This window comes from Vipera ursinii, assembly GCF_947247035.1.
Source record: "Vipera ursinii genome assembly, chromosome: 2".
Lineage (NCBI taxonomy): Eukaryota > Metazoa > Chordata > Lepidosauria > Squamata > Viperidae > Vipera > Vipera ursinii.
The window spans coordinates 148,102,972-148,168,248 of record NC_139513.1 but is presented as its reverse complement, the minus strand read 5'-3'; the positions used below and the strand labels follow the sequence as shown (position 1 = coordinate 148,168,248).

Sequence of the window (65,277 nt, the reverse complement as noted above, 5' to 3'; positions counted from 1 at the left end):
CTATTGTAACCTGGGCATCTTGTTGAATTCTTTTTTAATTTTTGTATTCTTGTACTTTTATATGTTTGCCCTGTTCACCGCCCTGAGTCCTTCGGGAGAAGGGCAGTATACAAATAAAATTATTATTATTATTATTATTATTATTATTATTATTATTATTATTATTATTATTATTATTATTATTATTATCTATGCGGAGTAGGAGGGGTCGTAATTGGAGCCGACGATGTAGCTGTCAGAAGCTTCTTCCCAGCTTTAGCTGAGGAGCTAGACATTTCTGTTATGCACAAGAGGAACTTCCTCCAAACTAGCATATAATTAACCCAGAAGTATCAACTAATCCCTGCAGCCCCCCAATAGTTAATTCAGTGGCGTAGCGTGGGTTGTCAGCACCCGGGGCAAGGCAAGTAATTTGCGCCCCCTAACCCATGGATTTTAGCACTCGAGTCTCTTCCACTAGATTAGTTAAAGAAACCCTTACCCCCTAAGCACATGTATTGTTTGTTATGAAAATACTGATGTAATTAAAGTAAAATGCATCTAATGCGCCCGCCCCAGATGTTGCGCCCGGTGCGGCCGGCCCCCCCCCGCACCCCCCACGCTACGCCACTGAGTTAATTAATATTCTAGTGGGCTAATGGATAAAGAACCAGTAGAAAGGAACAAAGATATATATAACAATGTTACAAGTCTCCCTTCTTGCAGACGTTCCTCACCACTCTCCTGCAGTTCCCCGTGGCTAATTTACAGCAGTAGCTTAATCACCATACAATCCACATCCAAGCCAGAAGAGGGACAATAAAAAGGTAGCTTCCTGCCACTTGCCAGCTGATGGTAAAACAAATTTATAAAAAACCACAGCGGCAAAAGTAGATCATAAAAAGTCCAAGGAGGTTCCCAAATACACTGGAAATGGGAAAAAAGCTGCGCCCAATCAGTTTTACTTAATTCAGCAAACAGTCCAGAACCCGATCTCCCCAGTCTTCACACCACCTCTGAGCTGCTCACAAGAAAAACTATTCTGCCACTTCCAGCTGCAATCAAGTCTTACACCTCCCGAATCCCTTCGAACTCAATTTTAAGGGGGCGATCCGTTCCTCTCTCACAGTTCAATTAATACTGTACCAACGCCGCTTCCACTCCATTCCCCCAAAAGTGCTCTGTCATAGCGTTGGGCCCGATATCCTCTCAGCAGGGCCCTCTTCTCTTACCGGAGATCAGGACTGTCCTTCACTTCGCCGGAGGTTCGCACTACCCCAGCAAGCCCGGACCCCTATCCTTCTTTGCCGATCGCTCCACGATCAGCAACGGCTCATTTAGCCACTCGGTAGAGAGAAAACAAAGCTCGGCAGTTCAGGAAAATTTTCCCTACCGCTCTGCTTGCCTCTGGTGTCGTGCCGGAAGTGTTTCTGTTACTTCTCTCTTTACCTCAGGTCTATCCAATTTTAGTCCTACTATTTCTGACCTGCTATATTGTTCTTCCTTCATTGGGCTTTGTGTAGTCTCTCCTTCCTGACAACTAGCACTACGTGTTGGCAAGAACCTCAGTGTTAGCATGCACCCTGTCTAAATTGTTTTGTTCTGTAAAGCTAGCAGAACTTGAAATCACAATCTTCTTTGTTCCATCTCTGAACCTATATTCCTTGGAACCTAATTGAAAAACTGTTTGTTTGCCTTGAACTTTTCTTACTTACAGGTTACACTCTGGACTGAGTCCTTACAAATAGCACAATCTAAATATGTGTTGCATTGCTTAATATGTATCCTTCAGCTAGGTCTGGCATCCTTTGTAGCTGTCAACGCTGCTAACATCAGATGTTTTTGCATTGACAATAGATAGAAATGTAGCCATCTTTCTTCCTTTCGCTTTTAGAGTTAGATGATGCTGGGAGGGGGGATGTGAATGAGAGTCCAACTAGACATAACAACAGTAAACCTAGCATGAAAATCAAGTTTATTGAGCCCAGAGCTGATAAAGTATTGGCAGGCTGGAGAGTTGGAGAGGAAACCCGCGCTTCAAGCTAATTGGGGAATGTGATTTATGACTGTTACCTTCCCCTTTAACAGCAGACTGTTTTCCATTAGCCAAGCTAACAAATGTTTGTTTAGCTGGTCTTAGGTTTGAAAACATTTGTGGGTTATTTGCAATATGCTGACTCACCCCATTGTCCAAAAGCAAGGTTTTTTTTCCAGTTAATGTTGCTGCCAGGGAAAATGTCAGTTGTGTAACTTTACGGCCTTGTTTCGCTGCTCCTCTATTTCTCTTCTCAGGGCAGTGTCTCTAGAGATGCTCTGTAGAACCACATGTGAAACAGCGTTTCACCATGCAAACGTTCTCGGCTGCTCTACTGTCATCTTTGGATGTTGCAGTTTTAGGCGTCCTCTGTGCATTGTCGTCCCCTCTCTGCTGTCTTTATAGCCATTTCTGTTCCTCCTCCAGCAACCAGCCAGTCAAATAACTCATGGTTAAGTCCCTGTCCTGCGTGGACTCTAAACTGGTCACCAGGACATCCCGTGAAGTGTTCAAGGAACTGAGCACCTCATATTCCTTGTGTGCCTCAGTAAAAATCATTCCTCTGTCTTCGATCTCTAGGAATGTCTTTCTCATGGACTGCAAATGAGTAGACATGCTCTCTCCCGGTTTCAGTTGGGCCTTATATAGCTTTCTTGTCAGCATTACTTTGCTGCTCAGTGTCTCTCATGTACACACTGCGCAAAGCTTCCCAGCACTCTTTAGCAGACTGGAGACATTCACGTGTATCAGCTGCCTATTGTCCAAACTCAGGATTATGCTGGCCAATGCTTTTTCATTTTTTCTCCGGTCTCCATTATCCAGGACTGCAGGTGGATTAGCAACTATCATCCACAACTCCTCCCTTTGGAGGTACATCTCCATTTTCAGACTACAGGAGAGGTAGTTTGTCTCATTCAGATGAGATACTACGAAACCTCCTCCCATTGGAGTCCCTATTGCCTTCTACCACCACAAACCACCACAAACCACAAGCCGTAACTCCTCTGGCTCTGGGTCAAGCTCTCACTGGGTTTCTCCTCACTCTGGGCCCATAACCTATCAGAACATGCAGTTTTATTGTGTGAGATAACTCAGGAGTAAATAGAGTAAACAGTGGTCTATATTAAATGGTGATTTATCTTACACTACCTACAATATCATACACCAGGAACAATATACATACACATGCTAATACAGCAGGATCCAACAAAACACAGTTACAGCAAGAAATGGAAGTGAGAGCACACATCTGCGAAGCCTTCCTTTATACAAAACTCTTAAAGGGACACAGACCCTGCTGAGCTGTTCCCATCATTTCATCATACATCTTGCATTATATCAGCTGGTTAGCTTTCAAATCATAACCTTGACATTACTGGATATAGCCTATTAGCACAGTTAAGCAAAGAACAGGAATAAGCATGCATAGAATGGAGAATCCCATTATTTACGAGCCTTCTCACTAATGACTGCTGTTACTATTAAAGTAAAGGAAGTTGCTCCCATAGACACATCAAAAAAGATAAGAAGGCCCATCTGTCTGATTGGTTAAATTAAAAAACCTGTAACAAACTATTAATTTTAGAAATTATTACTTCAGAGAAATAGTGGAAGCTTGAAACCAACTTCCAGTGTTGGTTGGAAGTTACTGATGGGTCATTCAATAACTGACTGAGTTTAAATATGCTTGAGATAAACCCATGTCCAACTTTTGATTTTAAAAAAAACTCTCAAAGGGCAGATTTGATGAACTACTGGGTCTTCTGCCATCAATTTACTGTTTCTATGTTAAAGAATGGTTGAGTTCTGAAGCGTTATTACCCTCAAGACATCAGCTGGTCAGATTTGCACCCTTTGTTCAAGCCTAAATTTGCCTGTCATCTGTTTCGCACCCTCTTTTGCAAACTGGTCCGAGGTGGTCAAACAGTCCAGGGCCTCCCTGAAAATTCCCTTCATTTTCCAGAGCAGGTTATTAATCTTCTTGAGACAGCACTCTGATGGAACAAATCCATTTAGGGATCATTATGTCCTGCTCGCTGTGGCATGAAGAAGCCGTAGTAACCATTTATGGAGAACATAGCCTTATCTTCAACTCACCCCCTGCTTACCTGTATAGCAGCTTAAATTTGCATTTTGCTGTTCCATTTTCAATATAGCGTTTTCATTTTCATTGCTTCTCCTATCACACTTTCTTGCTGTACATGTGATCTGCAGGGCTTTGCTGATAACCTTGGAGATGTACAGCCAGGTGCTGAGATGTGCCCAACTCCTATTGACTCCTTTAGACTGCCATAGACTTGCCCTATCCTATGTGGCAGCCAGGCACTGTCTTCCAGGGCACTTTGATTTGGTTGCCTAAAAAACCTAGATCCCTGGCTTCTGCAGATGAATTTGCTTTCATAATGTTTGACCAGTCCTCTTTGATACAGGGATTTAGTACACATATGTACTAAGCAAGAAACCCTGCAGAAATAGTGCCATTAAATGGCAAATGCCATTTTGCCCACTTTTTAATTTGAAAAGACAGAGGTGTTTATTGTATGGCGAGCTGATCTCCCTTTTATACAATGGGCTGCCTGGAATAAGAAGGGAAAATCCCAGCATAGTACCGTAGAGAATTTACATGGGTTTGCAAATACGTCGTTTATATCATATCTCTCAAAGTGACTGTTTGGAAAGGCCAGGCATCTTACCAGACTTTTGTAATATGGCTATTTCAACTCCTACAATCCTATTCTCAAGGAGAAGAATTATAACTTTCCTCAGATCAAGATAGTGTCTTGGCTCAGGATTCTGAATCTGAATCTGAAGAAGTTGCTCCATCTGCACCAGGAGGAACCAAGAATCGTGAGACTCAAACACAGGCAGTTATCACATCCTCCAAGTCATTGGCTTTGGCACAGAACAAAGACATTCAATAAGGCTTCTTAACAAATAAGGGTGTGCTTGTCTTAACAAACTTGGTTGCAAGCTTACTTAAGACGTCGCTTTGACCCGGGTTTCTTTGTTTCAAACACCCATCTGATTTCTTGTGTCTGGTATGTCATTGCCTTTGATCCACGTAAGAAACCTAAAACTCTGATTCCCTGGGCAGGCTAGTAAATCTTGCTTGGCTCTCTGAAGTTTGGATTGAATCTTGGCTACTCTTCTACAGGTTCCTGTGAGAAGAAAACTACTCAGGGAAGCTTCAGAAACTCTGACTGATGTACCTTTGGTTTTCTGCTGTTGATCTGCTTAGCCTTGAGTAAATTTGTTACCATGAATAGGAAGGGTGTGCAAGTGCTACAAAACCACTTAAAACAACATGTCGATGTGATGAAATAGTTAAAATATCCCTACTTGACCATTGAACTCACTGAATGACTTTGAATCAATCCCTTTCTTTCAACTCAATTGATTTCACAGGATTATTTTAAGAACAAATCAGGGATGACTCCAAGCATTTCCTAGAACTTCTTGCTGTAGTGGAAAGGCAGGCTATACATGAAAAAGCCAGGCACCCATCAATGCTTTTTGACTAATGCCACATGTGAAATTCGGAGAACATGTCATGGGAATAGCTGATCAGAAAAGAGAAGCAAAGTGTTGCCCCAGCTACTGCTAACCTAGCAGTTTGAAAGCTGGCACATGCACTTAGATAAATAGGTACCAATTTGGTGGGAAGGTAATAGTGTTCTGTGTGTCTTGGCGAATACTGACCACATTGCCACGTAAGTCTCTTTGGACAATGCTGGCTCCCTTAGCTAAGAAACGGAAATAAGCACACAGACCTCTAGAGTTGGACTTGACCAGGCAGGGGAAACCTTTACCTTTACTTATGCACCATTTCACTTTCTAAAACTGTTTATGGTCTATGTAGCCCAGGGCACTGTTGGAAACAATTTATGTTTGCAATTAGGAGCCTTGGTGGAGCAGTGGGTTAATGCCTCCTTAAGTAACACCAACTGCCTGCAATTAGTGCAGGTTCGCATCCCACCAGGCTCAAGGTTGACTCAGCCTTCCATCCTTCCGAGGTAGGTAAAATGAGGACCCAGATTGTTGGGGGCAATAAGCTGACTTTGTAATAATGCCGCTTGGGGGTGTGTGTGAAAGCCCTAATAAGCAGGCATATACATAGAATGAAGGCTACTGCTAAGCTTGTAAGCCGCCCTGAGTCTTCGGAGAAGGGCGGGATATAAATGGAATTAAAATAAAAAAAAGTGATTTGATTTGCAGTATGCTAGTTTCCAATTCATTTCAAAATTAAAATTAGGGCAGAGACCCAGTGTGACCAAAGAATACATTAATACAGTGGTGGGATTCAGCCAGTTCACACCAGTTTGGCAGAACCGGTAGCTAATTTTTTGTTGCCCAGGCCCAGAATGGACTTCTGGAAGCGGCATCCAGACAGACAACCAGCTGTTCACATATTTGAATCCCACCAGTGCATTAATGAGACTTTGCCACTGCCCTGTTGGAGATCACTGGAGAAAAGCAAAAATAAAAAATAAAAAATTCAAAACGGGGTAGAGATTATTCTGATAGCTTAAAATAAAGTTGTACTCTGTAACCAAATTTAGGCTTTGGATTCTTTGGTGTCTCCAAAGATAGTATATCCCTATTAAGTGGCTTAAATCAAGGCAGAGTTGACATTTCATTTGATTTGTTTGTTTTTAATTGACATTCTCCCCAAATTTTCCACTAAAAGCATCTATAGAAAGAAGCCATTTCTGAAGATATTGACAAGGCAGTGGAAGCTGCCAGTTACACCTTCTGCAAATGCGCTGATTGGCCTTGGAATGTATGCAATTCATGTTGCCCCATGCTGTAAACATTCTGATGAGAAACCTAGAAGGCACCAGTGCCTATAGTGGGTCAAGTCTAAATCATATTCTCAACTCCAGAGTCCCTAAAAGTCCAATGTAGCTGCCTTTGAATCAGCAATAACTTCACTTTAATGGACCAGCACCTCCATCCTATTGCTGCCTTTCTTTCTGCAAACGAGAGCGGTGCCTTGTGTCTCCTCTGTCTTCACAAGTTTGACAGTGATGTTGCTTTGCTTAAACTTTACCAGAAATCTGTAAAAGATCAAATCAAAGGTCAGCTGAACAAAACAATACCATCCTTGTTTGAGCTTTGTTTCACAATTTGTCTGTTGTGCGGAGGCTTCCGTGCCATGTTTAATTAAAAGTTTATATATAAATGTATGAATTACTGCTACAGTATAAGGCAGGCTTAATTTTAGGACTAGAGCTAGTTTGGTTTAATGCTTAAGGCACCAGGCTAGAAACTGGAAAATTGTGAGTTTCTGCCTTGGGCACAAAGCCAGCTGGATGGCCTTGAGCCAGTCACATTCTCTCAGCCCTAAGAGGCAGACAAAGGTAAACTACTTCTGAAATCTTATCATGTAAACTATGGGTTTCAAAGAAGAGGTGGGGGGGATTAACTCTGCAAATTTATTTAACTCCAATGTAGGTCACTGCTGGACAGTTTGGGAACTGTCCTATCCTTAATAAAGAAGTACCGTATAGTAGTAGGTTTGGAGTGTCAAATGAGATACAATATTCAATAGTCCGTGGGTATGATCAGATTTAGAGTTAATTTTGCAAGCTGTAGAAGCTAAGCATTTCATCATTTAATTATTAGTTACTTTACTATAATTGGAAAAGAGATGGGAAATGTATAAATTGCTACAGCTAAACGGCCTGAATACAATGCAACAAACCACCCAAACTGTAATTAGGGATGTGCAGGCTCCAGATTTACAGGCCATAATATGTAATTTACATACACTTGACATCAACAAATTAGAGTTTGGTGGGAAATTTTATTTGCACCTTCAGATAGCTTCCAACATCAAGGCCTGCTTCCTTAAACCCAGTAGGGCTAAAGGCAGTCCCTTCTTCATTTTCTGACACACCAGAGCAGAAATAGTCTTTTGAATTGTGGGAGGAGGGGGGAGGAGGAAAGATTTGGCAAAATTGGATCCAAAGTCTCCTTTATCCCATTTGAAGTCAGAGGTCTCAAATGGAGTGACACACTCTTGGAGGTTTTCCAATACAAGTAAAAAAGAACAAACATCTAAATAAAAGCTCTCATCCAAACCCTTCCCCTTCCCCACCATGGCCAACTCTGTCCTTACTCATCAGCCACTTGGAGTTTCAGTCTTTGCTTTGTAGCCTCCAGCATGGTTTGGTGAAGCCGGGTAACCAGTTCAATCACGTGGTCACTAATAAGGAGGAAGTCCCCTTTCGTGTCAGCTGTGGAAGACTGTAAGAGAAGAGTAGTCACACGCACTGGAAATACTTGTTATCTTTCCCCTGACTTGCAAGCTTTAGAACTTAATTTCTTGGTCAGTTCAGCTCACTTTGTTGTAGTGGTTTGTTCGTGAATAATCTGAAAACTCTCCTCTGGCTTACTTCACTTCCTTTGTTCATTTAGGACAGGGGTGTCAAACTCAATTTCATTGAGGGCCGCATCAGCATTACGGTTGCCCTCAAGGGGCTGGGTGGGTGTGGCCTACTGGGTGGGTGTGGCCTACTGGGTGGGCGTGGCTAAAGTGCATATGGCCTACTGGGTGGGCGTGGCCAGCTCTACATCGTTGGCATCAAGGGTGCCTATGGGGGCCTGGGCAGGAGTGGGACAGATCTCAGGGTCTCTGGCAGAAGGAGGGTCTCTGGGCCAGGGCCAAGGCAGTGGGGGCCGTTCCCTCACTGTTTCCAGGATGGCTTCGTGGGCCACATGAAACCACTTGGTAGGCCAGGTCCGCCCCCCGGGCCTTGTGTTTGACATGTCTGATTTAGGAGGTTGGCATTTTTTAGAACTACAGCTCATTCGAAAACCACAAGGCCACAAAGGAACTACACAGGTAGTTCTCAACGTATAGCCACAATTGAGCTCAAAATTTCTGTTACTAAGCAAGACAGTTGTTAAGTGAGTTTTGCCCCATTTTACAACCTTTCTTGCCACAGCTGTTAAGTCAGGGGTGTCAAAGTGACAGCCTGCAGTCTAGATGCGTTGTGCGCAGGCCACACCCACCCCAGCTCTGCAAGGGCAAAAAAAGTCACGATATGTCACGTGACACGATCGAGTTTGACACCCATGTGTTAAGTGAAACACTGCTGTTGCTAAGTTAATAACATGGTTGTGAAGCGAATCTGGCTTCCCCACTGACTTTGCTTGGCAGAGAGTCTCAAAGGGTGATCACATGACACCAGGCCACTGCAACAATCATAAATATGAACCAGTTGATCATGTGACCGTGGGGATACTGCAATGGTTGTAAGTGTGAAAAGCAGTCATAAGACACTCTTTTCAGTGCCATTGTAACTTCGAATAGTCACTAAATGACTGGTTGTAAATCAAGGACTATCTGTAGTCTAGACAAAGTTGGTAAAAAGGGGCAAGGGGCATATGGATAAAGACTCCGAGAATGATACAGACCGTAAGGCTCACAAATGAGATGAGACCAGCATAAAACAAGCAATAGTTAGAGGGAGGAGATCCACAATTTTTAATGTCAAATAGTTCCAAAGCCAGGTGAGGCAAAGCCAATTTTTTTCAAGAAGGAAAATGATGATTGAGGTAAAATGCCAAATATTTACAACCTTGATTATTTCCCTTCCTCTCTTTTGTACTAAAACACAACTCAGCTTTGGAAATAAATCCTGTTTATGGAGGAGACAGTGAGATACTAGGCAATTTGGCGATAAATTTCCTAGAAAAAAATTGTGATTTAGTTAATTAAAAGCATGCCCCCAATATAGATTCCCCACTCTTTAAAAGCATACCTTAACTACATACTTCCTTGACATGACTATAATTGAGCCTGCAATTTCAGTTGTAAATCATGACAGCTGTAAAGCAGGTCAGCACATGACACCACCAATTTTACCTTTTTTGTGGAGGCCATTAGCCACAGAGCCATGGTGGTGCTGTGGTTAGAATGCAATATTGAGATATTGAAGGCTAATTCTGCCAACAGCCAGCAGTTTGATCTTGACTGGTTCAAGTTTGATTGCATCCCCTTCCCTTCCGGAGAACAGGGCCATGTGCATGGCTGCCAAGCCCATCTCCTTCTCTTCCATCCCCTTGCATGGCCAGCCCCATTCACTGTCCTGGTGGAGTCACACCAGTCGTATCCCTGGTCCTCTCATTGGCCTTGTTTCTTTCAGTCATCTCAGATCATCTCTTCATCTTTGCCCCAATGCTCACTACGATTTTTCATCCCCGCCAAAATCTCCCTGACTCCCCCATTCCCTTGGGCTCCTTTTTGTTTCTTCTGGGAAACATTTTATCTCACAGGTTGATAAAATGAGGACTCAGATTGTTGGGGGGGGCAATATGCTGATTCTGTAAACCGCTTAGAGAGGGCTGTAAAGCAATGTGAAGCGATATATAAGTCTAAGTGCTATTGCTATCAAGTGAAAGCGACTGTCATAAAATGAACACCACAATCGTTAGGTGAACCCCTTATCTGCTACATGGTGTTTTGTTTTTTTTTTTGCTTGAAACTGGATGTAAACATCAGCTTCTGCTAAAAGTATCACAAATTGCAGGCATAGACCCGCCTAGGATGCTGCAAACAGCCAAAAATGCAAGTCGGTTGTTGAATGAGCAAAATGCAGTCATGGTGTTGGGGGCAAGCACTGGAACTTTGAATCTGGATCATAAGTCCCTTTTTTGGGGTGTGTATTAATTTTGAATGCTCACTAAGTGAGCGACTAGTCATGAGTTGAGGACTATCTGTATATAGTAGGACTACTGCTTAACTACCCTTCAGTCAGTTGATAGCTTTGTTGATTTACTCCCTTTGCTTTCAAAAAAGGTATGTTCCTCCAAGCCATTTTTTAAGAAACTAAGCTGAACATCACATTTAGCTTTTTAAACTCAGGTGGGCTTTTATTTCAACTCTGGCACTGTAAAATATGCTCTTCCCCAAACCCTAAACTTGATGCAACTTCACATCTTGAATGGGGACAGTTCTGCTATTCCAAAGCAAAATGAAATTGCCAATAGGGAGCTTTCTACGGTATAGGTAATCCTCAAGATACAATCGCGATTGAGCCCCAAAATTGTGTGGCTAAGTGAGACAGTTGTTAAGTGAGTTTTGCCTCATTTTGCAACCTTTCTTCCCACAGCTGTTAAATGAATCACTGCAGTTGATAAGTTGGTAACACGATTGTTAAGTGACTCTGGCCTCCCCACTGAGTTTGATTGTCCGAAGTTTGAAAAAGGTGGTCACATAGCTACAGGACACTGCAACCATCTTAAATAGGAGTCAGTTGCCAAGCATCTGAATTTTGATCACATGACCATAGAGATGCTGCAATGGTCGTTAAGTGTGAAAATAGCAATAGCACTTAAACTTATATACATTTCATAGAGCTTTGCAGCCCTCTCTGAGCAGTTTAGAGAGTCAGCCTATTGCCCCCAACAATCTGGGTCCTCATTTTACCAACCTGAGAAGGGTGGAAGGCTGAGTCAACTTTGAGCCGGTGAGACTCGAACTGCTAAACTGCGGTCAGCCGGCAGTCAGCAGAAGTAGCCTGCAGTACCCCATTCTAACCACTGCGCCACCAGGGCTCAGTGAGTCCTGACAGAGGCCAAGAGATATATATGTGGACAAACTACTGGTAATACCAAATATTATCTTGTTGTCTATCCATAATTTATCATCTTTCATGCCATATACCTAGAACTCGAACTGCCAAACAGCGGTCAGGATCAAACTGCTGACAGTTGGCAGAGTTAGCCTGCAATACTGCATTCTAACTACTGTGCCACCATGGCTCTTGGTGAGTGTCACAGTCATTAGTCACTTTTTTAATGCTGTCTGAACAGCCCAAAATGACTATCTGTCATCTCTTATACCTCCTCTCCCCGCCAAACCCCAATCCCTCCTTACCTCTCTAACGTGTAGAACAAGAAGCCCATCTGAATAGCAACTGACAGAAACACTCTCAACGTCATTCAAGGTGATCACTGTTTTGGGCTGAGCAGCCTTGAGATCAGCCAGGATGATGTGACTCTTTGTGAGAAGGAGTATCCGAGAAGAAGTCTGAAAGGAAGAGAGGAAAAGCTCTTATTTCGTGTACTATATCTGCTTGTCTGAGCTGCAAGTTTAGTTACTCTGTATTTGTAAGGATCTTGGGTTATTTCCCAGCAAGAAAGGAACAATTCTGTGCCATGATTTCCGACATGATTGTTAAACATCTGGCTGATAAAATAGCGGCTCAGACTTTGAAGGGAGCTATTACTGTGTGTTTTAAGATAAGATAAGATAATCTTTATTGTCATTTTACTGTGGGCACAACGGCACACATCAAAAATGAAATTTAGTTGCCCACTCTCAAAAGTGAAACACATACACGACATGCACCTAAAACATACTACATACAACATATGTATAGACCCACACCCCTACATATAGATAACAATAAAATATTAAATACTGTCCATCTTGAATATATAATGGAAGGAGGAAGCCTGAGAGTTCACAAGGTTAATGCTGTATGGAATGAAACTATGGCTGAATCTGGATGTTCTGCTGCGGATACCATGGAGCCTCCTCCCAGAAGGTAACAAGGAAAACAGGTCGTGAAGAGGGTGTGTCGTGTCCCAGATAATCTTATGGACCCTGCTCAAGCAATGCTTCTGTGCTATGTCCTGGATGGAGGGGAGGGAACTGCCAATGATCTTTTTGGCCATCCTCACCACTCTCTGCACCGCCTTCCTGTCTGAAGCAGTGATACTTCCAAACCAGACTCATGCAATGGGATGAACCAAATTCTTAAATTAACCATTATTTCCACATGCATTATATATTGTCCCATAAACCTTGCGTGACATGCTATGCAACTCAAAAACATCCCCTCCTCTTCTCCAAAGGCTTCTGCTAGATACACATGACCTACGGTAGATAAATATAGAATCTTCCCAAAGCACCTAACAGAGTGCCAAAATAATGTTTGCAAATGTCCTGAAAGGACTCCCTGATAAGAACTTTCTCATAGATGGGACTCTAGCGGCTGTATTTTATTTTAGCCCCCAGTGATAGCAGCCATAAGTTAAGAAAAAGAGGAGGTGGAGGAAAAATAGTTTTAGCCACAAGGAAGTCCATTCTGAGAATTATTATTTTGATCATTGAGTGTGAAATCTCCAAAATGTTATTGCATACGTGCTTCAAAATATTTGCTCGTTCCAGGATCACAATAAGCAGAACTCTTCCCTTTACAGGAGCAATGTGTGAGAAACTGGGCATGTTCTTGCTGCAGTTCCTTACAAGCCAAAGCAGGTTAATTAGAGGTCCCACCTTTCCATCACCTCGGTTGACTTTCTTCACATAGTCGGCCATCACTAGCTTGTCATTGGCCGTGGTTTGGAGCTTACGATATTTGGGGTTCTCCTTCAACCCAAGGTATTCCCCCCGGAAAGGCTGGGGGAGGCTGAAAAACATAAAATCTGGATTGTAATTTGCGCTATTTTGGGGGGGAGGTCAAGGCCTCTTGACCTGGGGTGGTGTAGTTTCACACTTTGAACTCACCTCTTAGGATACAAACTTTTCTTCCCCTTAAAAAGCTCACTGGCACACAGCTTGTCCTGCAAGGCTTCTTTATCCTTTGGGGGCAGCTGATCTCGATACTTCTTACACTGTACCAGAAAGGCATGGAGCAACAAGGGTGAGGGACAAAATGCAACATTCCTTCTTATAAAATACAGAGACACCCCCCGCCCCCAAAAGAAAACCCCTTAAAGTGGTTTGGGAACAAAGATATATACTCAGCTCAGTTACCTTTACACATGCGTGTGCACAGTCAGACACAAGGTTTCAAAATTTTGGCACCTGACAACTACAGCAGTATTCAGGGTCTTGAGGAAATGGGAGGGGGAGAGTTTTCAACATCTGCCTCCACAATGGGAGCAGTAAGGAAAGGAATGCAGCTGACCAGAATAGACTGCTCCAGTCCAGTAATAAAGAGAACTCTGCTTCATTGTAATATTAAAAAAAACCCCACCCCTCAATGTATTACAATGCAGGAAACACATTACACGCCAATAATATTACAGATGAGACAAAGCTTGTACGCAAGTGCTAGATTTAGGAGTTTGTGTTAAACCAATGAATGATTTTTCTGGTACAATTTTCCTTGTTTTGAGAAGGCATAAAAGTTAGGTGGAAACAATACTCAATACGCCTCTTGAAACTATGAGGTACCCTCTTGGCTCCTGTGCAGAAATAAAGAGCATTTAAATTGACTTTCTTGACTCAATGTGTCTTTTGGCTGTCGCAGGCTGAGATGAACAAATCAGCCAGGCATTCTGGCTAACAGTTTTTCTGGTGGAGCCAGCCACCAGGCCATCTGATTGCCCTTCACAACAGTGCCAGCACGTGAGTAGTAAGACCCAGTTGAGGTGTGGCCTGAACTTTCTGTGTTCAGTGTGCCTTGATGCTGTGGGGCATGGAAGGGAATGAATGGTGCCATTTGCTTTGCCTCAAAGAAGGGAACAGGAAGGGGAAAATCAATTCCACTTATGCCCCGCATCGCAGGACATTGGTGAGTAAGAAATCCTTCTTTTTTTTACTACAATAGTAGAAATTGCTCCTTGCACAATTGAATCTTCAGTAATGTGGATGAAATAAATCTGTGCAGAAATAGAAGACTTTTTAAACATCTTCCCAGACAATTGCACACTGGATTGAACAAATCAGCCAGGCATTCTGGCTAACGACACAGAATTCTGTTTGACAGCTGACATGAGAAGATCCTTGATCAAGGTATTAATTAGATAAACACAGCTTAAGCTCATTCCAAGCAATGTGAGAAAATGCCTCTGTGTGGCTATTCTTTATCTTCACAGAAAGATAAAGTGAGGGAGAAGCACTTTCAGATTTGCAAAAGGCTCTTACTAGTGTTCTGATAAAAGTAGATTTAAACACCTAAACGATATACATGGTCTACTCTACCAGGATGATACATGCCAACAAGGCATTTAGATTGAAAGAGCAATGAATAGAAAGAGTCAAAATTGGTGCCTAACCCTCCAGTGGTGGAATATTTTCTTCAGTTCTTGGTTGGTATTTGTGAGAAATTTGTATGGTGATGGGGGCCAAGTGTGGTTGGTCACCGACATGGAAGGGAGATTGTCCTTCAGGCCCAAGAAGAATTTTTGTACCTATAAGCAGAACAGAAGCAGAAACTGTAAGACCTGTGTTAGAAGGTTACAGGTAGTCCTTGACTTACAGCAGTTCATTTAGGGACCATTCAAAGTTACAACCGGCACTGAAAAAAATGTGACTTATGACCATTTTTCACAGTTACAAGAACCCTTGCAGCAACCCCACAATCGTGTGGTTAAAACTGCAATGCTTGGTTCACATTTATGACCGTTGCTTTGTCCCAAGGTGATATGATCACCTTTTGCAACCTTCCAACAAGCAAAGTCAATGGGGAGGCCATGTTCACTTAACAACTGAGTCACTAACTTATTAACTGCAGTGATTCGCTTAACAACTGCGGCAAGATAGGTCGTAACATGGGGTAAAAACAGTGGTGGGGATTCAGTCGGTTCGCACCACTTCAGCAGAACTGGTAGCTAATTTTTTGTTGCCCAGGCCCAGAACGGACTTCCAGAAGCGGCGTTCACACAGAAAACTGGTTTGTTCACAGATTTGAATCCCACCACTGGGCAAACCTCAGTGAACAAATGTCTCGCTTAACAACAGAAATGTTGGGCTCAATTGTGGTCGCACATCAAGGACTATCTGTACATGTATATTCTGATGACATAAAGTTTATAAACAATTCAACCCTGCTATTGAACCTGAACTGAAAGAAGCTGCCTACATAGCTTCCTTCTAGCATCTTGCATTACAGCATGCAATGTATCTCCAGCCCTTAGCCAAGAAGCAGCTACTGCTTGTTTATGCTGCTTTGTTCCCGAACTTGACTGTTCTGGGGCTGTGAGGATACAGTTCTGGGGCTGTGTGCAAACCATGACAAGATCTGCTTCTTAGGTTTAAGCATATATGCCAAAATTGCTCCTTCCCTTTAAACTAGGCAACCTGCAATCAGCCATCTGTGTCTTGTTGGGAGCTTTCCAAGTTGCAGTACATTAAGTACTACTAGTAAAAGTGAATGAGTCTTCATGGGTTCTTTTAGGTACCTGGACCTGCTTTCAGCAAACAATCCCTGAGTTTGCAAAACAAGATAAATGTAACTAAGATGGCTTGTGAGAAAGAATAACTGTGCACATGCAGGTACTTTCAATGATATTATTTAACCATTTGAATTTGGTAACTCAAAACGGTAGCAGTTCATAAGGGTTAGGTTAGTGCCTTTTTTATTTATTTAAAAAGTTTTACAGTACATTTTAACTTTATCAATCCCCCCCTCCCCCACCCCTATCTAACCCTCCCTATCCCTCTCCCCCATTCCCCCCTCCCCCCCCCCCCGACTTCCCAGAGCTAAATATAGGGTATAAAAAACGGAAAAAAAAACATAAGCATCCATATGCTATCTACAATAAACTATTAATTCTATCACCCTCTAGCTCATGTAAAATGATTACAAACAGTATTAATATTACAGATAAAAAAAAGAAGAAAACAGAAAAGGAGCTTTACTCAAATGCTAAATGAAATTTCTTAGTCCCAATCCTGATCCATATTAATTTAAAAAAAAAAACAACTTTCATCTACTATTTACCTCTAATTTCTAAACAAATTTTCAATTACGCGCCAAGAGCGCCTATCTCTATTAACCTTATTTAATCTCCAACCAAACTGAACTATGATCAAAAATAGTTCTTGCATGTATCACGCCAAATGTCTCACAATTCCAGATCATCCTTAAGTTCAAATAAAAAAGAAATTTAGGCAATCTAGCATGACTCATGACACGCTTAAAAAAAAACAAAAAAAAAACCCGCTTTATCCATCTATACGTCCAGTGCCTTTTTACCATGCCTGTACATTCCAAAGACCGAATCTCCTAAGTTTTTATCCTGAGTTGTATAGACTGTTCCCTGACTAAGTGCTGGAGTTACAACTTGTTCATATATGGGAAACTATATACATGCAGCTATGTCAAGACCTACATCCTCTTATAAAGGCAAAAGTTACTATTCTAGATCAATGATGGCGAACCTATGAATATTAAGGTTGCCACACCATTCTCTGGTGTCATGCCAGCATACATCAACAACTAACATAAATCATTACCAGAAGCACACCCTATTCTTACTCAATTTTTGGAAGCCCTGGAGGTTGCATGGGGATGGGATAAATTCTTGTACAGCCGCAAAACCCTCTGGAAGCCAGTTGAGAATGGGGTATGGTTTCCTGGGGTTTTGTTTTTTTTTAAACACTGCGGAGGCTACTTAAGAGCATTCTGCAAAGCTGCTTTGTGCGATCCAGAGCAGCCTTGAATAGGACCTGTCACCCAAAAGCGAAACACGGGTTGAAGGTAAGAAACATGCGGTACATCCCAGAGGGTGCTGGGCCATAGAGACAATCATGCTGTTCCCCAAGACCCAAACACCTTGGGGAATGGTGTGAGATGTTCTTTTTGAGTGGCAGCAGTGGTGTTAGGACTGATGTTGTGGACCGAGTTTCGACCGGCCTCAATGCTGCTGCCAAGGACCGCTGTTCAGACTGGCCTAGATCTTTTGTTTGGGAGTGGGGGTGACAACAGGAGAGTCAAAGTAGGCATTTTCCTAATTTTTGATACACTGAACCCAAAAGGTTCTAGGTATTCAATTCCTTAGTTAAAGTTCGATAGACTTTTTTGCTAGTTATTTTCCACTTTGAAGTCATTCCACTTACCAGTCTTCGGTAAACAAAATTGGCAATGCGTTCAGAAGCCCCAGTACGGAAATATTTCTTATACTCCTTCCTTATCTGTGAGGAGGAAAAAATACATTTTGGCAACATGTTATAGGAATACTATGGACAAACTTTTTATTCATGATGTTATCTGCTCTCAGATTTTTATCTGCTAAGATTTATTTTTGGGTAATGCACGAGATAGTAAATCTGTGACTTGGTACACAAAGCATAAAAGTTCAGGACTGAACAATTGGTTCTTCCTTATGGCTCTTGTTATAATATTTACAAGTGTTGTTCTCATTTTTATTTTTACAGTAAAGCTACGTTCCTGCACAACTGCAAAGTTGTGAAAGTCGTTACCTAATTGCCTTGTTTCCATGCTCTGGGTCATTGTGGGATTTCTACTATATAGGTAGTCCTCAATTTACAACCACAATTGGGACCAGAATGTCTGTTGCTAAGTGATGCAGTCATGTGAGTTGTCCCTGACAATTACACAACTATAGAATGCTGCAAACTTTTTAAGTACATGCCTGTCACCAAGTGTCCAAATTTTGATCACATGACTGAAAGGATGTTGTAACGGTCATAAGTACAAAGACTGGTTGTCAGTCACTTTTTTCAGCACCATTGTAATGAATGGTTGTTAAACGAATGGTTATAACTTGAGGACTACATGAATATGTGAGGTGATGGGAAAAAAGATAGGATCTCTAAAGAAAAGAGTACACTCCACAAGAAGAAAACAGGGATGACTATTAATCTGCACCGAACCAATATAAATATATGTGGATGTCACTTTTGCCTCTGGGAAAAAGGTTTTGTGAATGTGGAAGCAACTTTTCTTGCAAAGTGGTATCTTTTAATGCACCACATAGATTCCCATAAGGCAGGGGTGTCAAGCTCAGTTTCATTAAGGGCCACATCAGCATTGTGGTTGCCCTCAGGGGGCCGGGTGGGTATGGCCAGGGTGGGCGTGGCCTACTGGGTGGGCATGGCTAGAGTGCGTATGGCCTACTGGGTGGGCGTGGCCAGCTCTACCTTGTTCGCATCAAAGGTGCCTATGGGGGCCTGGGCAGGAGTGGGACAGATCTGAGGGTCTCTGGCAGAAGGAGGGTCTCTGGGCCAGGGCCAAGGCAGAGGGGGCCGTTCCCTCACTGTTTCCAGGATGGCTTCGCGGGCCACATGAAACCACTTCGCGGGCCGGATCCGGCCCCCGGGCCTTGTGTTTGACATGTCTGCCATAAGGTTAGAAATTTTGGGGAAAGTCAATTGGTACTCATTTTACACGAAAGGTGATGTTCAGGATAGAGGTATTACAAAGGCAGGAGTTAACTCTAACTCATTCAGATTCTTCTGTATTCAGTAAAGAAGAGTAGCTTCGGTTTTACGCTGAACATCCTGGGAACAGAGCATTAAAGAAGTGGTATTATTATGGGAAGGCTCATCATGGCCACTGCGCTTAGATCTAGGCATGTTCTCCAAACATACCTGATAACCTTTCCAGTAAGCAGAAATGGTGGTGGCAGCCTGAACACGGCACTTCTTTTCCCTTAACTCTCGCAGGAGTTTACGAGACTGTAGAGGGAAAGGATAGATAAGAAACCCAGAGGAGCCCATAGAAAAAGGGAGAGAGTGAGCAGACTCCATTTTCATAATTTGCCTTGAGGCTGTTGTTATAGTAATCAGTCTCTAAGGTGCCACCGGACTCCTTGTTGTGTAAAGGGTGGCACAGTAGAACTGTCAACCAGAGATTTAAGTTAAAATTAACTTTAAAAGCCAGAGCTCTACTTTTATTCCAAAGGCCCCGGAAAGAAAAAGAAAGGGGGTTGCAAACAGCTTTTCTTCCTAACCTAACTGATAGATCTTGTTCATTAACAATGTCAACTTGCACATCCTTCAGTATTTCAGAAGGAGACTTTTCATAATGCACAGCCTTCAATCGGAAGGGAGCTGGAAGGGATCTTAGAGGTCTACTAGTCTGACCTCCTGCTCAAGCAGGAGACCCTATACTATTTCAGACAGGTGGCTGTCTCTTCTTAAGAACCTCCAGTGATGGATCACCCACAACTTTTGAAGGCAAAGCTGTTTCACTGGTTAATTGTTCTCACTGTTGGGAAGTTTCTCCTTAATTACAGATTGTTTTTCTCCTTGATTAGTTTCCATCTGTCGTTTTTTGTCTTGCCTTCAGGTCCTTTGGAGAATAGGTTGACCCCCTCTTCTTTGTGGCAGCCCCTCAAATACTGGAATTATCACTGCTATCATGTCACCCCTAGTCCTTCTTTCCTCTAGACAAGCCATACCCAATTCCTGTAACCATTCTTCACATTAATTAAATTAACATAATGAAACCTAATATGTTTAATTAAGTTAATTTAATCTGTAAAAATTAAATAATTTTTAATATTAAATAATAAGAGCCTTGGTGGAGCAGTGGGCTAATGCCTCCTTAAGTAACACCAGCTGCCTGCAATTAGTGCAGGTTTGCATCCCACCAGGCTCAAGGTTGACTCAGCCTTCCATCCTTCCGAGGTAGGTAAAATGAGGACCCAGATTGTTGGGGGCAATAGGCTGACTCTGTAATAATGCCGCTTGGGTGTGTGTGTGAAAGCCCTAATAAGCAGGCATATACATAGAATGAAGGCTACTGCTAAGCTTGTAAGCCGCCCTGAGTCTTCGGAGAAGGGCGGGATATAAATGGAATTAAAATAAAAAAAAAATAGTGATTTGATTTGCAGTATGCTAGTTTCCCATTCATTTCAAAATTAGCGTGAAAACCCTAATAAGCAGGCATATACATGGAATGAAGGCTATTGCTAAGCACATTGATTTGTGCTTTAAGTTGTAAGCTGCCCTGAGTCTTCGGAGAAGGACGGGATATAAATGGGATTATATATATATATATATATATATATATATATATATATATATATATATATATATATATATATATATATATATATATATATATATATATATATATTTCAAATGTTAACTCTTTAGATTACCTTGCTAGGCCCCAAACATGGGGCAAATCTTTATTTCCTGTTTTCAGCCTATCTTGAAGGCTATCGAACAGGCAGTAGTCACACCGGACAATTCCTATATTTGTGTAAATTACTAACAAAGAATTAAAGGGAAACTGAGATGCATTTCTGACTTATTAGTCGTCATCAGTCAGCCATACCCTTCTGAGATTCGAACCATGGGCTGATTGCATAACACTGCCTCATATGCAATCAGCCCATGGTTCGAATCTCAGAAGGGTATGGCTGACTGATGACGACTAATAAGTCAGAAATGCATCTCAGTTTCCCTTTAATTCTTTGTTAGTAATTTACACACACACACACACACATACATATATATATATATATATATATATATATATATATATATATAGTATATTATTAAAACATGTCTAATAAAACATTATATATATATATATATATATATATATATATATATATATATATATATATATATATATTAAAACATGTCTAATAAAACATATATATAGTATATTATTAAAACTTGTCTAATAAAACATTATATATATATATATATATATATATATATATATATATATATATATATATATATATATATAATAGATTTATTATATATAATATATATAATAGAGTGCATATATAATAGATATTTATTGATTGAAAATAAATAGTGAATTAGCTGGCACACAGGGTAACATATGATAAGAGCCTTCTCCATTATGGAGCAAACTACATCCTTGAGATGGGACATTTGCAAGTATAGCATTATGTGATATAAACTGTATTGCCACTTCATCTGAATTCACCTAAAGATGTATACAGGAGCAACTAAGCATTATAGACAGGGATTTTTTCCCCACAAAAAAGCAGTGGGATATCGGAAGACTGTTGTATATTGACTATGCTGAAAAGAACAGAATACTATGAATGCACATCTTCAAAGATTTTGTTCTGTAATGGTTGAACATGAAAGAAGATGAATAAAGGTAAATTTAGGAACACACCTCCGATTTCTTAATTACAAGAAATTACAAGGGTTAACTTTGCACTGAATCCAGAATCTTTAAATGCCTGGCTAGATATCCATTGCACACAATTCCTCACCTTCCAACTTCGGACGCAGGCCTGGAGAAGAATAGCTGATGTTTTCATTTTTAAATATTTCTTCCTTTCCTGCAAAATAAAATGTCTACTTTACTAGAGAGATACAGTAACAGATAGTAGGCAAACCACTTTTTGTTTGATCTGCACGCATAGCAGCCACAGCTATTGTGTACATCAAGGTTTACTGAGTTTTATTCTGCCAGAAGTTCTATCCCACATCGGTGTGATTGTCAGTCTATGAATATTATGTGGCTACTGAATTCTTTTCCCCCTAGCCTTGAGGACCCATCAGGGTTGTACAAGAAGTGCAATTTCATATGGTTTTTTCAACATGAAAAGGAAGAGGAAAAGCATGCACTATATCTATATCTATATCAGTAAGGGACGGGGTGGCTCAGTGGGTTAGGACGCTGAGCTTGTCGATCAGAAGGTTGGCAGTTTGGCGGGTTGAATCCTGAGTGTTGCGTAGCAGAGTGAGCGTCTGTTACTTGTCCCAGCTTCTGCAAATCTATCAGTTCGAAACCACGTAAAAATGCAAGTAGAAAAATAGGGACCACTACGGTGGGAAGGTAACAGCATTCCGTGCACCTTTGGTGTCTAGTCATACTGGCCACATGACCACGGAGACATCCTCGGACAAGTGCTGGCTCTTCGGCTTTGAAACGGAGATGAGCACTGGCCCCTTGAGTCGGAAACGACTAGCACGCATGTGCGGGGGAATGTTTACCTTTACCTATATCTTCAGTACATATGATATCATATCATTGTAGTCCAGTTCCTGAAATTAATCACATTAACAGCCCCCTTTCCTGTTCTGTCCCCATGCTACTCTAGGAGTTGGATGCATATTCTCCATATCTTGCCACCAAACAAACCTGGGCTGCTTTCAGCAGAAGGAAAATTCTAATAGAGATACACATCCAAGAAAGTACTATGCAGTTGGATGGATCTGGCGATGGTCCTTATGGGAACAGGCTAGACAAAGACTTAAAGCTGAGCTGCCATAGAGACCTTTGCAAAACTAGAATAACAGAATAACAGAGTTGGAAGGGACCTTGGTCTTCTAGTCCAACCCCCTGCTCAGGCAGGAAACCCTATACCATTTCAGACAAATGGTTGTCTAATCTCTTCTTAAAAACTTCCAGTGGTGGAGCATTGACAGCTTCTGGAGGCAAATTGTTGATTCATTGTTCCAATTGTCAGGAAATTTCTTCTTAGTTCTAGTTTCCTTCTCTTCGTAGTTAGTTTCCATCCGTTGCTTCTTGTCCTGCCTTCAGGCACTTTGGAGAACAGCTTGACTAGTGCTATCATGTCACCCACTAGTCCTTCTTTTCATTAAATTAGACATACACAGTTCCACCAACTGTTCTTTATATGTTTTAGTCTCCAGTCCCCTAATCATCTTTGCTGCTCTTCTCTGCACTCTCTGCACAAAATCAGTAGAGTTTGCTTGTCAAAAGTAGCTAAACATATCCAACTCTGAGTCTGTTTGTTTCTTACTCTTTGGCCCCGGAACCAAGCAGAAATAAGCATCTGGCTCCTGCGCATCTCTTGGTAATGCTTACGACACCGCCATGCTCGAAAAGTTGCTTGGATTAAGGCAGCCAATTCCTGTACTCGCTGCTGGCGTCTCCTCTCCAAATCAAAAAGCTGTAAAGAAGGTTGGAAAGTCACCAAGATGGACTAAGGTTTGAGTACAGGTAGCATTCTACAGGTAGTCCTTGACTCACAACCACAACTGGGACCAGAACGTCTGTTGCTAAGCAATGTGGTCACTAAGTGAGTTGTGCCCAATTTTAGGATTATATTTGACATGGAATAATAATAATAATAATAATAATAATAATAATAATAATAATAATAATAATAATAATAATAATAATAATAATATCATCACCTTACATTTTAAGGAGATACCTGGTTGATACCTAGGATGCTGGCAGCAACCCATGTCAACCATTAGTGTCAGTCAATTTGAGTGTTCAGTTGACTGAGGTTGATGTTTAATGAATAAAAGTTTTATTATAATAATAATAATTTGAAAGGGACCTTGGAGGTCATCTAGTCCAACCCCCTTGTTCTAACTGCCAGGAAGTTTCTCCTTAGTTCCAGGTTGCTTCTCTCCTTGATTAATTTCCATCCATTGCTTCTTGTCCTGCCTTCAGGCGCTTTGGAGATGATCTAAACTGTTAATATGATCACTGGTCATATTAACAGTTTGACTCACATCATAGCAGCAAGACAAGGAACTGAAGTTGAATTTACAGAACTGAAATCAAACCACAATAAAAAAAAGTGCAGGTGGTCCTCTACTTATGACCACAATTGAGCCCGAACTTTATGCTGCTAAGTGAAACATTTGTTAGCTGAGTTTTGCCCCCTTTTTCTCGTCACAGTTGTTAAGCGAATCATTGCAGTTGTTAAGTTAGTAACATTGTTGTAAAGTGAATCTGGCTTCCCCATTGACTTGGCTTGACAGAAGGTCACAAAAAGTAATCACATGACCCCCGGGGACATTGCAAGTGTCATAAATATGAGTCAGCTGCCACATGTCCAACATTTGATCATGTGATCATGGGGATGCTACAATGGTCCTAAGTGTGAAAATCAGTCATCAGCCACTTTTTCAGTGATGTTGTAATGGTCACTAATTAAATTGTTGTAATATCGCTTTCAACACCTTCATGCAGTTTTCTTGGCATGGCCCAGAAGGGATTTGCCACTGCTTTCTTATGAAATGCTTTTTTTAATTTCTTGCCTAGGGTTTCTTGATGGTTCCAAACTATCCTGTCTGATCCTGCTTATTGCTCTAGATAAGTCAAGGTTGATGAGGTGTTGCCACTCTTTTCAGTAGTTCTGTTTCTTAGATTTAGATTTAGATTTAGGTTTTATTAGATTTATATACCGCCCTTTCCCGAAGGACTCAGGGCGGTTTACAGGGCATTTTAAAACCATACCAATACAAAATACAAAGTTAAAAGACAAATAAAAGATTAAATTATCCTGTTGTGACTCAGGGTCAGCCTGTGGGTTCGGCACCCGGCTCAGATGTTTCGGATGACTCAGATGAGGGGGAGGAGGTGTGTGTGGGTGACGAACCGGCTGATGATGGCTTGCAGGCTTGGCAGAGCTCCCAGCCGGGGCCCTCTTCTCAGCTTCATGAGCCCGATAGTGCGGAGGATGATGACCCACAGCTGGCCCTGTTCAAGGACGCCCGACGCAGGAGGCAGTCGAGCAGGACCAAGCAGAGAAAGGCTGCGGGTCTCCTCGGGAGGAGGCAGAGGGAGGCCACGCCCTGAACTCTAAATAAAAGGAGTGTTTGGGGAAGGGCTGGTTGCTGAAAGCAACTTTTCCGCTTGAGGATTCAAGTTCCAGTGTTTTTGTTTCTTGTTCTGTTAATTGACTAATAAATCTTGGCACACGCTTTTCAGCCTTGGACGCTCTCCAGTCTCTACTGTCTGAATAGGGGTTTGCCTTATTACAAGGCCGGTAGTTGGCTGGTTCAGAACATATCCCTGAAAATAAAACCCAGTTAAAATTCTCAGCCTGGGTCAGAGAGCTCAAAGAGCCAAGTCTTCAGGTCTCGGCGGAATGAGCGTAGGTCAGGGGCAGTCCTGAGCTCCACGGGCAGCTGGTTCCAGAGGGCAGGCGCACCCACAGAGAAGGCCCTCCCCCTGGGTGTTATCCGCCGGCAATCTTTTACTGGCGGCAGCCTGAGAAGACCCTCTCTCTGCGAGCGCACTGGACGAAGGGAGCTTGATGCTGGCAGCAGGTGTTCCCTCAAATATCCTGGACCCAAGCCATTTAGGGCTTTATAGGTCATTACCAGCACCTTGAATCTCACCCGGAGGGCAACCAGAAGCCAATGCAGCTCACAGAGAAGAGGTGTTTACATGGGAGTATCGGGAAACCCCCATCACAACTCATGCGGCCGCATTCTGCACCAGTTGAAGCCTCCGAGTGGTCCTCAAGGGCAGCCCCATGTAGAGAGCGTTGCAGTAGTCTAAACGGGAGGTCACGAGTGCATGAGTGACTGCGTAGGGCATCTCGGTCCAGGTAGGGTCGCAACTGGTGCACCAGGCGAACCTGGGCAAAAGCTCCCCTGGTCACGGCTCCTATATGATCTTCAAAGTTGAGCTGTGAGTCCAGGAGGATGCCCAAGTTGCGAGCCCTATTAAGGGGGGGTAACACCTCACCCCCCATCATTAAAGGTGGAATAGTTTGGTTAGCCCGAGATGCCGATATGTAAAGCCACTCAGTCTTGGCAGGATTGAGACAAAGCCTGTTTCTCCCCATCCAGACCTGGACCGCCTCCAGGCAACGAGACATCACAGCAAGGGCATCACTGGGTTGGTTCGGGGTGGAGAGAAAAAGTTGGGTATCATCAGCATACTGATGATACCCCACCCCGAAACCATGAATGATCTCGCCCAGCGGCTTCATATAGATGTTGAACAGGAGGGGCGAGAGAACCGACCCCTGAGGGACTCCACAAGTGAGAGGCCTCGGGGTGGATCTCTGCCCTCCCGTCAACACTGACTCCGAGCGGCCCAAGAGATAGGAGGAGAACCACCGTAAAATGGTGCCTCCCACTCCCAGCCCCCTGAGCCATCGCAGTAGGATACCATGGTCGATGGTATCAAAAGCCGCTGAGAGATCTAATAGGACTAGGACAGAGTTCTGGTTTAGTTAATGTAAACTTTGGAAAACTACAAGGAACTGGAAGAGCAGTGGGAAGGCTTTGCCTTTTTATTTTTATTTTAGTAAGGGATCGATAACGCTCAGCAGGAAGAAATGATATACTTCAGATTTATTCGTATCGCACTACATAAATACGAGCAGTGGCTCTAAGCGGTAATTATTGTTGCAGTGCTTGGCAGGGTTGGCAATATTTTGTACGCTATTTCAGCACTTCTTTCCAAAATCACTTGTTTAAATTGCTCTTTCTTGTTCTCCGTATGTAATTAAACTGCGAAATCTGGCTGAGCACGTCATATTATCATGAGCAAATCTTTCACTGTATAATCAATACACCAGTGGAGTCAAAAGAAAGAGGAAGCAACAGCGGCAATCAAAAAGAGTATGGTATCACTGAAGTGGGAGAATGTAAAGGAAAAAAATGGATTAGCTTGCACAGGCATATTTTTATGAGGCATTAAAATCCCCGCTTTCAACTAGAAAATTCAAAGTGAGGAATATCCCGCATAGTCCTACAAACAAAATCTTCTTTCCCTTTCACTCTTAATTAGCATAGCCATCTTGCTCCCTTCGGCTTCCATTGATCTGAAGTACCATTAGCTCACCGTGGATGGGGTTCGGATGAAAATCTTGGTGTGTCCGTATGCCAGTTCTTTGGGATCAATGCACAAGCTGTTCAAGACTCTTTGAACACCATCCCTGTACCAGGAAAGAGAAGAGATCAAATATTGCTTGAGTAGGCAAATAAGTGCTGTGGTCACTGGTTATAAAACAGTGGGATGGCCACAGTTCCTACGCCAAACATCAAGCAGTATTGGTTATGCCACCACCAACCAAATTCCCCAGATGGTGTCTCAGTTTTATAGAGACTAGTGCCTAGAGTAGTTCTGGGATATCTCTGTTATGTTTTCCGCAATTATATCTGTTCAGTACTTTTCAATATTCCTTTCAGGCACATTATATCGAACCATTAGCTCTTTTACCAGCTGGACCTTCTGCTGAATTCTCAAAGTTATCAGAAGGCCCTACTGACAACAACTCTAGCACATGACCTTGGCCTACCTTGCACTTCCTTTCCAATGTGGCCAGGTCTCCTTGCAGAGTATCTTATAACGCTCCAGACATGGCTCATAAGTCTGCCTAAAGGCATAGCCAGCCCGCCGGACCTGCACATTCTCCAACAGCCCAAGGTAGCGGACCTGGGCCCGGACTAGCCCATCAGTGAATATAGCCGGCATCTTGTTATCGTTAGGCTTGATACACCTGACAGCAGAGAGAACATGAGCAGAGCCTTGTTGAGACAGAATAAACTAGTCAATACGTTTAGTTAAAGCCCAATGCAATTCAACCCTAGTTTGACTTCCTCACGTGGAGGTAGGCATTCGTTACCTGATATAATTGGGGTTCTTGGAATAGAGGTTTTTCATGAGGGTGAAGACAGAGGCTTTGAACTGAGAACCGGCTGTAGGTGGGCGCTTGAGTGAAGCTCTTTGTGGGTCACCTTCAGGGAAGAGGCTGCGTAATAGCACATGCTTGGCCTTCCACATGGCTTGTGACAGATCTCGAAAGAGCAGGTCATTGTTCTTCTCAATGAATCCGGTCACATTGTAAGTTACCTTTGGGAGAGACTGGCTTTAGACACATCCTTTAGCAGGCACAGTGCTTCATCTAACATTGTGTTTAGGAGACACATGCAAAGGAAGCATCATGTTGACCATAAGATGGTTACTAAATGTTCTGGCCTAGGCCCACAACACTGTTCATCATCTTTTCTAAAGGAATCTCACAACATACTGTATTTATGCTGCAAAGCAATGTATCTGCTTTTAGCATCATGTTTATCAACATTTATTAGTTATTTGTTATTATGCCTTGGAACTCCACTAAGAAGCCAGGAAGTGGAGAACATCCTGGGCACCTAATTTGCTTTCTGGTAAATGGGAGCTTTGTGTCTGACCTACCATGTCAGGTAATTTTGCCAGTTTGCAAGGTACCCATAGCAGCCGTTTTATGAAAGTGCTCTCAGATTTCTAAATTTGTTCCTGCTCCCCAAACAGTGTCTGTTCCTATGATAAGCTAGCCCTTATCTAGTTTCCATGACTATGTACATGGTACATAATTCCTGTGTCTTCTTTCTCATTTTTTAATGAAACTAAAGATAATAAAGTTTGTGTAATATTTTCCCTTTCTATACTCTTATAACCATATGCTCCAGGTTCCATTCGATTCAGATCCCTTTATTATCTCTTGCCTTTATTTTACTTTTCACTACACTTTACTCTTATTCTGCATGTTGCATAATATTATTTACCCTCAAAGAGAAATATTTTAATGAATATGTACGTATCTACATATGTATGAGTTCTTACTCATTCTAAATGCTTGAGCAAGGGGCTGGACTAGAAGACCTCCAAGGTCCCATTCTACTCTACTCTATTCTATTCTACTCTATTCTATTCTATTCTATTCTATTCTATTCTATTCTATTCTATTCTATTCTATTCTATTCTATTCTATTCTATTCTATTCTATTCTATTCTATTCTCCTGTATTCATCATACATTTTATTTTATTCTATTCTCCTGTATTCATCATACATTTTATTATCTACCCTTGAAAGATTCCTGCCTGGCTTATATTTCAGTCCTGACACAAAATACTCAGCTGCCTTCCCTGTCTGAACTATTTTATTCAGTTTTATACTGGTATAGATCATATCACTAATACTGAGAACATCTCCAAAGAGACCCAAGATCACCAAGTTTAGAAAACCAGGTTCATCTCCTTTTCTCTTCCTTCTTTGCTTCCAAGAACTGAGAAAGACCAACACTACTTGCCTTTCCAGCATAGTGTTGGATTCGAAAGCAGTTGACGGGCAAGCTGGCATCCATGATGTGCTTGGCATTCTGGGTAACTCTACTCTCATAGCGCTGATGTTTTGCAAAGACCTGGTTAAGTTTGTTCAGGAATGTTTCTTCATTCACTTCCCCTGGGCGAAGACACTCTTCGTCCAACATAGCTAGAATTCCACTTTTGTTCTGTTAAAAGAAGTACAAATTACAATGTTGCTCTCTCTGTATTTTTTCATTCCTGACCTTGCACAGTTTTAACAATTGTCTGGAAGGCAGTGGTGATCTTAAAAAAAATCTACACCCTGCAGCTCTTCAGAGCACACCGCATATTGCTGATAGGGGCACCTTGAAGCTACGGATCCGTAATGAGATGTGGGCTCACAGACAGTTAGAAAATCTTCCCCCTCAATTTTCAAAGTTACTTTATCATAGATTCTAAGTCAGTGTCCCCTAACCTGGACATATTCTAGATATCCAAATTTCCCCAACCAGCACGACTATTTCTGAAAGTTGAAATGCCCATATCTGGAGAGTGGCAAGATTGGGGAATAATGGTCTAAGCCAGACATGTCAAACTCATGATGTCATGTGACGTTGCGTGACATATCAGAACTTTTCCCCCATTGCTGGCAATTGGGTGGGTGCAGTTTTGTTGTGATGCATCTGGCCTGCAGGCTGGCAATTTGACACCCTTGGTCTAAACTACCGTATTTTCTGGCGTATAAGACGACTTTTTAACCCATGAAAATCTTCTATTGCTAAGCACATTGGTTTGTGCTTAAATTGTAAGCGGCCCTGAGTCTTCGGAGAAGGGCGGGATATAAATGGGATTAAAATAAAAATAAAATAAAATTCTCAAAAGTTGGGGGGTCGTCTTATACGCCCAGTCGTCTTATACGCCGGAAAATAGTACATAAATCAATCGAGCACCCCCGTTCTTGCAAAGCAACTTCAAGCCTCCTTAGTCCAGTCCCCCCTCCAACGTGACTCTCCCTTCCCACCCCCAAGAGCCTCTAAGCCCCTTCCCCTCCGCCTTGCAAACGCCAGACCCCAGGAGAAGCAGGAAGCCCCTCCCCCTCGCCCAAGCGGCATCTGAGCATAAGCAGAGCGTGCCCTGCTACCCGCTATCTCTCCTGGCAGTCTGGACAGTGGTATTTGGCGGCCTGGCCCCCCTCTCGCCCGCAGATCACACAGCGGCCCTCGCCAGCCAGCCTCGGCATGGCCGCCCCAAGCCTGGCTCTCCAGCGCGTCTTCCGGGCCTGCCTGGCCAACCGCCTCCTGGGCGGGGTTTGGCTCCAAACGCGGCAGCTGCTCCGTCTGCAAATGTACTCTCAAAGCCGGATTGCGCTTGGCCGTGCAGGCTGCCGAAAGGCGGGGAGTCGGAGTTCCTGTGGTGGTTGCGGCTTCTGGCATGGCGTTTGCAGAGTCTGGCCTGGAAGAGCGCGTCGTGTGAACGCAGCTCTTACGTTTATTCCAAAGGGTGGGTGGAAGGAAAAGCCCCTTTGGGCTTCAAAAGGGAGGCTTTGCACCATCTGCATCAGACGGGGCTGAATCGGGCTTGTGTCAGGCACTTGGCAACTGGCATGTAAGTATTTTCCGGTGTATAAGACGAAAAATCTTGAAAATCTTCTCAAAAGTCGGGGGTCGTCTTATACGCTCAGTCGTCTTATACGCCGGAAATATATGGTATCAAATTCCCAATAATTGATACAGATGCATATCCAGGTTTCTTTAGTTGAAGAATCAACACTGTAATACATTCCAAAGATTCTGGACACTCTACATTACGGGTGCCAAACTCACCACGTCACGAGACATGTCATGACATATCGTGACTTTTTTCGCATTGCTGGTGTTATGTATTGGTGTAAATACTTGGAAAACTGTTAGTGTTAGTTAACTACTTTGTGTGTTTAAACTCCAGACTGCTTGTCTCCAGAGTTGTTACTTGTGTTTTTAAGCAGGAAGATTGCTTTAATTTTATTGGCCGCCGCCTAGCGGTGATCCGTATAAATAGAAGCTTAATGGCAGTTTACCCCTGCTTTTGTGTTAACCTAATAAATGTGTTGCTGTTTCACTGAACTGCCTCGTCAATACCTCACCGATCCGGAAACATAACAGCCGGAGCTGAGGTGGGCGTGGCCTCCACATGATTCAGGCCAGCAGTTTGACACCCCTGCTCTACATGCATTAAAGAAAAGAATAGATTTGGCTAGTATGGCATTGCCCCTGTTTTACCTTCCCTTGTTTTGAAAGCAACTTACATCTTCTATTAAGTTACAAATGATGCTGTTATCAAAATAATCCACATGGGTCCAAGTAATGCCCTGGAAGGGAGAAAAAAAAGTTACATCAGCAAATGTATCTGGGAAAAACTTTGAGACCAACTTCTGGTTGATTTGCTGCCTCTAAGTCTGATGGAAATTTCTCAGGAGGAAGGAGAAATCAGGAGACCACCCACTGGTGCTGCAGAATTGCCCAGGAATTTAGTTTCTTGTGATGGATTGTAGGTTGATGTGCTTGAGAGCCAAGAAATTAAATTTCATTTAAATTAATTAAATGAAATTTACAAGGTGCCCTTAATTGTTGTGCAGCCTTCAGAGACCTTTGACTGGCAAAAGCTCACTTTCTTAAACACTTTATTAATTAATTACCTTATATCCTAAAGTATATGTATTATGAGCAACAGTGAAGATCAAAGACTCAGTGAGTGCATTCTTGTTGAAATTAGGAAGAGGGGGAAAAAACCCTACTATTTTAAAGGATTACAATTTAAAAGAAGATCATGATCTAAGAAAGTTTTAAATGGACAAAGGGGACATGGGTATTTTTTTTAAAAAAAGAAGAAATTATTTTTCTGGTTGAAAGTACCCTTGGAAATAGTAAAATTAATTAGATTGGAACTTTATAAGAATGTTGCTGGTTTGTTTTTAAGTACAGTACTAATTGGTGGATTATTAAAAAAAGAAGATAAGATAACATGAGCTAAATTATGAGACTGCAACTACAGAGACCTAATTGGGACTAAAGCAGGGGTCTCCAACCTATGGGCCGTGGTCCGATAGTGGACTGTGGCCTCCTGGCCACTGGGCTGCAGGAGAGGCTGGCTAGTGTATGCATGTGTGCGTGCACTCCCTTACTTGCACTAGTGCTATGACTGTGGGGTGCAAAAACAGGACACCGCACCACAGGGCGCAAAAATGGGTTGCTGCTGCGCCTCAGGGCATGAAAATGGAATGCCGCCATGCCTTGGGGCATGAAAATGGGACGCTGACACCGCACCGCGGGGTGCAAAAATAGGCACCACCGCACCGCAGGGCGCAGGAACAAGGTGCTGTGCCACACAAGAACGAGGGAGGCTAGTGAGTATCACGTGGGTGCTAGCCCCACCCTGTGCATGTAAAATGCTTCCCTCTCCCTTTTCCTAAGGTCCGCCAACTGACAAAGGTTGGTGACCTCTGGATTACAGTGTTTAAGATAGAAAGAAGCAAAATGGGAGGGGGAGGGGAAGAGAAATATTATTTTACTTTCTCCGTAGTAATTGACTTACTTTCTCTCCACGACAACCACAAGCAAAGATGCCAAATTGGGAGAAAATACAAGAGTTCTCTAGAAGAATTTACAGATAAGAGCATTTCACTAAATTTATTACAGAAAATGTTTGAAGAGCTTGGCAAAAAGATGACTGCAACAATTAAAAGGTGGTTCAAAATATATGTTGAAAATATTATAATGCTTGGTGAATATATATTTTTTTTAAAAAAAATTGGATTTAAATACATACTTTGATAGAGAGAATTTTAAAGATCAATATACAATGGAGACCAGATGTCTTTCTTTTGGGAATGATTGCCACTGGGACAGGAACATGATGGACAAATGGGGAAAAACATGGAACTTTGTTTTTATAAATGATAACTGCAACAAGATTATTATGCAAACTAAGATACAGAGACTTGGCAATACTTATACTGGAGGAATGGTTGGTGAAGATGATGGTACTTGCTGAGATGGCCAAATTAACTTCTTTGATTAGAGAAAAGAGAATATCTATATTTATTGCTGACCCCTTATAGACTTTTTGTGGAAAACAGAAAAAAAACGATATATGGTTTTGATGATTAGGCAGGATAGATTATAGAAAGAAGAAAGTTATGTTGTAATCATAGAGTAAGAGATAAATTTATAATTCTACTTATAACTTATGTAAAGAAGATTGGAAGCTATTTCTTTGTATCTTGTTTTGTCCTTTACTTTTTTAAAAAAATCTTTTCCTTTCCTGCACCTTTAAATTTAATTTAATTTACATTTACTAGTTTATATGGGTTTCTATGTTCTTTTTAAAAACTTTTAATAAAACTGTTTTTAAAAAATAAATGAGAGGGTTGTTCATAAAGTTACTTTTGCATCACTGCTGTAATTGGGAATAGTCACTAAATGAGGCAGTTGCTAAACGAGGATTACCTGTAGAACAAACTGGCTCTTCATGATGGACTACAGTAAACTGAAATGTATTGGTCCTGGAGACATCACCTCATTTTGTATCACTAATTCTGCCAAATGTGTCCTTTCTTCCTTTGTATAAAATCTATTAGAACCACAGTTTTATTTTTTAAAAAATATTCCTTTTAACCCGTGGTGGGATTCAGCCAGTTCGCACCACTTCGGCAGAACCGGTAGCTAATTTTTTGTTGCCCAGGCCCAGAATGGACTTCTGGAAGCAGCATCCACACAGAGAACCGGTTGTTCACATATCTGAATCCCACCACTGCTTTTAACCCTGAATTTAAGATGGACCTCAGCACATTTGGATTACTTGGTCAATTTATTTATTTTTTTGCACAGAATATGATTAATCCTGTCATCTCCAGATTCAAAATAACTGGTTACCTCACGAATGTATTCCTCTTGTTCCTCCTTTAAGGTGAGCAGGATAAAGATCTGCTGCAGCTTCTCATTACAGTAATTGATAATGAACTGTTCAAAACTGTTATCCTACAAAGAGGAGACAAGACAAATTTCAAAAACCAAAGGCTAAAGGATGTGTGTAACTAGGTCTTATAACACATTTAATGTTCTGCTTGGTTCAACAACCCTGATTACCTGTGATGCTAAAGAATTTTATTAGAAAAGGCACTGTCAAGTGTGGGAAAATCAGGAAGTCCAGGCAGTTCAAATGAATATAAAGGTTTATTGCAAGAATCTGAACTAATGATCAAAGCTAATTGGCATATGACAAAAATAAATAAATAGATAAATACAGAATTATGCATATACCCACATATATTATATGACACAGAGTAACAACACAGTCTAGTTCGGATTATGTTTACATGTGCATGGTGAGAAAAACTAATCTTGTGAGTTTACCAGGCAGATGGCATAGGGAACAAAGCTATTACAGAGTCAGGTAGTCCTGCTAGAAAGTAATTGGAAGATAAAAATCAAGGTACAAAATTCAAAAGGCTGTGAAGTTAATAAGGGAGCGCAAGTGCCATTAGGCCACCAGCTATCTCTAGGGTTGCATCATAGTTTTAGATCTCCATGCTAATTGGCAAAGCCAGGTAGGTCTTAACACTCTTCTGGAAAACCTTACTTCTGTGAGTAAGGTACTCCATAGGTCTGAGAAGGTCTTCGTCCTAGAGCCCACCAGTCAAAATCTCTTAACTGGCAGGACATCAGCATGTCTTCCCTACTTGATTGGATGGGATGGGTTGATGTAATCGGGATAAGATGGTTCCTCAAGTATCCTGGTCCCATTCCATGAAGGGCTTTAAAGGTAATCACCAACACCTTGAAATTGGACCTTGAAGCACACAATGTAGCTTATGTAGCAGAGGTGTTATATGTACCACATATTTCTCAAGTATTCTTCTTTTGTCTTTCCCAACAAGATATAATGAACATCAGGTGTTAAACTAAGTTCTTAGCATTTTACAGGCTCAAAGAGCTATGTCTTACCATATAACCAAGTTTGGAATTAATGACTTTTTTAGCGAGAGCATTGGCCATAGTCTACAGAATTAGGGACAATCAGCTGGAAATCTTCTATCTCTCTGGTAGTTCCAAAATGGATAGAAAACAGCTTCCTCTCTTGATTAGAGTTGAATAAATCTCTGGGTTGGTTTCCCTTCCTTGTGAATCTGTCAAATTCATTTCTTATTATTTTTGCAGATTGTCAGTTTCATTTTGTCAAATTTCTGGTTTGTTTCTTTTTCTTTTTAAGGTCACACTAGACGAGCTGCAATTGGGTGCCCAGATTAAGAAAACATGAATCTTTGTTAAAGCAGCCACATTTTTTTCAGGGATTTTTATGGCTTTAAATATTGACTCAGTTCTCTGTTTGTATCCAGGAAGTGCCTGTCCATGTACAGATAGGCAGACAGGTGGGAAAACCCTTCAGAGAAGCTATCCATCTTTCTGAAGGACAACTTTGCTTTGGTGTTTTGAAATGGGGTGTTTTTTCTCGCACCAGTGCACTTTTGTAAAAGTGTCTTTTACAAATGCTTTGTACAGTTCAAATGTAGCTAGCTAACCTCTCACATACACAACCACCCACCACTCACATTGTATAAATATAGGGGGAAATTGATTCATCTTCAAAAGAAGCTAGCATGTAGGATGTGTGATTGCAGGTTGCACTATTGCTAAAATTGACAGGTTTTCATAGCAACTATACATCAGAGCATGACCTAAATTAGGTCAGAACATCTGAATCCCCTGTGATGGTTTTGAGTTACACACACACACACACACACACACACACACACACACACACACGGATACACAGATGCAGACACACACACACACTTGAAAGCACCAGTAAAACTCACTTAATTCTGAACCCAATTCAAAGTTCTCTATTAAATCTAGGTCTTCAGGAAGAGAATTCCAGGAATATCCAACACTTACCTGAAAAATCTCAAAACCATATATATCCAGAACACCCATCACTTTCTTCCGCTCAGTTGTTTTCACCTAAAAAGAATGGGAGGAGGGGGAAAGGAGGGTGTTGAGGATTAATTTCAAAGAATCCCAATGTTCTGAAGGTATCCCCAATTTTCTCTTTTAACTCGGGCATTGCTTGTATCCTGAACCCAGATTATGAATACCAGTTCCTGCACGAAAGGGAAAACACCCCACACCTCATTGCTATGTTCCATCTTATTCCAAGTAGCTGCAAAGCAATGTATATGGCAGTCTTGCCTGGCTTGGGTCCTTCCCGTTTGAATGCGCTATTGCTCCCATCGTACACTGACAGCAAGAACAATGCACATGGATCATAGGATGGTTGAAGCCACGGCATCTACCCTCTGGAATATCATCCCCACTGAGGTTAGATTGGCCGCAACCCTATTGGTCTTTTGGGGCAGAGATCCCCAACCTTTTGGGCACCAGGGACCAGTTCCGTGGAGGGAGGCTTTTTTCACGGACCAGAGGGTGTGTGGTTTTGTGTGCTGCCTGCATCTTGCGGATGGGGCTTTGCTTGTTTGTGTGGCCCAGTTGCTGGCATGACATAGACCGGTACGGGTCCACGGACCAGGGGTGGGGGACCCCTCTTTTGGGGAACCCCAAAGACAAGGTTCTGTCCCTTGAACTGGGGATTCCATGGCTGTATGGAGCTGGTGAGATGACTATGTCTACAAGGTGTTGGTTGGTACTCTCCCGCATTTTGCATTTCATGTTTTACATTTTATGGTTAATAATAATAATAATAATAATAATAATAATAATAATAATAATAATAATAATAATAATAATAAAGTTGGAAGGGACCTTGGAGGTCATCTAGTCCAACCCCCTGCTCAGGCAGGAAACCTTATACCATTTCAGGCAAATGGCTGTCCAGTCTCTTCTTAAAAACTTGGAGCATTCATAGCTTCTGGAGGCAGGTTGTTTTTAATTGCTTTAAATTCCCCTCCCCCTGGTTTTTGTTACTGTTGGTTTTTATTTTTTGCTTTCAACTTTGTGGGCCAAGTATTAGATAAATGTGGCTGTATAAATCGGATAAAGAAAGTGGCAGTGTAAAGCGGTAATATGTGAAATGACAGAGCATGGCAGGCCAGGTACTGCATGGCATATTCATTTCAGGGCTTCAGATACTAGATGTATCCATTCGGCACTGAAATGCAATTTCTAGCCAATTGCGAAAGGATTAGAACAGGGGTAGGCAACCTGGGCTCTTTTATGAGTCATGGACTTCAACTCCCAGAATTCATGAGCCAGCATGGCTCAGCTTCGAAACCTCTCCCTTTCCCCTCAGCGTGGCTGGCTCAGGAATTCTGGGAGTTGAAGTCCACGAGTCATAAAAGAGCCAAGGTTGCCTACCCCTGGATTAGAATATTGAAGGATGGTTTAATTCTTGCAATTCACACAATTAAAAAAAGGAAAAAATAAGACCAGGACCTGAAATTAGAACCCCTCTGGAAAGCAGGAACAAATAAAGTGTTATTTCCCAATTTTTATCCCCTCTACAAGCTTAAGAAGAAAGCATCTTTCCCAAAGACTCTCAGTGGCATAAACAGCCAGTAGTGAGCGAAATGTCTGTTTCTACTTGTTAGGAACTTCGAAATCCTTAATGGGAATCCTTAATACAGCTTCTCCATCTGGTGATCCAAAGCTGCAAGAAGCAGTCTTGCTGTCTTCAAGATAGCCCAGGTCAGCAGACCTCACAAGAACCACTCAAAAGGAATCAAATAACCCTTTTTCCAATTAACAAATTGAATTAAAAAGTCATCAGGTTTTGTGAGTTGCAGTTCACTTCCTCAAAAGCTACCCTACGCATCTGATCATGCATCTGATGCAATTCACAAAAGCTTCTGGCTTTTATTAAAATGTATTCGCTGGAAAAGATTCTGTCAGCTTTCTCCTGGTGTGTTGTTGTTTTTTTTTTTTTGCACCATAATCTGAGATGGCTCTCCTACCACATCATCAAGAAATCTATTCCATCATTACATGGAATGGAGACCGAATCTTGAAAGTTTCGCTCTCTCTCCCTCTTATACCAAAAAGAACCAAAGAAGGGCAACTTTTTTCATTTCTTCCTCACCCCTCCCATGTTTCCAGACTAAACTGCTGTTTTCGTAACAGCTGTTGCATGCCTTTTTAAAAGCTGTCTTTGTATAACTGGGGCATCCTCGTGTTCTTTTTCCGTGGTTAAAGCTTTAATTTCTATGCACCTCTCGCCTTTTCAGCAACGACTGAAAACTGATACAATGCTCTAGCCATCCTTGTCCAGCACAATGCCTCCAAGTGTTCTAGATTACAATTTGACTTAAAAGGCAATAGCTGTACCGTATTAGCTAGAAATTCTGAATGTTAGTCCTATGCCAGGTTGGTTGCTGAAAGCTCTCTCAAAAGTTCCCATTCGATTATTATGAATGGAATCTAAACATATGTTAGGAAACAGGGGTGAGATGTACTCACTTTGATGCTCTCGTTGATCCTGTTAATAAGCCAATTAAAGAGACGATTATAAATGTTCTTTGCTAGGGCATCCCGCACATAGTAGCCCTAGGAGCGAAGACAGTGATGATTAGTCATTCAGAAGCTAAAACTTAAAAAACTGTGAATTAATCCCTGCCCTGGAGCTTGGGTTAGAGCAGCGGCGTAGCGTGGGGGGTGCAGGGGGGGCGGCCGCACTGGGCGCAATATCTGGGGGGGCACGCTCGCACTCACAGCTCTCTGCCCCTGCCTGGCTCACTCACTCTCTCTCACTGCAGTGCTGGCTGTGCAAATCCGATCCGAGCCGCCGGGTCGCCGCCCACTGTGGAGGGGGGGTGCCAGGCGTGCGGTGCGGTGCGGAGAGAGAGCGAGGGACTATGTGGGGGAGGGACAGTGCAGTGGCCGCCCAGCGCAGCGCTGAGCTCGGGAGAGAACCACACCAGACCAGACCAGGCAGCAGCAAGAAGAAGCTGACAGCGGTGGCAGGTGACACAGGCCAGAGAGGAGAGAGCCAGTGGTGACAGACGCTGCAGGAGGAAAACAGATTTCAATCCATATGTAGCTGCTCCAGCTCAACATAAGTTGATGTAAGCCAGTGGGTCTAGCAACCTTTAATTTATTTATTTTTTGCTGAAAGAGTAAGGCAATAGGCATTAAGGTGAATAAACATTATGTTAAATTACTTGCCTTGCCCCAGGTGCTGACAACCCACGCTACGCCACTGGGTTAGAGTCAGGGATGTCAAGCTGCTGGCCCTCAGGCCAGTTGCCTCATACGGAGGCCGCGCCCACCCCATCTCCGGCAATGTGAAAAAAGCCACGGGTTGTGACACATTCACATGACACATGAGTATGACACCCGTGGGTTAGATTCATTCCAGATTTAAATAGTCACTGGGCTGTTCGTATTTAAACAACATTTAGAGCCATTTTAGTTCCATCTGTTATTTGCTGCATACCCACAATACTTGCAGAATCTTGATATCCATTCTTAGCATAAAGAACTATCATTCTCATAGTTTTTCAAAGCGAGATGGTGCAGCAGAGAACATATATACTTTTATACATAGAATGGATGCAAACAACTGGCATTTGGTGAGTAGAGGCAGATAAATTGATTGGTTCCCTCTTCTTTTTCTTTGCTTGCTTACGCTGTACAGCTGTTTCTATGCTGCTCTCTCTCTCTGAATTTAAGCCTGTTTACAGTTATAAAGCTGTAACAAACATTCCAATATAAACAATGTCTCAAAAGCCCCTAATACCACTGTCCATCTTATTGGGGTTCTTCTCACCAAAGGCCCTATGGAAGATCACAGTTTTCACTGCCTTCCAGGATGTAAGCAAGATAAGGGCCATGCTCATGGGTCAGCAACCCGCGGCTCCGGAGCTGCATGCGGCTCTTTGAGCCGTCTCCTGCGGCTCCCAGCCGCCCGGTACGCGCGCACCTCTTCGAATGGGCAGTGGTGCGCACGCACCTCTCCAAATGGAGAGTGGCACCGCCCGTTTGGAGAGGTGTGCGTGCACCTCTCTGAATGGGCGGAGGTGCGCACGCACCTCCCCAAACATTTGGAGAGGTGCGCGCGCACCTCCGCACGAACGGCCAGCAGCGCCGCTCTTTGGGAAAGCTGTTGCGGCACGTTTGCAGGCTGCCGAAGGTGGTAGCTCTGCAAACGGGCCGTCGCCGTCGCACAACCTGCCCTGTGAACCGCCCTGAGTCCTTACCAAGGAGAAGGGCGGTATACAAATTAAATAAAACTTAAACTTAAACTTAAACAACCGGGAACCGGTTCCATCACACATAAAAAAATGGTGACTGTGCGCGTCCGCGCATGCGCAAGAAAAACCCATTTTGCGCATGCACAAAACTTTTTTGCGCATGCGCGTGCATGGACACACGTACACGGCTCCCACTTTTTTTATGTGCGATGGAACCGGTTCCCAGTGGCTCTTTTCCTTTTTTCGGTTGCTGACCCCTGGCCATGCTGATCAGAGTGGGCCAGCTGTTCCAAAGTGAAAGGCTGGCTTTAGGCTACACTGGAAATTAAGAACAAGAAACAAAAAAACCTGGAAGACGACCATGGCAAAGCAGCATAGTTCTGTCTCTGCTCCATTTTCTTCCTTCACACTCTTCAAATTAGCTTGTCCAGCATCTAATTAATTGAACAGTTCCTGTCCCGCTAAATCAAATTCACATCAGTCAGGCTGCATTTTTCCTAAGGTCACCTAACGAAACACTCACCATACAGTGACACATATTAAAACAAAATAAAGCATATTTCAAGAGCAACATAGCAATGAAAGCTGCCCGGGCTCTCTCTCTTCAAAGATTCCTGGAATAAGTAGTCAGTCAACTTATATTAATCTGATGGTTCTACTGGAGAAGAAAAATAAATCCAAATAATAGTCTTATCTGCAAAACAATTCTTTTTGGAACACCTGAGTAACTTCAAATGCCTGGCACCCTGTTGTTTTTATATTGGAATCAATGAACCTGTGTTTGAAGTTTTGAGCTATGCCGAGTACCCTGCACACTTTTCAGCATGGAGCAGAATGATCACAACTAACAGAATTATTCCAGCTAACACTTCTGCTTGGGCACCAGCAATATTTCAGAGATCTCATGCACACAAACCTGCCCAACACTCACTTGTGAGACATTCAGGGATGTCACCACCTTATCCTGATGGGCTTCCACTGTCCGAGAAGACAAAGCTTGCTCTAGTACTGTTTCATCCAGTTGAATCAGCTGACAGATCTCTCGTACCACTGTAGAAGTAGAATACAGAGGAAACAGTACATGCAATTGTGAGTCACTGGCAAGGAAGGTTTGAAATCGTCATGAGCATGGCTTGTGATGGGTATGACCAGCAAGGATCACTTCCCACCTAAATGAGGTGGGTATATCACAGTATCCTAAGCCAGAGATCCCTAACCTTTCAGACACCAGGGACAGGTTGCGTGGAGAGAGGTTTTTTGGGGACGGGAAGGGGCATGGTTTTGTGTGTTGCCTGCATCCTGCGGATGGGGCTTCACTTGTTTGCACGGACCAGTTTCTGGCATGCTGCGGACCGGCACTTGTCCACGGACCGGGGGTTGGGGACCCCTGCCCTAAGCCGTATAACTAATTTCTCAGAACAGTTAAAACTTATGTCATCTTAGTGCAGCTAGTGGGTCTGTAACTGACGCAGTTTAAGTGCACCACAGAAACTCAGACATTGTCAAGTGCCCGGGAAATCAGGAGATTCAGGCAGTTCAAATGGGTATAAAGATTTATTGCAAGATTAAGCTCTCTACAAAAATCTGAGCTACCAACAGTCAAGGGAAATGAGCGGGAGTTAAGAAACGCATTCAAGGCAGGCTGGACTTAGATCTCTTGCGGGCACGCAGGGACTTGTGACTTATGTGTTTGACCCCTCCCTTGGGCTCAGCCTGGTCGTCTCCTACAGGCATTGTCTGATATACCAGCAGCAAACTGTTGCAGGTTTCTCTGGCTTCATCTCTACTTTACTGACTGCTGGAGGCAAGGCTGGAGAAACTCAAAAATGGATGGCACCTAAACATGCAATAGAAAATATAAATGTGGGATTTAAACATGATGAGACTACATATAAGGAAATTTTAAGTTTAGAAAGGAATGTATGGCAATTAAAGCCATGTAATATTTTAAAAGAAGAAAAGATTGTACAAACTTGGTTCCAGTATGGGCAATTACAGGCAAGATGGAAAGAGGACCAGAAAGTTGGTTTCTCGATGATTGATGTAAATTTGGTAAAACAAATTAGAGATCAAGGTCAAGCACATATAAAAAGGATATATAATGCATTGATAGAAATTGATTCAGAAATGGAACTTGTTAAAGATTGTATGATAAAGTGGGCCCAGAATTTTCAAGAAGTTATAACAATGGACACTTGGGAAAAGATTTGGGTTAGAAATGTAAAATTTACACAGGCCCAAAATTTAAGAGAGAATTTTTATAAAATGTTTTATAGGTGGCACTTAGACCCTAAAAATTAGCAAGTATGTATCCGAACTGCCAGCCCAAATGTTGGAGGTATGGTTGTGAGGATGAACGTATTTTCATATATGGTGGACTTGTAAAAAGGTTAAAGCTTTTTGGATTAAAATTTGGTGGAATATGCAAAAGATATTTAAGAAAAGGATAAAGTTTTCTCCGCAATTGTTTTATTGGGTATTATTACAGATACTACTGTTATAGATACAAAGTTGATGTTGAATTTAATTACGGCAGCGAGACTTTTAGTAGCACAATATTGGAAGAAGGAAGAATTGCCGACTATAGAAGAGTGGACTTTGAAAGTTTCTAACTTGGCGGAAATGGCAAAGATTTCAGCATATTTGAAAGATCAATCGCAACAGAGATACATTGTGGAATGGAGTAGATGGATTGAATATATTCAGAATAAATATGGGACTAAAAAGTATCATTTAGCATTTGAATAAGTAGCGGATTTTTATGACGTATAATTAGTTAGTAGTTATTTTATTAATATTTTGACTATGGAGAGTTAAAGTGTGATAGAATTTAATGTTTTATTATTGTTGTTAGCATATTTTAGATTATGTTTGTATTATTATACCCTGTATTCAGCTCTGGGAAGTCAGGGAGGGGGGAGGGGAGGGGAGGGGGGGTTGGGGAGAGGGGAGGGGGAGGAGGGGTTTTTTTGTATTCAAAAATGTATTGTAAAACTTTTCAATAAAAAAAATGGACGGCATCTATTACTTAGTCCAATTATAAAGAAGGGAAAGGAGATGTAGTTCTTTGGCTTTGAGTAGAAGAACAGGGACAATTGATCTGAAGAATACAAATGGCCTTCCTAACAGCCTTACATTATTGGCTTTTTTCCACAAGGCAGCTGATGTCTGTGCAGCTTCTGATGCAAAGCTATTTTCAAGGTAAAACCATGACGATGACCTGGCTTCTCTGTGTAGTATGCCCAGGGATGAGATTGTTAAGGCAACAGAACAACAAAGGCCAATGATCATGAAGGAACTGTTTTCAACAGATGCCATCAAGTTCTTACGTAGCCCTGCAGATGATCCTTCTCTCCTACTTACCTTTGTCACTCTGGATAACACATGCTTGTGTCCCGCCAGCTTGAAATTGCTCTCCAAATTGCACATTGCCCAGCTTGAGGATGACTGTGGTCACCTCCAGCACCTCTGTCATCTCTGAGGGTGTGAATCCAATGGCTCGCATGGCATCCTAACATTACAGAAGTTCCAGGGAAGAGCATGAACCTCAGAAAGAGCACAACTCACCTCCCTCTGCATCCAAGTAAAGCTGTATGTGCATAATAGCACTGAGATAGGAAGTCAAGTGGCATTTTCAGGGAATGCCCGAGGGCCCCATGAAAACAACACATTTAGATTGCTCAGCTGCATAGCATTCAAAAGGTTGTGAGACTAGTTGCTTTGTTTTGTGGAGGGTTATTCCTCCCTTAATTTTCTTTCATGTTGTTTTGCAGTTCCAAAGATCATTATTTCACCAGCTGGCTGGTGACTCCCTCTTTTGTGGGGGTTAGTGCAGTTTTGGCAATGCAGGAGTCCAACTTTGGATAATTACTAGCTGTTAATATCCGTGTTTTCCCCAAAATAAGACTGGGTCTTATTTTATTTTATTTTATTTTATTTTATTTGCCTCCCAAAGAGGCACCACGTCTTATTTTTTTGGGGGGGAGGGGTTGTCTTACTCCCCTCCGGCACCAACAGCCCCACCTAGCCGGCCCATTTCTTCTTGGGCCAAAGGAGCAGCTTCATGCTGCATTCCAGGCTGCATTTTGCAGTCAAGCCTTTCCGGAAGGCCTCTGCAGATGAGTACTGAGCTATGGATTCAATCCATAGCTCAGTCCTCAGCTGCAGATCTCTTGCAGAACCGAGCTATGGATTGAATCCATAGCTCGATTTTCGGCTGCAGTGGCCTTCTTGGAAAGGTCTCTGACTGCGAAATGCAGGCCTGGCTGCAGAAGACACCGCAGAAGAAGTGGGACAGCGAGGAGAGACCCGGCTGCAAGGTAAGTGCGTGCGGGGCACATGGGGCAGATCCACACACCCCACCCCTTCCCTAGCTTGATTTTTAGGTGCGTGCCTCGCCCCCAAACTAGGACTCATTTTTGGGGTAGGGCTTATATTAGGCCCACCCCAAAAAATCAAGCTAGAGCTTATATTTGGGGTAGGGCTTACTTTTGGGGAAACAGTATATGCATAGGACTTCTTTTGCTCCAGGCTTATATTATGCATTGCACAAAGAGTATAACATAACACATACCTGAACAACTTTGAAGTTGGCTGCATCATCAATGCCCTGCAGGCTTGCAGCCTCCTTGTTGAGGTAGTTATAAAGGCTGAATTTTCTTTCCAGTTTCAGCTGTTCTGTTGAAGAGAAGGAATTGTGGGAACGGAGTCCTGAGTAGTGCTCCCTCCAGTCAAGATTTTTTTTTCTTCAGATGCTATGCACGTAGTCCTCAACTTATAACAGTTCATTTAGTGACCGTTCAAAGTTAGTAAAAAAGGCACTAAAAAAGTGACATATGACCATTTCGCATACTTACAACTGTTGCAGCATCCCCAGGGTCAGGTGATCAAAATTCAGACGCTGGGCAACTAACTCATATTTACGATGGTTGTAGTGTCCTGGGGGGGGTCATGTGATCACCTGTTTTGACCTTCTGACAAGCAAAATCAATGGGGAAGCCTGATTCACTGAACAACCACATGACTAACTTAACAACTGCAGTGAGTCACTTAAGACACTCTGGCAAGAAAGGTTGTAAAATGGGGCAAAACTAACAACAAATCTCTCACTTAGCAACAGAAAATTTGGGCTCAGTTGTGGTTGTCAGTTGAGAGCTACCTCTAATGTCATTTCAGCTCTCATGTGCCAATCAGCTTCAACCTAAAGTAGACGTTCCATATCTTGCCTTTAATGTGACCTGGTATCTTGGGTCAAAAGAACTGACTTGCATAACTCCATTTACCATAATCTGATATCTTCTAGCTGTATTAGACTATAACTACCATGGCCAATTAGCATGCTGGTGGGGAAATATGATGGAGATTTTGGTACAATGTACCTGGATGGGAATGCTGCTCTGGTTACTGCTGTTCTATGTCTTCCCATCTGCTGGGAAGAAATGGTTTAGCACAGTGGCTCTCAACCTGTGGTCCACAGACCCCTGGGGGACTGCAATGTCATCACAGGGGGTCCATGAAGACTTGAAGAAATGTTATGATTTAAATCATGAGTTAAGTCTTGGGGGTCCATGGCCATAATCCATGGCCAAAAAAAGGTATTTAAAGAGGTCCGTGGTGAAGGAAAGCTTGAGAACCATTGGTTTAGCATCTTTGGCTAGCCATGCCTCAATGAGTTGAGAAGATTCAACATTTCCTGAAATTAGTTTTCCAAATTCCAGCAATAGATTGTTCCTGCATTCCCCTTATTTCAATCCCCACCACCTCCCTCTCTCTCTCATCGAAGTCACAGAGATCTCAAGTGTGAAAGACATACTGAGCAAGTGGTCTGAGCCTCCAGATAGGAGTTGGTAGAAGATGTGGAAGTTTCTCTCGCCTTTCACATGATGCACGACTCGGGATTTCTCCAGCAGGTCTGCAAGTAAACGCAAGACAAGAATGAGAAAATGAAAACACGTGGGCAAGAGTTGGGAGAATTTAAGGCCAAGTTGTTCCCTCTAGAATATGGCTAGAACATGTCCTCTATCAGCCAAGGAAGATCATGGCAGTCTCAAGTTCATTATCTACTCTGCCCCCCTTTCCTGCTTGATTCGTTCATGCTGTTATTACTCTGTGATCACTGCAATACAGGCATCTGGGCCAGGAGATTAAGTAGGCTCTGCTGTTGTTGATGTGGTGGTTTGTTTTTTTGTGTGTGTTTAAGATTTACTGTTTTAACCTTGGATGCTACAGATTTTGTGTTGTGTTGGTTTTTTTTTTAACCTCTGGATGATGTTCAGAGTTGTGACATGATAGCAATGTTCCAATGTTTGAGGGGTTGTGGTAAAGACAAGGGGGTCAACCTGTTTTCTAAAGCACCAGAAGGCAAAAAAAAAAGCAATGGTTGGAAACTAACCGAGGAGAGAAGCAACCTAGAATTAAAAAGAAATTTCCTGACAATGAGAACAATAAACCAGTGGTACGGCTTGCCTTCAGAAGTTGCGGGTGCTCCAACACTGGAGGCTTTTAAGGAAAGACTGGGCAGCCATTTGTCTGAAATGGGATAGGCTCTCCTGCTTGAGCAAGGGGTTGGATTAGAAGACCTCCAAGGTCCCTGTTATTCTGCTTCTGGGAGATGGGCAGACATATAAATTATTTAAATAAGTAAATAAGCACAGGATTAGAAAAGCTGTGGACCTCCAGATGTTGCTAAACTTTATTTCTACATTTCCAGCTTCTAGACCAGGGATAAGGAATGTTGCCAATTGCCATTTGGCAAATCTGGAGGTCAGCCTCTGCTGTAATGACACAGAATTCCTGTTATTGGCTGGCAATCGAATATATGCCCCATTAGGTAATAGCACCTTCAGAATTTCAAAGAAAAAAAAAAGCAACTTTGCTCCAGGGTTCAATAAACCATAGCAGAATGAGCCCAGAAACAATAACTAGGTCTGAAGCTAGTTTGGCACAAAACCTTTGTGTGGAGGTGGCTGCTCTCCATTTAAAAAATACATACAGATATCATTGATAGTTTATATCCTTATCTCCTATTAGCAAAGACTTCCTCTGCTAGTGGTAGCCCTTGACTTATGACCTCAACTCGGGCTAAAAAAAAAAAGTCTGTTGCCAAGTGATGGGGTTGTTAGCTGGGTCAGGACCGATTTTACAAACTTTCTCCCCTCAGTTTTTATGCAAGTCACATGGTTGTTAAGCAAATCTGGCTTCCCCCTTGATTTTGGCCAGAAGCTGGGAAGTTCATAAAGGAATCCAGGGATGCTTCAACATTTGGTGGTTGTCAAGCGCCCAAATTTTGATCATGTGACTACAGGTATGCTGCAATAGTTATAAATGCAAGGACGGGTTATGAGTGACTTTTCCCAGTACCCTTGTAGCTTTGAATGGTTGTTAAATGAATGGTCATAAGTCAAAGGCTACCTGTATGGTAAATAGCACAAGTCTGATTCTTCTTTATGGACTCGAGTTTTAGCTGTGGTGCTGGAGAAGACTCCTGCGAGTCCCTTGGACTGCAAGGCGATCAAACCGGTCAGTCCTAGAGGAGATCAACCCTGACTGCTCTTTAGAAAGCCAGATCCTGAAGTTGAAACTCAAATACTTTGGCCACCTAATGAGAAGGAAGGACTCACTGGAGAAGAGCCTAATGCTGGGAAAGGTTGAGGGCAAGAGAAGAAGGGGACGACAGAGAATGAGGTGGCTGGATGGAATCACTGAAGCAGTTGGCGTGAGCTTAAATGGACTCCAGAAGATGGTAGAGGACAGGAAGGCCTGGAGGAACGTTGTCCATGGGGTCACGATGGGTCGGAGACGACTTCGCAGCTAACAACAATAACAACCCCTTCTGTTGAAAAGATCTGGAAGATCATACTCACAATTGCTAATGACGCCACCTAGAGGATCACCTTTGAAGTCAAACTCAATATCCATGTATTTGCCCTGGAGAGAAAAAGAAACAGAGGGGCACATTTGGACCCAAATGAGAAGCCTCGAATTCCTAATAGATATGATGGTTTCCCTGCCCTTTGTTTGCTTTGAGCTAATTCAAGACATGTAGCTGGGTGCATTTAAAACTTAACTCTCTGAAAACAGACGAGTCTTGTAGTATTTGAAAAACTAATCTACTTATTACATGTGAACAAGAAATGCCTCAGCAGGTGGCAGCACCTGAATTATCTTGTTTGAGGTTGGAAGCCAAGCCAAGTCTGCTTGCATGGGAGATAACCAGGATTAGACTGTAGTCAGTCCAGCATTCTGCAAAAGACAATAGCAGCCCATTTCTGTACTGTTGCCTGGTTGTGTCGATGAACTCAGCAGGAATTGATCTTGATTGAAAGACTTTCCTACTTTAAAGCTCTGAACAGATTAGTTTTTAAGATGTCACAAGACTGTTGGTTTTTGTTGCAATGGATTGACGTATTTACTCTTCTGGAAATTGTCTGAAGTCAGTAACTAAGGTCAAATTACATGTGATATGCAGCAAGTAAAAGTTACGTGTGGGATCTACATTAGAGAATTGGCATGAGTGGGACTTAAAATAATTCTCCCTTCCTTCTTTGCTCTAAAGCAGGCATGTCAAACTCGCAATGACATGTGATGTCGTGCGACCTATTGCGACTTTTTCCCCATTGCCGGCAATGGAGTGGGTGTGGTTTTAGTATGGTGCATCTGGCCTGTGGGCCGGCAGTTTGACATGCCTGCTCTAAAGCCTCATTACTGCAATGCAATTTTGCAAATGTTGAGATGTACTGTCTTGTATATTTATTTTTATTAACCTATAGTATAAAACACAAAAATACAAAAGCAAGTAGTAGAAAACAAAGGTAAGGAGAAGGGAAAAAGAGAAATGTGGGAGGGGGAGGAGAAAAAAAAAGGCACTGACATCCATCTCCCTCTGTTGCAGTAAAATAAGGCATTAGCATCGAACTTCAACTTTTTACTTTTCTATAATAGCATAAACTAGCCATTTCTATAACAACAAGTCAATCTAATCAGTAAAACCCCAAATCTATTGTTACATATTTTCATGAGCTATAACATATCCAGTTAGAAATGCATTTAAACAATCTGGTTTTTTTTATTTCCGTAAGAACCATTTCACAGGACAATTTCATTATGTTTTATATGGGGGGCCGACTGGAGAACACAACAATGAAATGTTGCTCTACACAAGAATTATTTTGGTAGATTCCAGAAAGTGCTTACATCATCCACTCGGCTCATCTGAAGGTAAATGTTAAGTGTGATTGAGTTGTATAAATTGGGTCACAATTCTAATTCTAGATAATTCTAATCTTCTTAAAAAATATTTTGGCCTTCACAACAGCAAAAATAGAATTGTGTATCTGGAAAAGTCCAAGTAAGCTCATGTGTGAGACAGGGGAAAAAAAAGAGAATAAAAAAGCAGTTACACTGTTCCTAAAAGTAAAAAGATAAGGCGTTATAAATCTACTTCCTTCTGTGATGGGCAGAAGAATAAATTATGCAGAACATTTAATTGACCCTTATCATTTATGCAGGTTGGATCATTCAATTTTTCTTTATGCACTACTCGAGTTGCAGAATTGTGATGCAGGAACCAGGATTTGGAAAAAGACTATAAATCTAGACTTGCTCCCAAATCTAGATCTACAATTATGCATATCTTCTAAGAAATAGTAGAAGCTGTGCTAGATCCACTCAGTAGTAATTCTCCATCAAGTACTTACAAATCGGGAGGAGTTGTCATTGCGGATGGTTTTGGCATTCCCAAAGGCTGAAAGAAGAGAAAATAAACTGCACTTTTCCCTAGGAATAATCTTGTAGGCTAGCCTATCTGTTTCATCATGCCGTTATAAAGCCTTGGGGTAAGATAAGGGAGGCAATATACTGGTAAATATAGACCAGGGGTCCCCCAAATGCTCATCTCATTGACTCTTTTATTAAGTTTCAGATTGTTCATTGACCCCCAAACATTCATTATATGAAAATAATTTAATAAATATTGCTTTAATTAATAGTACTATGAATAAGAACAATAACAACAATGAAGAGGCCCTTTGACAGTCAATATTGAGCATTTTGGAGAACCCTGGTAAAATATAGGCCAACAATAAGAAAAACAACTATCAGTGCATCAGTTTTTCGCCACTTGGTGCCTCCAAATGTATTAGGCCACCATTATAGCCAATGAGCACAGGGGAGAACACCAACCAACAGGTTCACAATATTTCAGGAAAAGTTGGAAAAGGTCAGTTCGCCACAGCCAACTTACCAGGGCCATCTTACCACAGGACAACTCACTACAGCCAATTTGCTGTGGGAAAACTCACCACAGACAATTCCACGCAGGATAACTCAATGTGATTATCTGCCACTGTTTCTTTGACATTATTTCCATTGATAAAAATGGAATTTTCCATGATGAGTTGTCCCATGGTGAGTTGGTCACGGGAGTCTTTCAGTCTTTCTTATTGTAAAAGAACTATATAAATATCCCAGTGCTCCCAGGATTGTAAAAACAAAACACAAAAAAGTGAAGGGAATTTCTTTTAAACTTGTTTTTAATCCTTCTTAGCCCAGAGCCTTCTATGAGTGAGCAGCTTTATATATATATACATATAATCTTATCAAGGAATATATATATATATATATATATATATATATATATATATATATATATATATATATATATATATATATATATATATATATATATATATATATATATATATATATATATATATATATTTGTTTTCTGAGGTTTTCGCGGGTGCCTGTATGTGGATCCTTGGTTTTTCGGGTTTTTCCCCGCGTAGAACTAAAGGTGTAGGCGCAACGTTTCGACGGAATCCCATCCGTCATCATCAGGCTGGTGGCTTTAGCTTCCTTCTTCTGGGAGAAGCATGTGGCTGTTTGTTCCTCTTTTTTAAACTGCCAGAGGGGGTGTGTTCTGTGGAGGTGTGCTCTGATTGGGTAGGGGACCAAGTGTGTTCTGATTGGGTGGGAGTGTGTTTTGAATGGTGGGTGTGTTCTGATTGGGTGGGGGGGTGTTCTGAGTGGATGGGCTGGTCTCAGCTGCCAGCTCCAGACCTGAGCTGGTGAGTTGTGCTGCTTTTGTTCGGCTTCGTGTTTGTGGTGGTGCCATGTTTTTATAGTGGGTGTCAGTTTGCTTATTGTGTGGTTTGGAGGGGTTTAAAGTGGCTGATGTTGCAGCTGTAGTTAGGTTTCTGTTTTGTGGTTGTGCCTCATTGTCATTGTGGGTTCGGATTTGCTTTTTGAATGGTTGTGTGGTGGTGATGTCATGTGATGTTATCATGAGTTTGGGTCTGGTATCATTCTTGGTGGTTGGGCCTCGTCTGTCAATCAAGGCGGGTTTCCTTCCGCGGGGAAAAACCCGAAAAACCAAGGATCTATCTATCTATCTATCTATCTATCTATCTATCTATCTATCTATCTATCTATCTATCTATCTATCTATCTATCTATATATGATATTGGACAATACAATATAGGAGATAATATATATTGAATTAAGATAAAACCATAATAAAATCATCATAATACGGAGCCATATAATTGTAATGGGATAGATGTCACAGCTTGATATCTAAGGAAACTAACCATCTAAGTGTTTTTGGTGCAGCTGCAGTGAGGTCATCCCAGGTGCCCTTAAATTTCCTGAGGGGACATTATAGTTTGTTCCAGTACACCACGGTGGCATTGCAAGCTCTGGGCCATTCCCCATTTAAGGAATCATGCCAGTGGTAAGTTAGGGATTGCCGGTACGGGCAGCAAATTTTTTACAGTACTGGTATATTTTTTGCCAGGTCAAGAGCTGAGTTCTTTGACTAAGCTGTGAATAAAAACTCAAACAACCACTCCTTATAAACACTGCAAATGCACTGTAGATGCTCAACTGGGAGATCTGCACTTTCTCAGCAGCAAAATACTGTTTTTGCATTATGGGGAAATGTTATAATATACGTAATTGCCCATTGAATGCCTATAAGTACTGATCAGCTCCTATAGAATCGACCCCTCCCTTTCCTATCCCTTACAAAGGCTGCAAGTACATACCTTCCAGGACAGGATTTGACTGTAGCAGCTGTTCCTTAACACGATTCCAGCTGCCACATAGGACATGACTAACTTGCTGGCCTCTAATGAAGAAAAAGTGTGATCAGCATAGAATCAGGAAGAGAGTACAGGATTTGGTAGGGATATTTTAAAAAGACCCAGTTTTGGTGTGGTGGATAAGACATAAGTCTAGAAATCAGAAGGCAATGAGATCTAGTCCTTCCCTAGGCATATGGCCAGCTGGGTCACTCTTAGCCCCAAAAAGGAGGCAAGTGCATGTCACTGCCAAAAAAATAGTTCAGGGACTCATCCAGGTAGTCACCATGACTGTCTGAAAGGGACAAAAAAAAGGGGGAAGGGGCATACATAATCCTCTCCAAGTCCCTTCTCGGGAAAAATCCTCAGTAGGAATCCACTAGTAAACAATCCCTAATGTAGGCGGCTATCAAGTCCCAGAGAACATTTAACACCTCTGAAAAGAGACTACAGTTTGGGACAGGCTGTCCCACTGCTTAAGCCCTCTTAAATCATGAGGAAATTCTCCAAAGATGCTTTTCCACAAGGCAACTGGACTTTCTTGATTTGTTTTTTTTCCTTTGAAGATGTTTCTCTTCTCATCCAAGAACCTTCTTCAGCTCTGACTGGAGAGCGGGGAATGGAAGAATGCATACTCCTTGCAGACAGCTGGTCGTTTGCATTCCTTTAGAGAGTCATTGATGCCACCGGGAGGTTTATCTGTGTCCTCAGGGTCACCTGAGTAGTGCAAATGGGTGCAGAGCCTACTTGGAACTGCTGAAAGGACTGTGTTGTAGACTGTAGATAGGTGATGTCGTATCTCTCCCCCCTCTGTTGAGAGAGGGCTGTTCAGCTTTGACATAGATGGCCTCTTTGACCCCTCTTTCAAACCAGCAGCCCTCTCTGTCTAAAATGTGAACTTTGCTGTCTTCTAAAGAGTGGACTTTGTCTTTTAAATGCAGATGGACTGCTGAATCTTGTCCTGATGGGTTTGTTCTCCTGTGTTATGCCATGCATTTATAAAATGGTTGTTTAGTTTCCCCAATGTACATTAGATGACTATTCCCCAATAATCATCTGGGTTCAGGATGACTATGCATCTTCCTTTATCAGCTGGCCAAGATGGTGATATTTGGGTCTCTTCCTAGGGATGTCACTGCTCTCCTTTCTTGGATTATAAGGTTGGAAGGGGGTGCTTTGGCACTGGCGAGGGCTGCTATGGCCTGGATGACTGAGAATCTCCATAGACGTGAAGAAATTCCTCCTTGTGATTATAGAATGCATTTAGAACTTCCTTCTGAATTATTTGTAGGCATCTGGTTTATGATATTTAGGAAGGAGAGAGGGCAAATGTATTATATCACGCCATGCAATCAGGAATATATTCCTCATGGAGGAATGATTTGCATGTAATTTGCCACCGAAGCAGTATCAATCACTAGACTAGAGGAACTCTCTCCAGCCTGATAGTCTCAAATTGGTCGTACTGCTACTTATATCATCCTAAGGAAGGGAGCCAATAGGATTTTGCTGACTGGTATGAGGAGTATTCTAGCTCAATACAACTCAGGCTGTGGAAGTTTGCTTAAATAGCTTAAATTTATAGACATCTGGCGGTGCTACTAAACTAATTCTAATGAACCACTTTGCCCCTGCATTCCCCCTCCTGCTTCTATATTCTGCTTCATTGATTTGAGAAAGCTCATATTAAGATGTATTTATTTATTTAAAGAGACCACTGCAAGAGTGGTCCGTTCCCATGCTATTTAGATTACGTTTGAAAAATGTATCGATCCCTGCTCATCTCTGAGTGCCTCATATACACAGCTCCTAACACTAGCAAGAAAAAGGACAGAAGAAGCAGAATTGCAAATGTTAGGCAAAGTTATCAGAACATCCTCCCCCCACCACAGACAACAGGATAAGAATGGGATAAGATGGCTGCACAATGAATCGTCTTGCTTTGAAGACTTTCCAAAGCTTTTTTGGTGTCTTCAGTTGCATTCCTTAGCTATCCCTGCAGTGATCAACTCAAAGCATGGGAGACCATGTTTTCTCCTGTCCCTTCCAAACTCCTCCAAGCTTGGCTAAGAGTTGCCTTTTGTCAATGCTTTCTTTTCTCTATGCCCTTCTTAAGAAACCCAGGAATCCTCACTCACCTGTTTTGCCGGCCCCACTCTCACCAGTGATAAGGATGCATTGATCTTTGTCTTGATCCTTCAATGAGTGGTAAGCATCATCAGCAATGGCATAACTGGGCAAACACAGGGAGAAGAGTGAGGAGAGTTGTTGCTTTGGATTCCCCCCAGGACTGCCTTCTCTCTCTCTCTCTTTCTCTCTCTCTCTCTCTCTCTCTCTCTCTCTCTCTCTCTCTCTCTCTCTCTCTCTCTCTCTCTCTCTCTCTCTCTCTCTATCTCTCTCTCTCTCTCTTATCTCTCTCTCTCTCTCTCCCTCCCTCCCTCCCTCCCTCTCTCTCCCTCCCTCTCTCTCTTATATCTCTCTCTTTTTTTTCTCCCTCCCTCCCTCTCTCTCTCTCTCTCTCTCCCTCCCTCCCTCTCTCTCTCTCTTTCTCTCTCTCTCTTTCTTCCCCTGGAATCCATTCCTGAGAGTTACTGGGTTTGATAATTCCCACCCCATTAGCATCTCACTTACATGTGAGGTTTGACAGCGAAGAAGTTGCAGTTCCTATACTCCTCCACTATTTTTGCTGAGTAAATGGGCAGTGGCTGATATGGGTTTAGTGAGATCACCACGTTCCCAATGTAGGTCTGTAAGGCAGAAATAGGTTGTTCACATTAGCAAGATGGCAGTGCTCAGGCTGTAGGAGAAAGAGTCAAAGGTTGGACCTGCCCCTTCAGTTCACCACTGCCATCTGCTTCTATTTCTATTTCCTACTCTGGTTCAGGAAGACCGGAGAATTAGGAGGCATGGTCTCTTTGCTCACCGGTTTTGCTCGCTGTTGCAGTGCCTCAGGGTTACGTGATCACTCTCTGACCAGCAAAATCAATGGGGAAGCCAGATCTACTTAACAACCCATGCTACTCTAACAAATGCAGTGATTCACTTAACAAGAAAGGTCGTAAAAATGGGGCAAAACTCACTTAACAACTTAGCAATGGAAATTTTGGGTTCTGTTGTGGTTGTAAGTCAAGGACTACCTGTACTATAGTGGAGGAATCTGATTAAGTGGGACACTTGCTTATAATCTGGAGCCCGAGGAGGGAGAGACTGCATTTCAGAGAAGCAAGAGACAGCAAACATTTAGATAGTTTGGTTGGGAGAAAAAAGGATCAAGTCAGCTCCTCCTCTAAGTTCTCAGAATATGTTTTTAATGATACAAGCAGTTTGCTTTAGTCTGTCAAGATTTCTGTCTATGAGGAACAATATGAAATTCAGCATGTCTTGGCTTCAGAATTTGCCCTATTTAACAGGCCTTTCCCTTATTGCCTTTTCCCCCGGCTCCTTCACTTCCCCCATCTTCCCTCCACTCCAACTTGTCTGATACAGTAAGTCGTGATTCTAGAAGAATAAATTCTCATGCTACTTGATCAATGGACACTGTGCAGCTATTCCAACTTTTGTTATGCTAAAGAAAAAAATAAACACAGGAAGACTCCAAAGAGAGGATTATTTCATCTGGTAAAAAGCAAAGATTCCAATCTAAAGCAAACTACTTGAATCAAGCTCAACCCTTGATAGAATAGAATAGAATAGAATAGAATAGAATAGAATAGAATAGAATAGAATAGAATAGAATAGAATAGAATAGAATAGAATAGAATAGAATAGAATAGAATAGAATAGAATAGAATAGAATAGAATAAAGCTGGAAGGGACCTTGGAGGTCTTCTAGTCCTATAGACAAAATATTTTTTTCTGCAAGAGTATGCAACTGTTTTGCCCAGGTCCCTTTCTGAGATTTAATCCCCCAATTTCCCAGTCTAATCAGGTGGTCTCCCATACAAGTATGAGTCAAGTCACACTCTGGTTACTATTGTGGTTACTATTGTGGGGTTGTTGTTGTTTGCTTTGGGGTTTGTTTGTTTTTTTGAGATCAACAAAGCTTGGCTGGGTGCTGCTACCTGCCATGAATGAAATGCGGCAATTAGATTCAGTCCCCCCCTCCCCCAATGATCTCCTGTGCTAAGCACAGTTAAATCTGGATGTAATGTAATGGATGAAAGGAATAAACTCCTGTGGGTTGGGCCCTCTTTATTTCAAATCCCTTATTAAATATTTGTGTACTCTGTATACGAACAAATGGCAAGGCTACAAGGAACAAATTATTAATACTTAGGAGGTACAAGCAAGTTAACTTGAAAGTTTCCATTAATTTTTGCATTGCTATTAGTTCTTCTCTGCTGACTATGCATTGTATTCTCTTGGCTTTCAAAGCAGAATTTATTAATAAACAAGAGACCATGAAAAATACAAATATTATTAGGTCAGAACCCCATTAATGTTTCCTAGGTTGAACACACAATGCCGAGGTACTTCTGAGTAGACTGTGCACAAAAGCTAATTTTGTGCAGTGGTGAAAGTGCTGGTTTGGGAACCAGGAGATGGTGACTTGTAAGCTTCCCTTAGGCATGAAAATTGGTTGGGTGATTTGGGGTTCTCTCTCAGCCCAGCCCACATCAAAGGTTGTGGCTGTGGGGAAAATAGGAGACAGGAACATTGGATATATTCACTATCTTGAGTTATATCTAGAAAAGGCAGGATAGAAATCTAAGAATATTGTAAGGATCACCTTGGATGCAATCCCCAGACTTTTGAAGCACCATTTCAACACCATCAGCATTGACAAAATCAACACCCATCAATTGCAGAAGGCAACTTTATCTTTAACACCATCTAACAAAATATCTGCCTATCCCAAGTCTTGGGAAGGATTCAGTAGATAGATAAAAATGCTCAAACCAGTCTAAATACCTGGCTGACTATGCGACCAAAATATTATTATTATCATCATCATCATCATCATCATCATTTCAATTTTGAGAGGTGGCTGCTCTCAAAATGGAAGATTTCCTCCATCTGAAGAATGGCCTGGTTTAATCAGAGGAAGTTGTCCATCCACAATAAGGAACAGAAGATACATGGGTCATCTTCCTGTTGAGATGTCCTGCTTTCCTTTTATAGCATTTTTTTTCATTTTGCAGCAATGCATAATAATCAACATATGAAGATATTTATGAAAATCTTTTGGCCCTTTGTGCTGGTTGCATTCTTTCTTTTTTTCCCTTTCTAGGATAGCAGTGGTGGTTGTGATGGTGTAAGTAGCTGCTTCGATTGCATGTATCATAGCAGATCTTTGCAGGTTCCAATCTTTTTGACCCTAAAAATGAAAAGGTTCCCAGATCTGTTATTCTCTGTATCCCTCCCCATCCCCACTTACATAGATTTCTTGATGTTCAAAGCGTTTCTTCAAGTTCTGCATCAATGTGTCTTCAGTTAGAGGCTCCAACAGCACCAGGTCTCCCACACCAACAGAGTCAAGAACTGCCATGCTCTCCATGGTTGCAGGAACAGCAGGGATTCCAAACTAACCTGCAAGTGAATGAGTCACGGGTTAAATCCAGATGCTTTTGGCACACAGTCAAGAGTAGGGTTCTTCAAACTTGGCCCTTTTATGACTTGTGGACTTCAACTCCCAGAATTCTTCAGCCAGGCATGATGGCTGAGGAATTCTGGGAGTTGAAGTCCACAGATCATAAAAGGGCCACGTTTGAAGACCCCTGATCAAGAGCTTTTCACACAATGGCTAGTGAAAAACAGTTGCAGACTCTTGGTTCATTCTTGGCACCAGTGACAATCCATAGAGAATAAAGTGCAACAAAAAATAAAGCATAATGCCCAGGGCGAGTTTCACAACAGTAGAAATAATTAAATAATTAACATTATCTAGATCACTGCTTGACTGACTGTGCAATTTAGAAAATGGATGTTTTGGAGAAGGTTCCTAGCATGGACAACCAAGAAAACAAACTGATGGACCATCAAACAACAAATCAATCCAGAATTCTCTTGAGGCATAAATGATCAGTTCAAATGATCTTATTTGGGATACTATGTGAAGATCTTGCTCTCTGGAAAAGGCTATAATTGCTGGGGAAAGGTGGAAGGAAAGAGGAGGAGAAGAGGATGACCACCATATCACAAACATAATGCAGAACAGACTGCAGATATTATACAATATTCCACAATACAGGTAATACTCATTTAGTTATCACAGTTGGGACCTGCAACTCCGTCGTTAAGCAATGAGGTCACTAAATGGATCCCCTTCAGTCAGGGTTATGGGATAGAAATGGAATTAGTTGCACTTGTTGATGATCTCTGGCAAGAGTGGGATTGGGACAGTGCCACCATCCGCACTTTCCTTGATCTCTCAGCAGCTGTTCTGAACCAGCCCTCTTCTCGCAACCCCTGTTCAAAAAGAAGAGTCTGGAGAGCGTCCAAGGCTAAAAGGCTTCTGCCAAGATTTAATTACGCAGTTAACAAAAACACTAGAGCTTGTCTTCTCAAGCGGAAAAGTTGCTTTCAGCAACCAGCCCCTCCCCAAACACTCCTTTTATAGAGAGCTCAGGGCGTGGTCTCCCTGTGCCTCCTCCCGAGGAGTCCCATAGCCTTTCTTTGTTTGTTCCTGCTCGACTGCCTCCTGCGTCGGGCGTCCTTGAACAGGGCCAGCTGTGGGTCATCATCCTCCGCACTCTCGGGCTCACACAGCTGAGAAGAGGTCCCCGGCTGAGGACTCTGCAAAGCCTCCAAATCATCATCAGCCGGTTCGTTTCCCTCCTCCCCCACATCTGAGTCATCCGATACATCGGAGCCGGCTGTCGGACCCACAGGCTGGCCCTGAGTCACAACAGCAGCCTTGAATGCCATCCATCTTGGTATCCTTTTTGGATGGCTGTGGGGTTTGGGGCTGGGCAGTGCAGTTTTGTCTCCTTTCTCCAAGGCCGGCCCCAATCAGTGTTGATATGGAGTGAGAGGTCCAGCCGACAGCTGCTCCTCTGAGGAGTGCCACAGGGCTCAATACTCTCTCCACTCGTTCAAACTGCTTCGAGATTAGTAAATGTCTACGGAGATTTTCAGTCACCCAAATCATGGTTGTCCCAAAGATGCTTTTCCAAAAGGCAACTGGGCTTTCTTTATTTTCTTTGAAGATGTTTTGCTTCTCATCCAAAAAGCTTTGTCAGGGCTTCCGGTTTGCACGTGCAGTGCTTTTGGACGTGCAGGGAGAGCTCCCTCCCTGCCATCTGATCTTTCTTCATTGGAGGACCCTGAAAAGGGATGAAAGTCGCCCTGGAGGGGCGACCACCGCAAGGAGACCCTCCTGTGATCATGGAATGGCAGCAACCCTCCGCTTGAATCTGGAGCAGCTCCTTTTGGCCCGAAGAAGAAGAGACCGGCCATCAACATGGCCGATCATTAAGCCGTTCCCTGCCAAAAGCCAAAAGCACCATCTAGCACAGACATGTCAAACACAAGGCCCGGGGGCCGGATCCGGCCCACAAAGTGGTTTCATGTGGCCCTCAAAGCCATCCTGGAAACAGTGAGGAAATGGCCCCCCACTGCCTTGGCCCTGGCCCAGAGACCCTCCTTTTGCCAGAGACCCTCAGATCTGTCCCACTCCTGCCCAGGCCCTCATAGGCACCCTTGATGCGAACGATGTAGAGCTGGCCATGCCCACCCAGTAGGCCATACGCACTCTAGCCATGCCCACCCAGTAGGCCACACCCACCCTGGCCATACCCACCTGGACCCCTGAGGGCAACCGCAATGCTGATGCAGCCCTCAATGAAATTGAGTTTGACACCCCTGATCTAGCATGGCGAAGCAATCTGGAGGAGTTGGGTGAGACCTCTCCTTTCTTATCCCTTAACTGCCTGACTTTTCTGAAAATCCTCTTCTCCCCCCCCCCTTTTTTTTTTAAAAAAAACCAGCTCTTGTATACTTGGGGAAATAACATTTTAAGCCTTAAAGCGAAGAAAAGGGGGAAAAACACCATCTGATTAAGCAAAGAAACTAAGCAATCTCATTCCTACCTATTAAAAAGCTCATATTTTTGTGGGGATCTACTACCCTATTTTCTGTTTAAGATGTGGACTAAGGAAAAAAGAATGGACTAATTATACAAAAGCTTTATATTAATTTGGGGAAAAAACGAATTTTACAACTTATTCTATATGCTACTGAAGACATCCTGTGGCTAAACGTGGAATTGCAAGTAAACCTTTTGCTTATTCTGACAGCTGACTGAATAACAGAGCTGTCCTTGATATTATTTTCAAAGACAAGTGTTGGAACACCTGGCACTGAAAACAACTTTTAGGAGCATTGGAGGTGGAAAATTACTGACTCTTATTAAAATAGCCTCCATGGAAGACTTAGCTGTAAACACTAACGAAATGGATGACTATATCCCACCACTTAACTACAAATTGATATTGGACACAATCTTAGCTATAACTGAGCAAATTAAAGCCAAATTGCATGATAAACCTGACAACTCAAAGCCACCAGACCAAACTTTGACCTTAAATGATGAACTGACAACCCAAAAACAAATAGAAGAACTGAAAATTAACACTAAAATAGGAGACTTCAAGGAGCAACAAACGCAGCCTACAGAGAACTTTGAAGTCCAAACTCCAACTTTAACTACAAAACTTACAGTTCAAAAAACAACAACACCCGAAGAAAGCAACGTTAAGATCGAAGATATCAAAGCCCTTCAAATACAGTATGTTGAAGATTCAGCTAATCAAATGATAACAACATTAGCTACTACTTTCTACCTAACCCAGATGGAAATGGAACAAGAATTACATCAAACATCAAAAACTGAGCTATTAAAGCAATATTTCAATGATTATAAAGGGGACACCAGCTTGGCAAAACTGTCATTTGGATGGTCTCCGTGGATTCAAATAAGAGATGGAGGAAGAAAGGGAGATACATTTGAGAATTTAAAGACACTAAGATGGAAGCCTGATTGGCACAAAAGGAAGGCGAGAGTTAGATTTAAAGATTTAGACTTGTCTCTTTTTGGGGATTTGTAAGGCCAGAACTTAAAAAATCTTTTTTGATGGACTAAGGGGAATCTTAAAAAAAAACCTGATTTCATATTTAGGTTTTAGATTTTTAAAGGAAAACAAGTTTTTAGAATAAAACTTTGAATTACAGTATACTATAGAATTTAGAATCTTATAATATAAGATAGTATTTTAATAAGTGTTGAATGGTTAAGACAAAAAATCTTTTCTAACAATTGGTGATTTGTTAAGATGAAAACTAGACTTTACTGCTAAATCATAAGAATGATTTGTAATGAACAATGTAAGTTTTGTAGACAAGAGAACTATTCTTTACTGAAATAGGGAATTGTAGGTTACCCAAAAAGTAAGCTTTCTTCTGTATATTATAGGCCACTTTAGAGTATTTTATTGCAATTAGGTAAAACTTAAAAACAGGATTTTGATATGTATTAGTCTGATTACACTTAAAACTTTGTTAATTGATTAGGTCATATCTAGAAATGTACTAACTTGATCACTTTGACTATGTGAAAACTAAGGGAATCAGAGAGGGAATCTTTATTGATGCAACCTGAACTATTTACAAACAACGTGTTACTTTTTACTACCCAACCACCATATTGCTTCACAAATACATGTATATGTAAATATTGAAAAACCAATAAAACTTGAATAAAAAAACAAAAACAAAAACCTTCTTCAGTTCTGACTGAATGGTGACGGGGCTGGCGGGGGAAGGATTATATTCCTTCTAATCACTGTAGACATCGAAGGAGGAGAGGTACATTGGAATTGGAAGGAATCCGGTTACATCTTGTCCAATTCACAGATTTTACACATTCCAAAAAAAGTTACCTGAAGCCTCCAAAACTTTAAGCCTTCTAATAAATCTGCAAAGTAGATTTATTACTTGGAAAGGGTATGACCAGGTTCTTCCTATATTTTTTTTTACAAATCTAACAGCATTTTCCCCACGAAGATAGCTTTTTTTGTACTGTTTATCTTGTTTTATCTTATGAAGTGTCAAGAGTTCTTCAGGATTGTGAGGGTCACTAAATGTGACTGGTAGACACACAGACGGACTTCTCCCCACTGCTCTTTGCAACCCCCTCTCCTCACACCAAAATAACTGGCCAATGGTATTTATTTCTACATTAAAATTTGCAAAGGGGATTTATGTCAACATTGTGCAAAAACCGGTTGCAGCCCCTTATAAGATTCTTAGACTAGAGATGCAAAATTGTTGCTTTCAGTAAGACAAACCTCATCCTTTCTAACCAAATGAAACATGCCAATATTTTTCTTGAAGCAGTCTCATGTAATATTGGGCCATGAACTTTTAAGAAGTCACAAGATTTTGGCTGGGTTTATTCAAGATGCCAGCAATATGTTTTATCTCATATTATTATTATTATTATTATTATTATTATTATTATTATTATTATTGTTGTTGTTGTTGTTGTTGTTGTTGTTGTTATTATTATTATTATTATTATTATTATTATTATTATTATTATTATTATTATTATTATTATTAATATCAGTTTTCTTCTTTGGATGATTATAAGCCTTGTTACTGTTCCAGCGTTGTTTAGTGAGAGGATGACCAGATAGGCTTAACAAGCAACCAAGCAAAACCATGTTCAGCTAATTTATGGTATACTGCAGAAATTCAGAAAGTGGAGCTAGTTCATGATTCAGCATGGGGGTTTGTTCCGTAAATGATTGAAGGAGTGCTGCTCTATAACCCTTTAATTCAAAAAGAAACAATGCTGTGACTTTGAGCATGTGGTATTCTCCTTATAGAAGAGGCAAGAACAAGTTAGCAAGTATCCTAACAAATGCAAACTCCTAATCTTAGAACACACTGGTAGATGGAGAGGGAGAGTGTAATGCCCAACTCTGAATTGTGGATTCCCCCCCCCACTCTCTCACTGATCAACATAGCTAGGTTGGCTTTTCAAGGGAAACATGTATAGGAAGGCCTAAAGACTACCATTTCGGAAATGTTTTGTGTATACCTCCTTCTTTCCTTCCGCCCCTATCACATATACATCCTGCAATCCCATTGATTCCTACACCAGCTGACAGCTGTGGGTGATGCAACTTCCTGCTCTAGCTCACTGGAATCTTTGCTAGCCCATTACTTCATGCTTCCCAGGGGTAATTTCTTCCCTTCTGGTTCCAAACCATTGCTCCTTGTAAAAATAGCACCCACCCCCCCACCGGAATAGTTTCCTACTGGTGTCTTCTTCATAAGGAATTGCCATTTTGTAAGCAAATCAAATGAACTGGTCGCCTAGCCCAGGGGTAGGCAACCTTGGCTCTTTTATGACTCGTGGACTTCAACTCCCAGAATTCCTGAGCCAGCATGGCTCAGTATGGAAACCTCTCCCTTTCCCCTCAGCATGGCTGGCTCAGGAATTCTGGGAGTTGAAGTCCACGAGTCATAAAAGAGCCAAGGTTGCCTATCCCTGGGCTAGCCTTTGCAGTCCAGAATCTAGGGACTACCAGCTGTGTCTGCAGGATCCTGTTGTTTTCAGTAAAAAGCTGAAAGCAAGACTGTGGCATCAGCTGCATGCTCCACCCTTTGGGGGCATGTGTAGGACACCACAATGCATTTGGAAAGCAGTGGGATTTGCATTGTGACACTGAGTTGCTGCTTTTGACAGTCTGACTCCCTCTCCCCTGCTCTTCCAGCGATGTTGCTAGGGCCTTATTGCCAAGGCAGAAAAGAGATCTCAAATTGATCCGCAGATCTTGAGCCACAATATCCAATTATTTTAAACTAAGTCTATGTGGGAGCCTTAATACACTTGGAGGTTGCTCACAGGAACCCAGGAAGAGAGGTTTCTTTCTGTATATTGCTGAATTATTATATACATTGTTTTTATTCTGTCATTTGTCGAGTAAGATTTCCCCAAAATCACAACATGTATGTGATAAGCCATGTCTATCAAAAAGTTTAAGAATCAAGCCTAACATTGAGAAACAGGAATTTTAAAATACTTAACTAAAAAGGTTTTCATACGGTGTCTAAAAGTTAGTATAGTCATATTTGGCACATCTTCTTAGCAAGAGTATTTGAGAAGCTGGGAGCCACCACTGAAAAAGCCCTTTGCTTGGCCCTTACAAGTACATCTTTTGCCCTCAAGCTATGTGGAATCTTCAAAGGAAAACACCACTCACCTGTACTGGAGCCAGAAATGAATTAGCAATCAAAGCTGTTTTGTTGTTAAGGCTGCAGTAATGTAGATAAATCAAATGACAGCCATTAACATCTACTATACTGCACAGCTGAAGCTTTTCTCATTGCTGAATCTCCATGCCAGAAATAGTTTCAGCATTGCATTTTTGCCCACGATGTAGTTATCAAACATGCAGAGTGCTCCCCCTCTCCACTAGGACAATTATTTGATCATATAATTATTTTTATTCTGCCTTTTCTCCAAGAAACCTGGTTCACCTCCTGACTTTTATCTTTACAAGCGGTAAAAGAAGGTGGGCTGTGCTTGGCAAAATGTATT

At 42.0% G+C, this 65,277-nt stretch overlaps 1 protein-coding gene across 1 annotated transcript; it reads right to left on the bottom strand.

Annotated features, from left to right (window-relative positions):
* Positions 1 to 6,688: 6,688 nt before the first annotated feature.
* On the bottom strand, positions 6,689 to 58,224 carry LOC310635764 (unconventional myosin-Ia-like; the record flags this gene model as incomplete). The annotated part of the gene is given in 29 exon segments (XM_083355006.1): positions 6,689 to 7,071; positions 8,136 to 8,263; positions 11,901 to 12,053; positions 13,308 to 13,440; positions 13,539 to 13,645; positions 15,035 to 15,169; positions 17,820 to 17,894; positions 19,314 to 19,400; positions 21,938 to 22,006; positions 23,438 to 23,587; positions 27,241 to 27,334; positions 27,698 to 27,898; positions 28,025 to 28,251; positions 29,473 to 29,673; positions 31,752 to 31,814; positions 34,378 to 34,482; positions 36,400 to 36,465; positions 38,914 to 39,000; positions 41,578 to 41,696; positions 44,010 to 44,157; positions 45,220 to 45,323; positions 46,459 to 46,557; positions 48,509 to 48,572; positions 50,342 to 50,388; positions 52,692 to 52,739; positions 52,742 to 52,774; positions 54,866 to 54,960; positions 55,359 to 55,474; positions 58,105 to 58,224. Coding segments are annotated over 29 exon segments (3,198 nt in total). The 3' UTR covers positions 6,689 to 6,947.
* Between the last annotated feature and the right edge of the window lie 7,053 nt (positions 58,225 to 65,277).